Genomic DNA, 72,089 nt, shown 5'->3' with positions numbered 1-72,089 from the left:
TATATAAAGCTGAGATACTGATATTAGCCAAACTCATTGAGGAATCTTGAGAACAAATTAATTGAAGATCTCTAAAATACTTAGCAAATTATAAATAATTTGCTATTTTTATAAAATAAAAGCAAATTATTCCTTATATGCTACGTAGTTTAACTTGACATGTAAAATGAAAAGCCATCATTATTTTCTACAGTTGTTGCCATGATTTATTTTCACTTCATCTTTTTTTTTTTTTTTTTCAACGTTTATTTATTTTTGGGACAGAGAGAGACAGAGCATGAACGGGGGAGGGGCAGAGAGAGAGGGAGACACAGAATCGGAAACAGGCTCCAGGCTCTGAGCCATCAGCCCAGAGCCTGATGCGGGGCTTGAACTCCTGGACCGCGAGATCGTGACCTGGCTGAAGTCGGACGCTTAACCGACTGCGCCACCCAGGCGCCCCCTATTTTCACTTCATCTTAAAACAGTAAGATTATATTAAGAGATAGGTAAAAGTGGGGACAGGTCATTATTACTTTGCATACGAGAGATCTGGTAATCAAAGAACCTTCCTGGAGACAAAGTTTTGTGTAAATATCATAGTATCTTGGTCATTATAAATGGGAGACCAATTTATTGAATTAGATAGCTGGGAAAGCGGGGAAAGTGCTTCACTGAGCAGGCAGTAGATGGGCATCTGGAAGCTAGTGGAATTGTAAGAATATTTAGCCAAATACCATTTCATATAGAAGTAAAGGATGGGACTGTCCCTAATAGCAACAATGCTTATCAGGCCATGGAAGAATATAGAGAAACTTTAGGTAAAAAGGATCTGGTGTGATGTAAACCATAGGTCACGTCAAGGTATTGCTCAACTCCTTATGAATTACATTCAAATAAAGCACCTGGAGATGGCTGCTTATGCAACCAGATATTTAGAAATAAAGACATTTTCACCTAAAACAATCCTGAAAATCATTCCAGTTTCTAAAAGGCCACATATAGTTGGCAGGTATAGAAATAAAAGAATACTTAGGAGGGAGGACCTGACATTTAGTCTATTTACATCAACACATAGTGTCAAACCTGTCACTGGATGTGATGCAATTCATTATTGATACAGTACACTTTCAAAAGTAATCTTGGAAACTAAGGTATGTCCCACAACAAAGAAAAGTGCCTTGTTCCAACATTGTTGACTCTGTTTTCCTGGGCAAGTTACTTAAACTCACTGAGCCTCAGTATCTCCATCAGTAAAATATGGATAGTGGCGGTGCCTACCTCACAGGACATTTAAGGGGATTAAGGACAAAATGCATGAAAAATACTTAGCATAGAGCTTAGATGAAAGTAAGCGTCTAGTAGGTGCTAAAGTCTAATATAGATGCATATACAGGCATGCACATATAATTATAAATACTAGCCAAAGGAGATACAAATCTGACAGATAGACATCAAACTTGACTTGTTACTCATGGCAGAGACTGGCTGAGGATTTATCAAACGTTCCCGTTTCCTCCCCGGTCTCCAGCTAGCCTACCTGCGCCAACCTCTCCTGAAGCAATGTGACGCCAGGTCCCGAGTGCCTGGCCCTGAAATGGGTAGCAGGGATGTGCGTCACTGCTTCCAGGCCTGGCATAGAAATCCTTCCGGGAATTTCCCTACATGCTCTTTACCCCTCTGCCAGCTGCACGATGGAGGTCTCTCGGTAAAGGATGGAAAAACCTGGATCTCTGACTTTGGGGACTGAAAGCAACCACCATCACCGTCTCCACCTCCCTGCCCCTGTTTCTCAGAGTTTTAAGTGCATAAAGAATAAACTTCTATTATATTAAGGCCACTGAAATTCAGGGCTCCATCTAGTGGAGTAACTAGCACTACTTTGACTAATACACCAGTACACTAATAAATATTAAATGCAAACACTATATAAATTATGGAACATTGGCTTGACACTTTTGTTGTGTGCATGAATAGTCCAAGTGTGTCGGTCACAATTTTGCTTGGTTCCAAGTTGTGAAAAGCCTGTGGCCAGCAGCTTTAAACACCTAGGGGTTTATTTTTCTTATAATAGCATAGGTCCGATAAACAAACAAACGACACCATAGGTCCAGAAGTAGAAATTATTGCCTTATTTCTGCAGCCAATGTGTCTGAGAGTCTGTTTCCTCGTGATTGCAACATGACTGCTACAGCTCACACGCTATGTTCAAGACGAGAAGAAAGTAGAAAAGCTCACCACATCTGTCTCCTCCTATCAGAGAAGTCAAAGCTTATCCACATTTCTCAGCAGACATCAGTTCCAACTTCACAGGCTTCTGCCAGCGTGTCATATGTCCCCACAAGCCACACAAAGGGTGGAGAGTTTCTATTTAACCATATACCTGGTTGCCCCAGACATAATTATGGTTCTGTTATCAAAGAAGAGCTGGAGAATAAATATCCATTAAATAAGTGACTATGTCTATAATTTGTAGGGGTAATAATGAACTCCTGTTAAAAGTTTGGGGCCTGGGGTGCCTGGGTGGCTCAGTCGGTGAAGCGTCCGACTTCAGCTCGGGTCGTGATCTCACGGTTCGTGAGTTTGAGCCCCACATCGGGCTCTGTGCTGAACAGCTCAGAGCCTGGAGCCTGCTTCAGATTCTGTGTCTCCCTCTCTTTCTGCTCCTCCCCCGCTCATGCTCTGTCTCTCCTTCAAAAATAAATAAAAACATTAAAAAAAAAAAGTTTGGGGCCTAGATATTTGTCCATACAGGGGATGGAAGACCAAGAAAAAGTCAGGAAGTAGTCTGTTTGTACCAAATGCCAAAAGTTAAGAGAAATAACCATATCTACGAACAGACTGTCTATGATCATGGGTTTATAACTTCTGCTTCCATGTGGAAGACTGCTTGCCACGTGAAAATCCAGCTCTGTTCAAGTGGTTGGTTCTTGTCCATGCATGATACAATAAGAAAGAAAGAAAAACATATATGTGTACAAATACTTTTTAAATGATGTGGGAAAAGAAAGGAGAGAGTACTGATAAAAGTTTTCTGGGTTAGGGGTGCCTGGTTGGTTAAGAGTCTGGCTCTTGATTTTGGCTCAGGTCATGATCTCACAGTTTGTGAGTTCGAACCCTACACTACTCTGTGCTGGTAGTGTGGAGTCTGCTTGGGATTCTCTCTCTCCCACTCTCTCTTCCCCTCCCCTGCTTTCTCTCTCTCTCTCTCTCTCTCTCTCTCTCTCTCTCTCTCTCTCTTTCAAAAAATAAACTAAAGGGGCGCCTGGGTGGCTCAGTCGGTTAAGCGTCCGACTTCGGCTCAGGTCATGATCTCGCAGTTTGTTGAGTTCAAGCCCCGCATCGGGCTTTGTGCTGACAGCTCAGAGCCTGGAGCCTGTTTCAGGTTCTGTGTCTCCCTCTCTCTCTCTGATCCTCCCCCGTTCATGCTCTGTCTCTCTCTGTCTCAAAAATAAATAAGTGTTAAAAAAAAAAAATTAAAAAAAAATAAAAGCATTAAAAAAAATAAACTAAAAACAAAACAAAACAAAACAAGTTTTCTGAGTTAAACCCTCAAAGTCTCCCATATATATACTGGTTTATTCAATCAACTTTTTGCATTTCAATTTAACTTAGTTTTAACTTTTAATTAATCAGATAACAATTTCCTTGTTTAGTTTGAGTGTGTGATGGCAGTATGGAATATATTAGCTTTTTTTTTAAATTTATTGTGTCAGACTTTCTAATTAAGCAACTTTCCTATGTGACTCAGAAGTAAAACTTTCACTCAGTCAAAAACATCTGGAAGCCACATTTATATATTTATGACAGATTTCACTTGCTGTCATGACTCATGGATGATAATAATTATCATGTATTTGAATATTGACATTTCCTTCCTTTTTTGATGTGGGGGTGGCTAAGCTGAGACATTCAGCAACTAATGAAGATTTCGATGTACTGTACATGAATCCACAGTACTTAAATACTCTGTTAATTTTCCTTGCAAATGTTTTCCTTCAACATAAAAAAAATAATTGTGTGTGGATATATTTACTTAATATATTTTCTGTAGTTACATGTTAATACATGAATTATAATTATTTAAATGAATTTCAGAGTAGACGTATTGGGAATTTTAGCCAAAAGCATGCTTTTTTTGTCTGCAGATATTCCAAATGAACATTCATTCATCATTGCCAACTTTTACGACTGGTTAATACATTTTCTCTCTCTCTCTCTCTCTCTCTTTTTTTTTTTTTTAAAGCAAGGGCAGAAATGTGTAACATTGACCTGAAAATCTTGATGGGTATCAAATCTTTATGATATGTAGGCACTGAATTTTATTACTCAGGATAGTTTTTCCTTATTAGATGGTGCTCGGTGGGGGGGGGGGGGATGGGGGGGTGGGGAGTACTAACATTGTATGAATGGCATAGCCAATTCTCATCTACATTAGTTGATTCCTGCACTGCCTATAAAAGCACATAAGGCATAATTCTTTCTTATTTTTGTTAAATAATTATTACAAATAGGCTATAAATTCTCCATCTTAAAAACAAATAAGCCCAGCCTTGACCCCAGTTCCCTTTAGCAATGATACCCATTCCCATTTCTCTAATGCTGATTACAGCAAAGTGTATTGACAGCATGGTTTATACTTATACTTTTATTCCCTTTCTTCCTTCTTCCTCCTAACCAGGTCTTCATCCCATCACTCTCTTAAAATCTTATTTTCAGGTTATGCAGACTTCCATTTTACCAAACAGGTCACTAATCAGTCTCCTGATCACCTGATCTATCAGAAAGATTTGACATTCTACATCATTTCCCTTCTTGAAATACTTTATTCTGTTGATATCAAGGGAACCTACCTCTCTTGGATTTGCTCCTACCACACTGACCCATCTTTCTCAGTCTTATAGGCCATGTTCTCTCGTCCTTCTGACCTTCAAATGTTGGGTCACCCTAGGGTTTAGTCTGGGATCCCCTTTTCTTCTTCATTAAAAAAAAATTTTTTTTAACGTTTATTTATTATTGAGAGACAGAGACAGACCGTGAGCAGGGGAGGGGCAGAGAGAGAGGAAGACACAGAATGTGAAGCAGGCTCCAGGCTCTGAGCTGTCAGCACAGAGCCCGACATGGGGATCGAACTCATGTACTGCGAGATCATGACCTGAGCCGAAGTCGGAGGCTTAACCAACTGAGCCACCCAGGCGCCCCTTCTTCTTCATTTTATACTCATTCTCTAGGTGATATTATATAATCCCATGACTGTTTACCATGCAGTCTGTATGCTAATAATGCCCAAATTTATATTTGTGTAGCTTCTCTCCTTTGATTTGAATATTCAAACTCCATGATGTCTCCTTTTGGAATTAATATTTACAGGGAAAAAAAACAAAATAAAACGAAAAAAAAACTTCTTTGCTTCCCTCCAAACTTGATTTCCTAGTGTCCCCAGTTTGATAAATGGCACCACCATTTGATAAATGACATCAAGCTTGATAAATGGCATTTAACCAGTGGTTCAGCCCATTTATTACTCTTCTGTTTTTCTACCCACCCTCATCTAGCCCATGAGGAAATTGTGCAACTTTTCCCTCCAAACACATCAGGAATTTGATGGTGCAGCACCTCCTTCAACCACTGTCCATGTTTCTCCTGTACAATTGCAATAGCTTCCCAGTTCTGTACTCTTGCTCCCTAGAGTGTATTGTCCACCCCACCATCTAAGAAAATTTTCTATATCATAAGATCTTGTGAGGTCACTGGTCTTGATTCTCCAATTTCATACTATGACACTCAGCATGAAAACAAAGTCTATATCATGCCCCATGAGATCCTACAGGTCCAAATGCTGTTCTGTAGGTACTAACATGGTTTCTTGTTCACTCCTTCTTTTTAAAATATAATTTATTGCCTGGGTGGCGCAGTCGGTTAAGCGTCCGACTTCAGCCAGGTCACGATCTCGCGGTCCGTGAGTTCGAGCCCCGCGTCGGGCTGTGGGCTGATGGCTCGGAGCCTGGACCCTGTTTCCGATTCTGTGTCTCCCTCTCTCTCTGCCCCTCCCCCGTTCATGCTCTGTCTCTCTCTGTCCCAAAAATAAATAAACGTTGAAAAAAAAATTTTAAAAATATAATTTATTGTCAAATTGGTTTCCATACAACACCCAGTGCTCATCCCAACAAGTGTCCTCCTCAATGCCCATCACCCACTTTCCCCCCTCCCCTACCCCCATCAACCCACAGTTTTTTCTTAGTATCCAAGAGTCTCTATGGCTTGTCTCCCTTCCTCTCTGTAACTTTTTTTTCCCCCTTCCCCTCCTCACGGTCTTCTGTTAAGTTTCTCAAGATCCACATAGGAGTGAAAACATATAGTATCTGTCTTTCTCTGACTGACTTATTTCACTTAGCATAATATCCTCCAGTTCCATCCACGTTGCTGCAAATGGCCAGATTTCATTCTTTCTCGTTGCCAGGTAGTATTCCATTGTATATATAAACCACATCTTCTTTATCCATTCATCAGTTGATGGACATTTAGGCTCTTTCCATAATTTGGCTATTGTTGAAAGTGCTGCTATAAACATCGGGGTACATGTGCCCCTATGCATCAGCACTCCTGTATCCCTTGGGTCAATTCCTAGCAGTGCTATTGCTGGGTCATGGGATAGATCTATTTTTAATTTTTTGAGGAACCTCCACACTCCTTTTAGACTTTTTCTTAGAATTATTCTCTTTAGATAGACCTCTGATATATCTTCATAGCAGTTTCTATTACTCTATCTCCTTACCTTGCTTAGAAGTTATTATACTAAGAACTGATGGATATTACATTAAATATGTGCTTGTTTGTTCAGTGTTTCTCATTCCCACTGGAATATAAACTACATGAGGGCAGGAACTTTGCTTTATCTACTCAGATATTCTCTATACCTAGAATCACACTTGGCCCATCCAATTTCCTTACTGGGCTTCCATATTATATAGAATCATTAATATTGCCAAAATCATTCCTCTATCTCACAACACTGCTTCCCCACCCCCACCTTGGTTTTTTATTAAGCTAGTCCACTGAAATTAATATTACACATATTTTCTGTCTTCTTTTAACAAAAGGAGACAGCACTGAAAAATTTGTCACCTAGCTCTCTAACCAGCATAGAGAAAATGAGTTGACCTGGACAAATTTTGTTCTGAAAGAGTCACAACTTTGGTTATGTGTATCTGAGACATGAGACATCCATTCATGGGGAAAGGTAGAACTGTGCTTCCCAAGATGTTTCATCTAACATCAGGAAAACAATGTTATTACTGACAACTCTGAGTGTTTAAAGGTGCCTATCTCAGTTTGGCTTGATAAAATTAATTATATTTTCCAAATATATTTAAAAACATAAATTAATAGAGAACAAATTAAATAGTGAACTTGTATAACATTTCAAAATCAAGTATTTTAAAATTTAAAAGGACGAATTTGAATTTTTCTTACAGACATGACTTTTTCAAGTCAGGGTTTATATATGAGATGCCATATGTAATCCTGATCAGGACATTTAAAGATAATCTCATCAAATTTCCCAAAATCCCTGTAGACAAGACACATTATTAGCATCAATAGATGATACAATTTTTAAAAAATTGTTTATGTTTATTTTTTTTTAATTTTTATTTATTTTTAATTTTTTTTTCAATGTTTATTTATTTTTGGGACAGAGAGAGACAGAGCATGAACGGGGGAGGGGCAGAGAGAGAGGGAGACACAGAATCAGAAACAGGCTCCAGGCTCTGAGCCATCAGCCCAGAGCCCGACGCGGGGCTCGAACTCACGGACCGCGAGATCGTGACCTGGCTGAAGTCGGACGCTTAACCGACTGCGCCACCCAGGCACCCCATGTTTATTTATTTTTGAGAGAGAGACAGAGTGGGAGCGGGGGAGGAGCAGAGAGAGAGGGAGACACAGAATCCAAAGCAGGCTCCACGCTCTGAGCCATCAGCCCAGAGCCCGACGCGGGGCTCGAACTCACGGACCGCGAGATCGTGACCTGGCTGAAGTCGGACGCTTAACCGACTGCGCCACCCAGGCACCCCATGTTTATTTATTTTTGAGAGAGAGACAGAGTGGGAGCGGGGGAGGAGCAGAGAGAGAGGGAGACACAGAATCCAAAGCAGGCTCCACGCTCTGAGCTGTCAGCACAGAGCCCAACATGGGGCTTGAACTCAAACTACAAGATCATGACCTGAGTAGAAGTCAGACACTCAACTGACTGAACCACCCAGGCGTCCTGATGATAAAAGTTTTGAAAACATATTTCCTACCTTACATATTGGTAATTGTAATTTATGCCAATTTGATGGGTATAAGTCAAAATGTTACAACTGCAATTATATTTAAAGAACTAAACATATTTTTCTTTCATTAATGATTATAAAGTCAAAATTTCTTGTGTCGAAGCAAATTAACTTCCAATCATGTTGACTATTTTCATGTTAAATACAGTATATCAAGATAATCATGGAACTCTGGTTTGACAAATGGCACCGCATGGTTAGGATGGTGAGAGCAGTGACCCTGCAGCTAGCCATGGGTGTTACTAAAATCTCACACAAACTATGAAGTCAGCATATGCTTGAAGACAGAACCGTGCCCTCTGGGTGACTCCATCTGACCTCCAGGAGCTCTCCAACTTCCATTGGTTCTACCTGGGCTGCCCGCCATAGTTGTGATTCTTGGGGACCCAAGAAACAAACTCCCCCAGCAGCCCCTGGACCCCTGTGGTCTACCCTACAGTTAGCTACTGAAAGAAATTGCGTACAGTTAAGGATCTTTAAAGTCAACGTAGAGCAGTGGCTTGCACTGTTCCTCACTGTGTAGCAATCTGCAAGTTCAGCGCAGTTTACCTGCAAGGGCTCCTTGTAGCACCCTTCTAGAAACACATATCAAGCAGTCCGTAGCTGGTGGTGATTGCCTTGACCAGGGCCCCGCGCCAAGCCTCTTCTGACCGCCCTGACAAAGAGACACATAATTGTAGCATCCACACCACATCAGCGGGCTTCCGTTCTTTCTTGTGCCTTGACACGCCAGTTTGGAGTTTAGGGGAAAGAAAATATAACTAGGAAGACTTGTGGAGCCGTTTCATTTGGACCTCACAGTGTTAAGGCTAAGAGTCTTGTTTGTTTAGTTGATGTAGTTGGTCATACAGAAATTTATTAAATATGTAAAAATACAAATTTTGTTGCTGAGAAAGAGCTAGGCTCTGTATCCCTAGTTTATCATTATCCTTATCCCTCCTTTTTTCTTTCTCTCTCTTTTTTTTTTTTTTTTTTTTTGGTCTGTTCAATACAGAGATCATGTGACAATTGCACTCATCAGCTTTCTTGTAGAGTTAGAAAGAAAGCTAATGTTTCTTTTATTTGTTTTAAGTTTATTGATTTATTTTGAGAGAGAGAGACAAAGCAGGGGAAGGGCAGAGAGAGAGGGAGAAAGAGAATCCCAGGCAGGCTCTGCACTGTCACCGTGGAGCCCAATGCAGGGCTCGAACTCATGAACCTAGGAGATCATGACCTGAGCCAAAACCAAGAGTCAGATACTTAACTGAGTGAGCCACCCAGATGCCTCCAAATGTTTCTTTTAATCACATCTGTTAAAATGGGAAATCTGAAGACAGAGATGGCTTTAAGTTTTAAGAAAAACAGAAGCAGTCACATTTCTTGGTGGAAGTGAAATTACCCCTATGTGTTCTAAACCAAGTCTGTGTGTATTGAAAAACTAGAAATTCCATTCCTGCCCTCTGTGCAGGGCAATATGGCGATATCCTTCATAGTTAAAATGCATGTATCTTTTCATCCAGCAATTCCAGCCGTCAGCGTTGTTGCTATGATGGTACTTACCCTCATGTAAAATGATGCGGACAAGATTCTTCTCTACCATATATCATCTGAGTGAAAGGTAGGTGAAGGAAATGGCGCAGACTTGACCTGATGAAGACAAAGTGTTAAACAAAGACAGAGAGAATTTTGAGGAATAGCCTGTCAGGTATATTTTATGGTTAAAAAATCTTGAGGTTTTTCAAAGACTCCACCATAACTGAAATTGTCTTCTCCAATGATCTATCCAGCTGTCCAAGGCAGAAGACCCCAACCAGTTCCAGAGAGTTGCCAGCCAATCACCAATTTACCCAAGGACATGAAAACAGGTCACATTTCCACGTAGTTGGTGTTTTCTCCTTCTTCCTTTTTTCTTCTTTTCCTCTTATATAAATCCTGTTGGCTTTTTTAAATGACAAAATAAATTTATTGACTGGCTTCCCTTGTATACAAGTAAAATAGTATGTTAATCTTAATGTAACTGTACGATTTATTATTCGACACTGTAATACCGCTGAAGGATTGGAAATAGTCTTTTAAAAGGGGACTATCCAAGTAACTCAACAAATATCCATACTTTGTAATAGCATATAACTATAAATAAGAACAAAATATTTCTATGTGCAATAACCTGGAAAGTTTTCCAAGATATAAACACCGTGCAGCAAACTACAAGTAGTAAAATATTATTTGAAGCCGCTAAACAGAACAAATAATTCTATGCTTTTAATATACACAATATCTTAGCAGGACAAACAAAAACTGGTAATAACAGTTGCCTTTTGGAAAGGGACCTTGGTGGTGAAGAACAGCAAAGGGAGACTTTTTTTTTTTTTTACTATTTATTTGAGAGAGAGAGAGAGAGAGAGAGAGAAAGAGCGTGAGTGCCAGGTGGGGTGGGGGCGGTGGAGGCAGAGAGAAGGAAGAGAAGGAGACACAGAATCCCAACGCAGGCTCCAGGCTCCAAGCTGTCAGCACAGAGCCCAACGCAGGGCTTGAACTCACAAACCACAAGATCATAACCTGAGCCAAAACCGGATGCTTAACCGACTGAGCCACCAAGGCACCCAGGGAGACATTGTTTTTTAATGTTTATTTTATTTTTGACAGACAGAGAAAGTGCACATGTGAGGTGGGGAGGGGCAGAGAGAGAGAGAGAGAGAGAGATTGAGAATGCAAAGCAGGATCTATGCTGATGCAGCAACCCTGACACAAGACCTCCCAAGTTGTAAAATCATGACCTGAGCCAAAGTCAGACGCTCAACCGACTGAGCCACCTAACCTCCCCAAAGGGAGAAATTTTTGACTGTATACTCTTTTATACCTTGTTCAATGGATTCGGTACCTTAATTCCATTGTGTGGAGGTTTTTCCACACCATCAATAAGCAATTCTGTAACACCACCTGAGTGTTCTACAATTTAACTCAATTCTGACATCATGTACCCATTGAGCATCAGGTTCCACAGGTTAAGAGCTTAGTCCCACATGACTCTCCCCACCTTCCCCCAACCACCATACCATCACTTCAGAAGGCAGTTGCAAACCCGGGTTATTTATCATCTGTGCTTCTGATTGGAGGTTCCCATGACCCCCTCCTTGGGTTTGATTAATTTGCCAGAGTGGCTCACAGAACTCAGAAAAACATTTTGCTTACTAGATTACTGGTGTATTATAAACAGCTGTAATTCAGGAACTGCCTGAAGATTCAGAAAGAGATCCATAGGGTAAGGTATGGGGAAGGAGCGCCGAGTTTCCATGTCCTATCCCAGCCTACTACTCTCTCCAAATCTCCATGCGTTCACCAACCTGGAACCTCTCCAAGCCGCATTCATTTGGGGTTTTATGGACGCTTCATTACCTAAGACATGACTGATTAAATCTTCAGTTGCTGGCAGTTAGTTGATTCAACCTCCAGCCCCTCTCCCCTCCCTGGAGTACACCTGAAAGTTCCAACCCTCTAATCATGAGGTTGGGTCTCCTAGCAACCAGCCCGCATTCTAAAGTACAGTCACCTCATTAGCATAACAAAAGACACCTATGTTGCTCTCTTAAGTAATTCCAAGAGTTTTAGGAGCTCTGTGCCAGAAACGAATACCAAATATTTATTTCTCATTACCACAACACCACACTTGTGAGTTTAGTACTTTGTGAATCTATCAGCTATTCGCTCTGGAATACATTATTAAGTTTGTGTTTGTGTTTTGCTTGACAAACAGTGACCTTCATAAATATTTATTAGTATGCAAAATTGGAAAGTTGTCGAAAAAAGGCGAGGAAAGTGGCAAAGAGCCAAACAACTTCCTGAAGTACAGACACAGAGATACTTTTTTAATTACCCCTTGTCACGATGTACTGAAGTGGCTGCTGCTCAGCCTGGTAGGAGAAGGCAAAAAAGGCTTTCCAAATAGCAAGAGAAGTGGTGATTGGCCTTGTGTCCGGGGTCAACACCGGGCATGGGTTGTCTTGGGATATGGTTGCTTCGTGGTACAGATCACGGCCCATGCTTGAAGTAAATAAGCCCACTTGAACTACAGAAACCTTCTGGAACTTTGAGTGTGCCATGGGGTTCTGTATGGTACGTGCTAATTAAAGAGCATCTAGGGCCAGACACAAACTGGGATCAATCAGCTCTCCATTCCCTAATCTCTTCACTAGGCTCAGAGACTTCTGGCATCAATCCTTACAAATCTATGAGCCACTTCCCATATCCTGCATCCCCAAATTTGTCCAACCACTTTTTATTACCTCCACTGCTACAACACCAGACCAAGTCTCCATTAATCCTTATCTGGGCTAGTAAGGAAACCTCCCAGTGCGTTACCCCTCATAGTAGCCTAAGAGAATTTTTTTTCAATGTTTATTTTTGAGAGAGAGAGAGAGAGAGAGAGAGAATCCAAAGCAAGCTCCAGGCTCTGAGCTGTCAGCACAGAGCCCGACACGGGGCTTGAACCCACAAACTGTGAGATCATGACCTGAGCTGAAGTCAGACACCCAACCAACTGAGCCACCCAGGAGGCCCAAGAACTTTTGTAAGTGTATGTCTGTTCTGTATAGAAGCTGTTTGTGCGACTTGTCATGTATTTCTGCCCAGAGCTGCACATACACTATCATGGCGGGGGAGGGGGGGTTGGGGGGGGGTGCGTGTTGGCTTATACTCCGTATCTGGCCTTGGGATCAGAACTGGCTCTTTGTTCCTGATGCCAAGAAGGATTAATGTGCTTCACCTCCTTGAGCCAGATGAGGCCCGCCCCCTGGAATAAATCAGGGAGGACGCCCAGGCTCCTAAGATTTCAGAAACAGCAAAACCAGCTCATTTGGGACTGCACTTCGGCACACATAATGACTAACCATAAATCACACACGGGTAGTATATATATCGCCCTGGCAGGAATAGCTAGCTGGAAGCCTCACCTGAGGACAGGATGCTCCACCCAGGACCCTCAGTTGGGACTCCAACCAGGCTCTTCACTGTGGGGCTTCCTCATACAGAAGGTTGGAGGTTGTAAGTGCCCCAGTTGATGTTTTAAGCCTTCTTTGTTTTTCTCTATACTTCTCTCCCTTTATGTTGACTATAATTGTTTAATTCTTTATATTCCCTTTCCCTTATAATAGTTTTCCTCCACGAAACTGAGAGTGCGTCTATTGCACTTAGAACAATGTCACATCTCTTCAGCCCCCAACTAACACTCTTCCATTGCACTTGGAAAAAATACAGACTTCTTAAAATGGCCTCAGACTCTCTACCTAATCTAGAACCTTCCTTCCTCTCTGGCCTCATTTCCTTCCTCTCTGCTTCTTGTTCACCACCCACCATGTTGGCATTTACCCTCCTCAAAGCCTCTACACTCAATGCACCTGCTGCTTGGGCTGTTTTTCCAAGTCATCCCAGAGTTGCTTTCTTCTCATTTCAGGTTATGACTCAAATATCTTTTTCTTCAGAGATGCCTCCTCTAACCTTCCTGCTGAAAAGCAACCTTCCACCTCTCGGTCACACTCTATCACATTAAACTATTTTACCTTCTTCATAGAGTTTATCAGAGACTGGAATTATTTCATTTGTATATTTGTTCATGTGATTTTTGTTCGCCTCCTCCTGACCTCACTATAAATTACTTGAAAGCAGGGGCTATTACTGTCAAATCCCTAAGGTTCATAGAGGAGTCTCACACACTGGCAGCTTGTTCACTGCTTGATAAACCAGCAGCTTTGATATGGAGCAATCAACATCTGGTAGCCTTGTGATCATACTCACAAGCTTTAAAGGTGTAGCTCTGAGTTCTAAATCTAGTAATGACACTCAGTGTAGCCACAGAGTAACCATGCACTCCACTCACCAGGACTGAGACCTCTCTGCAGAGTGTGGTTCAGCACCCACACTTGGCGTATCTGAATTTAAGCTTTAGTGAAAAGATTATTCTACCAAGATTCATCCTTCAGCCTGAATGAGCTAGTGAGCCCAGGACTTGCTTGCTATCTTTCCTTCCTCCCTTCCTTCCTTCCTTCCTCCCTCCTTTCCTTTCCTTCCTTCCTTCCTTCCTTCCTTCCTTCCTTCCTTCTTGCTTGCTTCCTTCCCTCTCTCCTCCCTCCCTCCCTTCTTTCCTCCCTCCCTTCCTTCTTTCCTTCCTTCCTTCCTTCCTTCCTTTTCATTGTTGTTACTTAATATTACCATAGGAAGGATAGCAAGAAAGAAAGAAGAGTTCTCTTGATAGGGCTCAGCCTATTTAATTGTAAATATTAGAATATATATTAACTTTTCCAACTTAATGCAGTCACATACACATATATGCACACACAGAGCTTCCATTTTTAAAATTTTTGTTTTGTTTGGGACTGAAAAAATTATGTCGTATCTAAAATAAAATTTTAAACTATTTGCAATAGTCATTATAACACTCATTTTTAATGCCATTTTAATAAAAAAAATAATGTTTATTGTTTATTTTTGAGAGAGAGAGAGAGTCAGAGCATGAGCAGGGGAGGGACAGAAAAGAGAGGGAGACACAGGATCCAAAGCAGGCTTCAGGCTCTGAGCTGTCAGCACAGAGCCCAACATGGGGCTTGAACTCACAAACCATGACATCATGACCTGAGCCGAAGTCAGATGCTCAACTGACTGAGCCATCCAGATGTTCAGCCATTTTAATTATATATAAAATAATTTATATAATTGCATCAAATAATAGGGTCCTAGCTCGTATATGTACTATATACATATATGCATATATATATATATATATATATATATACATTATGAAAACCATATGCAATGTTTTATATTCTGTTTTTATTTGGGGGGACTGGTGAGGGCAGAGACGGATGGAAAGATAATCCTAAGAAAGCTCCATGCCAAGCACAGAGCCCTATGCAGGGCTTGATCTCACTACTGTGAGATCATGACCTAAGCTGAAATCAAGAGTTGGATGTTTAACAGACTGAGCCACCCAGGTGCCCCTTTTATACTCTGTTTTTAACTTGCCCTTTAATCAGCCAAGAAATATTCATCCAGACACCACTGAAAAAGTAGAAATACCAAGATGTGTAAAATATAGTTCCGTCCTCCTAAAGCTCTCATTTAAGTTGGGGAATTACATATACATATATAAGTACAAAGGTGAGACCTTCAATAAGAGTTATTTAAGGCAGGGAAACAGTGTAGAAAAGAAAGTAACTGAGTTACTCTGGGTGTGTGTAGGATCACAGTGGATTTTCCCTAAAGGGAATCCATGAGCACCATAGAGTTCATTAATTTTAAGAGTTAAATGGCTCACATACAAAAATGTGAGTGAACATTAACCAGTCTCAGAAAAGGATTGGTTTCATTCTATTTTTTTTCAAACCAAAAGATTTTCTTGTGCATGCTTATCGCAATTCTACCAATAATAATTTTGTTTTAAAAGCTTAGAAAGAACCCTAAAGCTTATCTCAAAAATGAAGTGGTCAAGAAGAATATCCAAGACAAAATATCTGAAAGGAGTTATTAGAAGGTGTGGTGGAAATGTTGCTTTTCTACTCAGTGTTCAATCTCGGTTTAAGCCTAGCAGCTAGGACAGTCCTCAAAACTGTAATTGAATCAAGGATGAGTCATCTGGGATGAGTAAATCGATCTGATCAGACCAAAAGAAAAGACATATCTGTAATGAGAAGTTTTCTCTATATGTCTCTATATCTATATTCATATAGATGAATGAGTCACTGTTTTGTTTTGCTGTGCAGTGTTTTAAAAATTGTAGTAAAATGAGGGCGCCTGGGTGGTGCAGTCGGTTAAGCGTCCGACTTCAGCCAGGTCACGATCTCGTGGTCCGTGAGTTCGAGCCCCGCATCGGGCTCTGGGCTGATGGCTCAGAGCCTGGAGCCTGTTTCAGATTCCGTGTCTCCCTCTCTCTCTGACCCTCCCCCGTTCATGCTCTGTCTCTCTCTGTCCCAAAAAAAAAAAAAAAAAAAAAAAAAAAAATTGTAGTAAAATGGACACAAGATTTACCATCTTAACCATTTTTAAATGCACAGTTCAGTAGCATTAAGCACACTCGAATTGTCATGAAACCAATTTCCAGAAGTCCTTTCATCTTGCAAAACTGAATTTCCATACCCATTAAGTAACTTCTTCCATGTCTTGTAGTTCTGGCAATATAAAAAGGTTTCTAGTTTTATTTATGAAATTTCCTTTATTTATTGGTAATTTGATGGGATCTAAGTGATCCGTGACATCTTGAGATGTCATATGGACATATGTCATATGTTCATATGTTCATTATATATTGTTGAGCGGTAAATTCTGGTAACCAAATACACAGTTTGATCTCTATCTATTTTAAGGAATAAAAAAGAAGTTTGTATATATGCATGTTACGTGTATGTGTTCTATTTCTATATGTAGAGAGAGAGAAAATATAGAAATACAACACATATAGGTAGCATGGGAGAGACAGAGACAGAGATAGAGAGACACAGAGGAAAACAGAGATAGAGGGAACTATATCTCTGCCTTCTTCATTCTCAGCTTAATTTCAACTACAAGAAAAAATGCACTGGAAATTAAAAGCTGGGAGAGTACACAGTATGTTAACTATGAATGTTTCGGGGAGATGGGAATGTGGTTTATTTTTGCTATTTGCACTTATTATTATTATTATTTTAAGAGAGAGAGAGAGCGTGCACAAGTCAGGGGGCAGAGGGAAAGAGAATCCCAAACAGGCTCCACTCCACGCTGAGGGCAGAGCCCGATATGGGGCTCAATCCTACCACCCTAGGATGATAACCTGAGCTGAAATCAAGAGTTAGATGCTCAACCGACTAAGCCACCCAGGTGATGCTGCACTTTCTAATTATTTGATAATTTTATAATGACATTACCTTTGTAATTTGTGTAGTATTTCAAGTAAAAAAAAGTTTATATCCAAATTTTCTTTTTTTTTTCAAAATTTCAGTCATTTCTAATAAAAGGTATATCAGCATAATAATTTCATCTTTAAAAAAAACTTTTGTGTGGTTAACATAGTGTTATATTAATTTTAGGTGTACAATATAGTGATTCAACCATTCTATACATTACTCAGTGCTCATCATAAGTGTACTCTTAATGCCCCTCACCAATTTCCCCCATCCTTGCCCCTGCCCCCCACCTCCCTTCTGGTAACCATCTGTTTGATCTCTATCGTTAAGAGTCTGTGGTTTTTTGGTTTGTCTTTTTTTTTTTTTTTTTTTTCTTTTCTTTGTTCAATTCGTTCTCTTTCTTAAATTCCACATATGAGTGAAATCATATGCTATTTGTCTGTCTCTGGCTTATTACGCTTAGTATTATACTCTCTAGATCCATCCATGTTGCTGCAAATGACAATGATCATTTCACCTTTAGCCCACAAATAAAACTCACACCACATTTTCCAACGTTATGAAATGAAATTTAGCACAAGCAATAAATAACAGGACCCAATAAAATAAATCTTTAATGATTAACTTTAATTAAGCAGAACATGAAGTATGCTACTAAAAAGCAGACATTAAATACATCTCCTCAAGTAATTCTTAAACATCCTAAATTTAATACCAATAATTTAATTAACATTATACAATTACATGTAACATGTTCCAAAATAATCAAATCCCAAGAAATTTTAAAATAAAAAGAATTCAGGGAAGTCTCTAGTTAAGCATTTACATAGCATTCATTATTCTGTCAGCCAATGTACCTAAGAAGCAGGACAATTGGTAATATCTTTGCTTTGTGTAGAATGGAAGCATATGGGTTTAAATACCTTTTAATGTAGCACTATTGAAATTAGAGCCAAGATTACATCAGGAAAATTTGTTTTCTGTACTAGTTTATTCTCGGGACCTACTTTGGCTAACATGCAATTTCTCCCATTTTGAGAAATTCCTTTTTTCCATTTTACTCTAGCCTGTGACCCAGAGCTTAAGAAACTTCAGTACTCCCCCCCACCCATAAAATAGTGGTGGAGGTGCCCAAAGAGCTTTGATCTGGTGGAGTTATGGAGAAGGCACTGGAAGAATAAGGGACCACTGGAGAGAATCGAAACGAACTAAGTTGGTAATGACCATGGCTACAAAAGTTAGTGTGAAAGTTTTATCAGATCTCAAAATTGTGGAATGGCGGGCTGATTACAACTGGAAAACTGGACACCTGATTTCTAACTTTGGATTCTTATGGTTAGTGATCTGAGCTTGGGCAAGTCAAAGTAGTCATTTAACTTAGAAATAGTGTTTGGGCCAACTTTATTAAATTATTAAAACCCTTCCAGATCCATAGTTTTATCACTCCAAGATATATACAACTGGGAACACTTAACTATTTTCAGCTACCGCTTTGGCAACAGTGAGACATCAGTTTCAATACTATTTAGAACAATAAATGAACTACTAACATTTTCAAAACAGGATGCAATACAAACCACTGGAAAATTGTTATCCCTGAATGGTTCTTATTTTAAGAAAACTGCCACTTCCTACTGATCTAAAATGCCATATAGTTTTTCTCTAGTTATAGAACGCACTACTGTTTTCTTGCTTGTTACGGGGAAAATACATTCTGTATACAATTTTATTTTTGTATTAATCTGCCAATTTCTAGGGAAATTGTTTTCAGTCATATTGCAAAATATTCATTAAATTCTTATTTTCTGTACTTTGAAGTGTTAGCATTCAAGTGATCAATACAGTTTACAAAAGTAGAATTTTAGTCTGAAAATCGATATACTTTTAGTGTCTTTAATTTGAATTTGAATTCCCTATTATAAATTAATGAAAACTTGATGAGCAAATGTATTGATATTTGATACTTTAAAGGATATATGGGGAAATCATACCCCTTAAATAGATAAATGCATTCAAGAGAATATTACCAGGTTGGATTCTCTCCTTTGGATCTCAGAAAGTCAACAGTACTTTACTTTCATCCAGCTCTTAAAACTCAGCTTTATTTTTGCTACGGGAAGAAGAGAGGATTTCATTCAACTAGATAACTGATCAGCAGGTGTTACTGTAAACAGGAAGTAATTTATTATTTATCGTAGTTAAGACAAAATTCCCCACTGAGGGAAATGAATTGCTGGGTCTTCGCAAACACCTCAATTTCCCATTTCATTTTACTTCACAAGCAGTGCTAAGATTTAGATTTCTTTAGATTTCTTTTTAGGAGGTCTCTAATCCAACTCACCTCCATATTCTCTTTTGATGGCCAGACTGGCCAGGAAAGTGGAGATTTCTTCTTGCATGCTAAGAACGTGTAAGTCAAATAACCATTATCAATCCCATCTGTGTTGACCTTCTTCTCACATACATGAAGTGGGGAAATGCAGGGCTTATGGAAGTAAGTAAGTGAAAATGAATATTTATTAAGTCCTTATTATGTGCCATATGCTTTACATTAATTACTAACCTCATTCAGTGCTCCTGCAACTAAGAAGCGATGATAGCAAGCCACTAAATGATAATGAAGAAGAAAATAATTGGGAAGTGTAAATATTTAATGTGAAATTTATGACATATGCATTGATGATCTCATATCCCTGACCTTTTTTCCTTTAACTTTCCTGGAATTTGCAAATACCTTCTTAGCTCTGAATAGCTAATTAGATACCATAAACAACGATTCCTCCTGGTAGGCACTATATATATCTATTTGGTGAAAAACAGAGGAGCTAAATCCCATATTGATAATACACATTGGTGATAATAGTTTCAATTTCATGAAGTATTCTCCTGGTTCCCGGCAGTATAAAAAGGCTTCTAGTTTTATTTATAATTAAAAAACAAAAAACAAAAAACAACTACCGGTAGCACTGATGTGATCCAGTGATCCGTGATGTCTCTTATCTTGAACGCACTGCAGCCAGCCTAATCCTCAGAGTGGGACCTTCTGAGTGACTATCTCAAAAGCCTATGTTCCACTACCTGCTGGGTTTCCTGACATTCTAATACTACATACAAGGCATTTGACTAATTCTTTACATATTATGAAATCTTCTTTCATTTTATAGATCTAATAAAGTTCACCATCTCTAATAACAAACAGATATTTCTAAAAGGAAATACAAGCTCTAAGTAACAATGCACGATTTTAGGATCTGAGAGGTAAAATGTGTTTATAAAGTTGATATAATACAGAGCATAAAAATGAGCCTATTGATTCTGGGGGGAGGAAGACTCACTCAATTCTAATCTCAAATGTCACATGCTAAATGTATGGCAAGTTACTTCTCTGAGTCTCAGTATTTTTAATCTGAAAAATAATACCTGCGTTGAATACTTGTTGCAAAGAATTAACATTTGTAAAGACCCAGAAGAGACCATACAATAGGTGCTTAATAAATAGTAATTATATTCTCACCCATCATTGCATCCCATCATTGGCTAAAGTAGTATCACAACTCTGAGAGCATACATTTGGTCTGTGATAAATTAGCTGACCAGTTCAAGTATGAGTCCAATTAATATAAAGATATGCACAGATCAAATAAATAAATAAAGATTCTTTGGGCATTTTCTACAAGTTACCTTCCTATACAGCTGTCTTCTAAATATAAGCTATAAGACTCTAGAATAGGTTAAGAGGTCAAAAATTGCCTTTATCACCTATATGGCTTAAATCTGGAAACTAATAATAGTGATAATGACCTTGAACTCTTGTGGAATTTCCATCTCAATCGTGTGAGTATTTCACTGCCAAGAAACGGATATCTTTTGATATCACCGAAATAATAAAGTGAGATAGAATTTAGAGGACAAATTTGAGAGGTCTACTCAAATGCCTATGTCTATGATTGTCATGGAAATCTGGGACAGATACACTCATATTAAAACATAAGGCATACCTCTTAAATAGAATGCTTGGAGGATTAGAGTTCTACTGAACTACTGCCTCACCTGACCAAAACCGTAACTTGTACAGTGCAAGTGCAACCGCTCAAGTTAAAGATAAGTTTTGGAAAAAATAATACATGCGTACTGCCAGCACTGATTCCTTTTAAAACCTGAATCTAGGTGGACAATCATTCACAGAATGATTCAATTATTTCTATGATTGTCATACCTAAATGGTTTCCTTTATTCTGGGGAATACACACACTTCAATACCGGGCACGGCTGAAAGTGGTCATGGGTCACCTGATTGTAACAATTGCAAAGACATGATAAAGGGTTCTTTTAACGGTAAGAGCGATCTGATTATTAGCTTCTCATTTGAGGCAGCTTATCTACGGTCCAAAAAAAATGCCTTCAATTATTTCATTGATTAAACTCCAAAGCATCTTATCCACAGTCAATGGAAATGGCTGGCGTTTAATAACATACAACTCTTCTAACTATAACTAACTGAATAAATAGTTTTAAACTCACGGCTAAAATTAGTGAATTGATAAATAACTACATCTCACGTAAGAATGAGAATTATCAAAACACTTTTGAGAACACAGTTCGACTTGGAGGGCTCCAGGGAGGAAGTGCCTCATTTTCAAGAAAGGAATGACGTTTCTTCTGTTTTCGTTCAATTCTTTCCTGCCTTTCTTTCTTTTCCTAAAGAGAAAACAGAAAACTGTAAATTTACATACATATATGAACATTATTTTCAAATCAAGTTGCTCATTGCAGAACAAAATAATCCATTACAGGAGATTTAAATGTCATTTCTGATTTAATTGTTTATAAAGGAATAGTAGCTAGAGAAGATTGCTTATAAAGAATACTACCAACAGGAATTAATACACCACTTAATCACTTATTTTTTAATATTAAAAGTGATAATATTTAAATAAAATTGTGAAAAATGGGGAAAAAAAACCTAAAATTCCATAACTCAAAGAGAATAATTATTAGAGGTCAGTGGATGACTTTCTGAGAACAGATTCTCAGAAATAAATTTACTGGGTGCAAAGGTTGAATCTGCCATAGCAGCAGGGATACTTCAAAATTTTCATAAATAGTCGAAAGCTAAGTTTCATGTTTCTTTACTTATTATTGAGTTTGAGCACATTTTGATTTCTTTAGCACTTTTAAGTGAATTTTTTTCTCAATTATTTGGCTCATTGATATGGATATCAGTGCTTTTAATTTTTAGTAATTTGCGTATTTTTCTTAAACACCTTTTTCAGAATTTATTTATTTATTTATCTTGAGAGACATAGAGCATGAGTCAGGGAAGGGCAGAGAGAGAGGGAGACAGAGAATCAGGCTTCGTGCTGCCAGCACAGAGCCCAATGTGGGGCTTGAACCCGTGAATGATGAAATCATGACCTGAGCCGAAATCAAGAGTTAGACACTTAACCGACTGAGTCATTCAGGCGCCCCCTGCAGAGTTTCATACAGTAAATATTATCTTTGCAGCAAACATTTTATCTATGTTACTTTTAGTCCTTTTTATCAAAATAAATAAATAAATAAATAAATAAATAAATAAATAAATAAAATAAAAAAGAACGATTTCAGCCGTGACAACTGTTTAAAGAGTAATACAGCCAAAACCTGTGAACCCGCTATCTGCCTTCTGAAAGAAAACATGACCAATACTTTTGAAGCTCTCGGTGTTCATTCCCTTATCACAGTCCTTCCTCTCCACCCCACTGAGGTATCCATTGCTCTGAATTCGATGCTTATCATTCCAGTGTATCTCTTAATTTTATTGTAATATTTTATTATAATATGTAATACTTTTATCATATATGTATTAATCCCCCAATAAGTAACTTTTTTTGCATGTTTTTATAATTTACAATACAAGGGAACACACTATATATTTTTTGCAACATCCTCTTTTATTCATCTTAATATTTCTAAGATCTAGCTATATGAGGTATAACTCTAGTTCCTTGATATTCCATAGAATACTAATAGAATTCCATATTAGCATAGCAACTTATCACAACTAATCAATTTTTTTTGTTGTTTTTGTTGAAAGAATGATGTTCCTTTTTTTTTTTTTTTTCCCACGCAATGACCGTGTTATAAACATCCTTGTTTGATTCCTTGTACTTATAAGTCAAGATTTTCTCTCCATGTATATGCTTGGAGTAAAATTGGTTTGTAGGGTTTGACTATGTTCAACTTTACTGGGAAATAATTTATTTTTCAAAGCTGCTGTAGGAATTCACCAAGCAGCACCTACACTGACTTTTTATGTTAATTCATTAATGATTTTAAATTTCATATCTGTTCATGTTCTCCTTTGTTATTTCCACAGCACTTCTAGGTTTAGAAAAGCATCTTATCTTGTGAGACTTGATACTGTTTTATTTTCTTTTGGTTCTTCTATTGTTTGGCATTTTATATTCATTGCTTTAGTTCTTTTGGAGTTTCTATTGTTGTAGGGTAATTTTCTGAAGGGATTTTATGTCCAAATGACACACAAATAACCAAATTATAATTTCCCTGCATGTATTAATTTGCGTTACTTTATTATATAGCATATCCTTACTTGTAACAGGTTCTGAGGGGCCCTGGGGGGTCTAATATTTTACTGGTACTATATTGCTTTAATTTGTGTTTATTCATTCACCTTTTAAGCACTGAGATCCTACTCTGGGTCAAGTAGCATAGTGAGGGCCATGCATAAAGTGATTCTAAAATCCAAACACACCGATTTGGTCCTTGTCCCTCAGGGGATTTTCAAAATAGGCAGTTAATAAACAATCAAATAAACCACAGATCATTTCGAGTTGTGAGAATTTCTATGGAACATCATGAAAAAATCGTTGTGATTGTTAAAGAGCAAAAGGGAGTACTTACTTGCAAAGAAAAGTGGACTCAGGAATGTCACTGTGAGTGAGACAAGATGGGTAAGAGAAGCCACTTGTGATACGCGATGGGGAGAGAGCATTTCAAGCAGAGGGAGCGGTATATGTCAGGGCTCTGACAAGTCAGAGAACCTTGGGATGTGAGGAGAAACGAGAGAGCCAGGGTGACTCAAACTGGGAAGATGGGAAGGGGGTGCCAGGTGAGAATAAAAAGACGGGAGTGAGGTGCGGGGGGGCCCGCAGGCCACAGTAACAACTGGAACATACGTAATAGAAGAGAAGTCAACAAGTGACGCTGGGAAGGGAGGCCGGGAAGTGAGAGAAACCAGGGGAACAGGGCACCCAGGAGAGAAGATGGTTGCAAGAAGGAGGATGCGACTATCTAGAATGTTTGAGAGGTCCGGGGAATGTGGCAGAAAACAACACATTGGATGGCTACATGGTCTGACAAAACTAACTTTCAAAGCGTAGTTTCTGTAACACAATGGCAAAAGAGACAAGCTCGGAGTGTGTGGAGGGTGAAAAGGGTATGGAGAACCAAGAAGTGTAAAATAAACCTGTAGAAGTTTAGCTGTAGAAAAAGCAGTGAAATGTGGGACCACCTCTGGAGGCAAATGAGGAATTAAGGGCTACATATCCTGGAAAGTGGTGGGAATAATCCAGGCGGAACGCTGGCTTCTGGGTGAATGGAATGGTAAGTTTTTATTTTACTGCTTGATGGGAACAGTTCTGACCTTCATCTTATTTGAAAATATTATCTTCCAGAACCTCACATTTTCATGAAAGCAGATGAATTTTCGAACCATTCTGTTTCCCCGTACACATACCCGTCAAAGAGATGACTGAGTATGTGGGAAGTACCGTGAAATCTAGACATTAATCTAGGACTACCTGAAATGTTAACAGCTCTGGCTCCTTTCCCCGTGCAGCTCAGATTGTCTTTCCATTTCTCCAAGTCTCTGCTAACACCTGCAAGTTGGGTGGTTTCCTCACCTTGGTGATTTTCTCAAAGAGCAGCAGTACCCAGGAACCCTTAAACAGCACTGCCTCTGCAGACTGGGCGGCTTGGGAGGGACAGCATTTTTGGTAAATTATTAGGTGTCTACGGTTCTTTTACCCGTACCTGTGTGGAACTGATAGATGTCACAAGGAGAATACGATAACGCAAGGTTTCCATTGACATACAATTATTCACGTAAAACGAAAGGAATAGAGAGGTATGAAATTATTTTAACACCTTGCTCCAGATCATGAAAATGTTTGCATGTCTGCTAGTCCTACTAAAGCAAAGAGGGAATCTCCTTTCAGAATCTTAATTGAGAAAACAAAAAAAAACTATAATTGAGTCGTGGTCAATCATTTTAGTATCTCAGAGGGAGGCAGACCCTCTTGCTAGGTAGCAGAAAAGCAAAGACTCGGCTGTGTCCACAGAAACTGACCAAACCTCTTTTTGTCTGTTCCATTTAACATGGGGAGAGAGAGGGAAACATGAAACAAGTTTGTTCTTACTGGTAGATACTAAAAAGGTCAGAATAGGAAACAAGCAACTATCAACCTTAATATCAATTCAGATGACCTATAATGTTATTTTGAGTAATAATTAATTACTGGTAATATTACTCAAGCAATAATTAATAATTAAAAGAACCTTGTTATAAAGTCCTTCTGACTGTTGTCTGTTGGAGACTGAACTTTTTATTCATTTTCTTACTAAAGGCAACTATTAATTAATCTGGGAACCAGCGTAAAGAAGAGAGTCTTACTGATCTTTGGCTATAACTTTCCCCTAAAAGAATGACTCATCCAATGCTCACTACTCAAATTAGATTTTAAAGCAAAGTTTTGACACGTAACTTTACATTAAAATGAAAGTCCTTAGACTTCTAAATAGGGGTATTTTTCCAAACTATCTGCAAACAAATTTTAATAAGAGATTGGTAAAATGGAGGAGTAGTTCTGTAACATATTGTATATGGATGTTTTTATAAGTAGCATTATATTTGTTGAGGTTATACTGACATCAAAACAAGTCATTTTCATCGTAGATCTTTGATTGATGAGTTTTTGTTCTCTAGAGGACTGATCAGGATGAGAAAGTGACTAAGTACTGTAATAAAACACAATGTACCTAACTGTGGCTTAGTCATTAAGGAGATTCTATTCCACTTTCAAGAATAAGTGAAAATAAAACTGAAAACTTAAACACGTACATTTAGTTGCTATAAGTGATACTATCACACAGTATATGTCTCCTTGATCTATGAAGAGTTTTCATTTTTCTTAGAACCAAGCACTATTTAAGAGTTTAAGGAAGGGGCGCCTGGGTGGCTCAGTCAGTTAAACGTCCAACTTTGGCTCAGGTCGTGGTCTCACAGTTCATAGGTTTGAGCCCTGCATAGGGCTCTGTGCTCACAGCTCAGAGCCTGGAGCCTGCTTCGGATTCTGTGTCTCCTTCTCTCTCTGCCCCACCCCCCCCCCCAAAATAAACATTAAATTTTTTTTTTAAAAAGTTTAAGAAAGCCATCACGAATACTACCTTCCTCATTCAAACCATTAAACCAATTTTGATCACCTTATTCCTTACTGTTTTTCTGCCTGAAATTGGCATAAAACAGCACTAAAGTCAACACATAAACAATAATAAATTCTGTTGCTATATTTATTAGGATTGAATTAAATTTGTAAATTATTGCAGGGAGAACTGACATCTATAACATCATTATAAGACTGTTTCTATCCAAGAGCAGTTTTGATCCATGTTCTCAAGTCTTCATTTGTGTCCTTTAGGAGTATTCTAAAATTTTCTTCATAGTTGTCTTTGTCTTGTACATTTCTTAAGTTTATTCCTAAATGCTTCATGTTTTTATCTTATCTTTACATAGTCTGCCTTGTGTCATGAATGTTTCTCTAGCTACTGTTGATTCTAAAGTTTATGTGAAAAAGTAAATAATAATAGATACTTGAAAGTGGAGCTATGAAGGAAGATTAAACAAAACAGATATGAAAACATATAAAGTCCTGATAATGAAACAGTATATGGAATATGTATAGTGAGATCTGAGATTGACCCATGGACCAGAAAGTCAAGAAACAGATCCTGGGGCACCTGGGTGGCTCAGTCAGTTGGGCGTCCAACGTCAGCTCAGGTCATGATCTCATGGCTTGTGAGTCTGAGCCCCGCGTCAGGCTCTGTGCTGACAGCTCGTAGTCTGGAGCCTGCTTCGGATTCTGTGTCTCCTTCTCTCTCTGTCCCTCCCCCACTTATATTCTGTTTCTCTCTCTCTCTCTCTCTCTCCCCCTCAGAAATAAATAAACATTAAAAAAAAAAAAAAAAAGAAGAGAAGAAACAGATCCTAAATTCTGGGAATGTATCAGGTAACAAAGGCAGTACCTCAAATCATTGGGTAAAAGGCTTTTTTGTAGGAGATGTGTTTGGAAAAAATAAAGTTGGAATCATATATCCCATCACGAGCAAGATAAATTATAAGCTGGTCAAATGTTAAAATGTCAAGATATTAAAATCATAAAGTTACTAGAAGAAAAATGAGAGCACTTTATTTAACTTCAAGTTATGAAGAAAGTCTTTTCAACTATGCCAGAAAATAGAACTCAAAAGACTGATAAATTTGACACCAGAAGATAAAACAAAATTGTTCATTGCATAAAATACTATATGCAAAGTTGAGAGATCAACAAAACCATGGGAAAAAGTGGTTGTAACTCCTACCAGAAATAGGCTTATTTCCCTAGTGTATAAAAAAAGCTTCTGAAAATTAATATGAAAAAGACCAACAGAAAAATGTGCAAAGCCTATGGATTAACAGTTTACAAAAAAAATGACAAGTGACCCTTCCACAAATGAAAAGATACTAAAAGTCAGTCCTAACCAGAGAAATACAACCACAAAATACCCTGAACAGTATTTTTAACTAGCACATTGACATGAATTCAAAAGGTTTATAAGAAATCTTACTGGAGAGAGCCCTACCGGATGCTATGCCCTGTGGAGCAACTTTTACACTTTGTGATTGCTGCCGCAGGTGGAGTGCTAACTACCCACATGAATGTGCCACCTATGGGGGTGCTAACTACCCGCGTGAATGTGCCACCTACCGATGTAAAGTGCTTTTCATATGAACACGTTAGTCAAAAATTGATAAACACGTATATATATGATGATATTTTAAAACAGAAAACAGTATTTTGCTTAACATCAATGAAAAGGAACTATAAACATAAGTAGACTAAAACAGAAGAAAAATATTTAAAAAACAGAAACATGTTACGTCCAGCTAGACATTTTCCTCCTGAACTTCTTACTTGCTTTCTTTCGTTAAAAAGCACCAAAATGAGACTTTCTCCTTGAGGTCATTGGAAAGAGCAAAAGAGAATTTAAAAAGTGGAATAACTTTCTCACCGTTCAATTCAGTATTACTATGTGTCATGACAAGTCCCACCTAAAAGCTGACAAGTCCTTCAGCAGTGCACTTGTCAGCTTTCCGTGATTTTACACCTGAGAGTCATTGCAAAGGAAGACTAGGCACGACTGGTAAGTGACTAACCCTGGGAATGCGGGTAAGGAAGAGTATCATGCCTGAAGGCTTAGCCCGAGTGCTTGAAGGAATAGAAGCGTTAACAGAAATGAGTAAATCAAAGACAATATGATAGACATAGGGAGAGGACAGATTCAACAAGGCAGCTTTGAGTAGAAATGGCCAGCAGGCAGCGGCAAAAGAACTGCAATTAGGCACAGAAAAGTCATGAATAAAGTACATTAATAAGACACAGGTGCATTAACAAACAATACCTACCAGCCATTTTTCATATTCATCAATAGCTTGCTTGTCTTTATCTTTCTTCTCTGCTTTTTTCAGTTCTTCTCTTCTTTTCTCATTTATTCTCTCTTTCTCCTTTTCTTTGAAAAAGGCGTCCTTCTTTTCATTCCTATGTAGGACAGTACAAAACACTGGGTGGTTAAAGGAGAGGCTATAATAAAGATTTCCCAATACATCTTTGTGGTAATGAGATGCCGATACATTAGTAAATTTCAAGCAAACAATGTTTTAAAAGCCTAGAGCGTTATTCATTTGAAATGGAGCAAAACAGTTCTCATTTGGGATTACCATTTCTCTACAGCTGTTAAGTTATCTTTCCTTTTCTCAGCAATAGTTTCCTCCTCTTTCTGCTTCTTCGCTCTTTCATATTCTTTTTCCTTTTTATTTTTCTCTCTAAGATACTCCATCTTTTTCTCTTTCCATCGTTCAAACGCCTGAAAGAGTTCACAACGAGTTTCTTACTGACCGTGGATGTGACCAGGTAAGGAGAAGCCCAGTCAATCAGTACCATAGGTGCTGAGTGAGAGAGGATAAGGAAGGCAGATGTCCGAAGCCCCTGCATACCTGTAGTGCCTCTCCTTTTCTCACAGCATTTTCTTCCTCGGTTTTTTTCTTGTTTTTTTCCTCAAGTCTTTTTTTGGCGGCGATTTTCTTTGCTTCCTTTTCTTTCATAGCCTTCCAGGCCTCAAATGATGCTAATGCTTCTTCTCTCTTAGCAGCTCTTTTCTATTTCAGAAAAATAAGAGACAGTTAGATGTGTGCGGGTAAATAGATGGCCAAGTATCGGGAGATGCCGATATACACGTACAGATTGTATTTCATTCCCTACATAGTCATCGTTTCTAGAAATTGTTTTCAAAGAAGATAATTTATTTAGGATAGGTTAGACAAGTTGATTTACAAAAAAAAAAAAATGTCATCTGATTTTTTCATTGCATTTTAATTTTATTTTTACTCATTGCATTTTAAAACGTCCTTTTCTTAAACCATTTATCTGATATTGATCTGCTATTCATGGGAAAGAACTGTTTTTTGGAAGTGTACTGAACAAGTGTTGTCAAAACAAACTAATAGGCCAAGTACTACTGCAAAATACTAATAATAAAACATTCTATTAAGGGGGCACCAGGGTGGCTCAGTCCGTTAAGCAACCTACTCTTGATTTCGGCTCAGGTCACGATCTCAGGGTCATGAGATACAGCCCCGCCGTTGGGCTCTGTGCTGACAGCCTGCTTGGGATTCTCTCCTTCCCTCTCTCTCTGCCCTTTCCCTCCTCTCTCTCTCTCAAAATAAATAAATAAACTTCAAAAAAACCCGCATTCCATTAAAAGAAAGATATCAGGAAAGTTATAGGCTTATAAAGTAAGTCAGAGTGAGGTAGATGGGCCAAGTCACACAGATTTTTGCTTTGAACCGGAGTTCTGACTGACATCAAAGCATAACATTGTTACTAAACAACAGAGCCCACATGTTGAAACTACGTGCAGACGGGAAAATATGTAGGTGAGTGTATGGTAAGTATGTTACGACTTTACTTACCTCCATCTAGTCCCATATTCTTGGTTTGCTATAAAATATTGCTTACCATTAAACGACAGAAAGCCTTAGAGAAAACATGATTCAGAAGGGAAGGCACAACGCACCTCCCCGAGTTGCGCAGATCACACGAGAAGGTGTCTGGCACTGAGCACAGCAGAGAAACGCTGCAAAAGTGGTGACGGGGATGTGGCACACCCCTGCAGGGCTGCTCCATGCAGTACCCTGCACTTGGGAAATAGGTTCCTCTCTGAATCCATTGAAGTATTGCACAGCACAGTAGAGGGCTTTTAGTTTAGAAGATGTGAAGGAACTAAGCATGTCGGAGACGACCAGGCAGGAGTTAGAGGTAGAGACTCAAGTACTGAAATAAAAGCCTACCTCTGGACAGCGGGAAGGATATGGCTCAAGAGTTCACGTAGGGGTTGGTCTTGAACATACGTATAAAATTCAAGGTGGAGGGGCGCCTGGGTGGCTCAGTCGGTTAAGCGGCCGACTTCGGCTCAGGTCATGATCTCGCGGTCCAGGAGTTCGAGCCCCGTGTCGGGCTCTGTGCTGACAGCTCAGAGCCTGGAGCCTGTTTCAGATTCTGTGTCTCCCTCTCTCTGACCCTCCCCCGTTCATGCTTTGTCTCTCTCTCTCTCAAAAATAAATAAATGTTAAAAAAAAATTTAAAAAAAAATTCAAGGTGGAAAAGAGGAAAACTAGAGGTCAATGTCTGATGACCCTTTACATTCTTGGCTAAGTTGTAAGATTGAAGTCAATTTTTCACAGGGAAAAGTGAAGTAAGACTGAACAGGTGTCCACAAGCAACAATAAGTTCACGATGAGTACGGTCAAATGAGTACGAAAAACAGAAATCTCTGTGTATCTGTTTTCATGTAAAACGGTTATATTCATATCAAACTAAAAATGTATAAAGTACCAGAGAAATAAAATCAGAAATCAATTCTTTTATGCATTTTATTTTGCCATTTAAACAACAGTAGATTTAGCAATGTTAAATATTTAGAGATATTTCACTGACTTAAAAATCCACAGTATTTTCCACTTCTGTATTTCAGAATACCTGTTCGTTTTGGATCCTTAGGTTTTCACTTTCAATCCTTTTAATTCTGTGCATTTCATGTAAATACACATTTTTCTTTTCTAACCACTCCTGTGAGAATAAGAAAGAAACTATATGATATTCAAAGTTTCCCAAATGAATTAGAATTCTTATCCATTTCTGAAATATTTGATTAAAATTTTAAAAAGGCAAAACACAAAATTTAGAAATTCTATATACACTAGTATCATTTTTATTTTTCTAATAATATTGTAATATATAAAGATAAGTATGAATAAAAAATATGTCTGTCATCTTTCTTAGATTTAACAACAGAATTCAAAGATTGAATATAATGGCTACATGAAAGTTCACATTTTTCTCCAAATTTCTCAAGTACAATTTTCTAAAGTGTATTATGTAGTGTAATAAACAAGACAAGAAAAAAAAAAAAAGGACCTTTTTGGAAATGAGGAAAAATCAGGAAGTCTTTTGCTATGCAAGCTTACTTCAAATACAAACTCTTAGGAAAGAAAAAAATTAAAACTTTTTGTTCATAAATTTGTTCATACATTTGTTCATTTGTTCATACATTTTAAGAAGAAAAAGCATAAAAACATATATAGACCTTAACCATATTTTTGCTTTGGCTGGAATTTTATAAATTTTCACGGCATATTCTCTTTCTTTAAAAACAGCTATGGGGGCACCTGGGTGGCTCAGTCGGTTGAGCATCCGACTTAGGCTCAGGTCGTGATCTCACAGTTTGTGGGTTTGAGCCCCACATCAGGCTCTGTGCTGACCGCTTGCTTAGAGCCTGGAAGCTGCTTCGGATTCTGTGTCTCCTTCTCTCTCTGCCCCTCCCCCACTCATGCTTTGTCTCACTCTGTTTCTCAAAAATAAATGAATGTAAAAAAAAAAAAAAGAAAAGAAACTTACAAAATAAAAAAAAATAAACAGCTATGATTGGTTAAGCAAAGCTTAGAAAGAAATAATTTAGTAAAAAAAAAAACTTTGGGTTGCTCAGGTATTATAAAGGAACATTTTTCCCAATATTAAGTATTAAACCACCATTTCTGACAGGGTCATTTTATTTCTTGATAAACGGGTAACCTTATTAGGTGACTCTTCATTTTTAAAAAATGTTTTCCTTTTTACCTGATAAACAGCTGCCCTTATGTTATCTGCTCGTTCAGGTTCTAGGTTCTGTTTCTGTGGGGGCTTTTGGTCCAAGACTTTCAAAGTCCCTAAATAGTGAGAAGAGGTAGATGCTGATGGTGGTCTCCTTATAGAACTAGATTTCTTTAAAAAGTCAGAGGTCATTAATCTGAAAAGATCCAAAGAAATCAACACAGTTACTACAATTGCACTTGGTAGGAGAAAAATACATTAGAATTTACAGCTACTATATTTGAAATTACATTATAAATTAATAAGTTATAAGTACTTTGAAAATGTAAAAAAAGACAACGATGATAGTCTTTTCTTACTAAGAGCTTCAAAGTGCTCGCTCTTTCTAGAAAATTGTAATTAGAACATTTTTAAGAAACATGGATTACATCTCAAGTTACATGGAGAAAATAATATAAATAAAGTAGATTTTAAGTCTCTTGTATCATTTTGTTACAAAAAAACAATTCTAAATAGTTAGAATAGCATTTTCTACTTCAGGGGTTGGCAGGAAAATATGGCCCACTACCCAGTTTTGTACAGTTTACTTATTTTGTAAGTTTACTGAACCGCAGCTACGATCATTCATTTACATGTTGCCTAAGGCTGTTTCCCTGCTATAACAGCAGAACTGAGTAGTTACAAGAAAGAGAGTATGGCCCATAAATCCTAATCCATGTACTAACTGGCATTTTACAGTTAAGGTTTGCTGACCCTTGCTTTATTTGATTAATGGTAATTTAAAAGACAGAAGCTTTTGATTAGCATTTATGAGTTAGACATTCATTATCATCAGCGTGAATGAAGCAATATAGAATCTTGTCATTTTAATAAACCACCTTAGTCCACAGAACCTCAAGGTTTTAAGTATAATTGTCATGTGTTAGACAAAGACACTTAATAGAGAAGTCTAATGCTGGACTTTAGCTTTATTACCATACAGCAAAGAAACTCTAACCCAGGAATAATGTAGAGTATAGAGAATCCCTAATAAATTCCTCATCATAAAAGAACATGATCAACTGAGGAGTCTTATCATGAAATAACTACTTCATTCATTTCATGAGATGGGAATTTAAAGAAAATCAAGTAACACCAAATGAAATTCACTTCACAGAAGTTAAGCTAAAATTAGCTCTGTTGGAAATAAACTCATAAATTTGGGATAATAATAACTTTATTACCTGCCAGATGCACTGGATGCTCTATTATTTGTTGATTTTTTATTCCTCATATTTCTGTCTTCAATTGTTTTCTATTAAATAGAAAATACCATAGATGGATTACTCCCCATAACTATCACAGTTAGATTTAGGGGCCAAGCTGCAAGGAAATCAATGTTTTTGAAGCATCTACTATGTGTCAAGTACAGCAGTCCCTGGGAACTAATAAGGATACTACACTTTAGGGAGGGCTGATGGACATGAAACACAAAAACAAATGTGAGTCAAGACGGGGTTAAGCTAGGGCCCTGTGACAGTGACTAGAGTGAGGGATTATGTTAACGACAGTGATCAGGAAAGGCCTCCCTGAGGTCTTGACATCAGTGCTAAGATAAATGACGAGAAGAAAGGGGCCACATGAAGGAAGGTCTACGTAAAGAAAGAAGTAGTAAGGGCTAAGAACCCGAGAAGGGAAAGAACTTGATAATGTTGAGAAACAGAAAAAGGTGAATGATGCTGAAGCACAGTGAATGACAGGGAGAGTGGAGGAACAGATGGTCAGAGAAGAATGTGTGAGGTCCTTAGGAAGTGGTAAAATGTTTGCATTTTATTTTATTTTTTTTTAAGTTGATTTATTTATTTTGAGGGAGGGAGGGAGGGAGGGAGAGAGAGAGAGAGAGATAGAGAGAGAATCCAAAGCAGGTTCCGCTTCCGCGCTGTTAGCACAGAGCCAGACCTGGGGCTCAAACTTATGAACGGTGAGATCATGACCTGAGCAGAAATCAAGAATCAGACGCTTAACCAACTGAGCCACCCAGGTGCCCCTCTGCATTTTATTCTTATGATGACAATACAACAAAGAGACCTTAGCAGGGGAATGATGTGATTCAGACTTAAGGAAGGTCCTTTAAGGGGAGTAAGTATAAAGCCAAGGATTCAGTCAAAAGAAATGTCATGGTCTTACTTATTATATATAAATTGCCTGTTGTAATTTAGAACTGCCTCTGTTTGACATTTCTAGGATCCCATCTATAAATTCCAAATACCCTTCTTCTTTTTAAGGAGTAACTTCTCTCCTTTACACAGAAGGCTGCTAGCATTCAAGTGAGAACACAGATAGAAACCTACATGGCTTACTTGGCATGAGTGATTTTTCCCAAGGAAAGTGGTTACGAACAATATACCTGGAACATGGTTTAATGAACCTTCTCTGTAAATTTTAATACAAAGCATTAGTATTCTGTATTATAAAAGTCCTATTCAACCACAAGTCTTCAACTAGCACTGTTACCTTCCCCAATAGTAAATACACATAGTCACCAGCTGACTATAGCTATAAGGAATAAAGACTAGCTTCAAGAGAAATAAAGACTAAAAATGCTATACCATAAACTTTAAAAGTCTACTACTCTGGCATAGTTTCAAGTAATCCTACACACCATAAATCTGGTTCTCAAGGTTATAATAATAATAATGTTTCTAATAATGATACTGTCCATCCATTTAAACAAGAAAGATGTTGGTAAACATTTCTTAAAGATTTCCTTTAAAATGTATAAAATGTTTAAAAATGATATCCAAAATGTTTAAAAATTCACTAATTCAAAACCTTAGAAATTGTTCCAGACAGATGCATTTTTATAACATGAAGACCTATAGAAACCTACCCACTTATGGGTTTATGTTTCTAGATATTTAAAAGTATATTATGATCAAATACCTTTGATAATTTTTAATGAAATATTGGCTTCGATTACATTCACTGCAAATCTTCCCTGAAGTAAAACAGTATTGAATTAAATAAGAACCACTTGATAATATACCAGTATCAAAAGATGAGTTTTCTACAGATAATTCAAGAGTACATAATACGGCAGGTAAAATATTTAACAGATCTATTTTGAGTTTTGCTGTAGTATAAAAGGTATAATTTTATATAAATACCTTTGAAGACGCAGTTGCATCAGTGGATATTACGATACTCTGAGATTTCAATAGCGGTGGATCAGCTGTCAACTCATTCATGATCAGTTCAGCTTTCTCCTTTTCTTCTTCAAGGTCATCAGCAACCACTTGACTTTCCTTGGATTTCTCATGTGGAGTAGCAACAAAGTCTATCAAAAATGAATTCTCTTCATTTTCATTTGATTTCAAGGAATTGTGGTTTTCAGTAAGTTCTTCATTCTGATCTATTTTGAGACAGAGTCACAAAACTAAAACTCTCTTCTGAACTAATAAGGTAGATAACAGATTCATTTGCTTTCTACTAAATGAGGATTGCCTAGGATGTCTTTGTCATGCAAAATAAAATGTGAAGAGAGCTATTGTATTCAACTTGAATAAACTTTTCTCCAAAGTGATGTACAAAAGAGAAAGTGGCTACTTAATGTACTAAAGCATTTGACTTACCTAATACTTAGGGGAAAAAAAATCATATTAGTAAGTAGAATGGAATAACTACCCTAAACCAAAAGCACACCAAAAGCTCCTGTTGATGATAAACCAAGTAAGTGAGAGGGCAGTATCTATTCTATTTGAAAGCCTGTGTTTCTTAGCTGGAACAAGAAGCTGTGCGGGCAGGAGGTACACATCTCTATGCTACCATAGGTACGAGTGGTACGGGAGCAAAATTGCAGAGCTGCAGGAGAACCAAGAATTCATGAAATTTTAGAAGAGTCCACCACACGGAGAATAAAGCCTTTTTCTAGACAGGTTTTTTTTTTTAATTTTATTTTAATGTTTATTATTTATTTTTGAGAGACAGAGTGTGAGCAGGGGAGGGGCAGAGAGAGTAGGAGACACAGAATCCGAAGCAGGCTCCAGGTTCTGTCTGAGCTGTCAGCACAGAGCCCAATGCAGGGCTTGAACTCATGAACCACGAGATCATGACCTGAGCTGAAGTCGGAAGCTTCACTGACTGAGCCACCCAGGTGCCCCCATCTAGACAGTTTTATTTCTGCCAAGATGCAGAAAAGTTGTCTATGATACCAACAGGGCACTAAAAGCTGGCCTATTACTCATCTCCATGCTCTAAGGGACAGCCTCAAGCAGTGGCATGACAAGATTCTGTTTCATTATTACAGAACTTCTCCTATTATTCCGCCTGCCCCACTTTGGAATGTTCAACAGAAAGAAGTCCGTGATCACCAATTTTCAGTTCTACTAGGATCCACCTATTGGCCAACTTTGTATTTTTATTGTCAAAGTCTTAATTCTGCTGCTTTCATTATTACAGCCATTTTTTGGAACTGGTTTTGAACTAAGCTGGATTTAAAATAATTTTGCAATTATAGTTATACATTTTCATCTGGAGAGCACTCACAACTCCAAGTATCATTAATGAATTCTTTAGAACTGCTAATTAATGTATTCAGTAAAAAGAACAAGGACTTTGGAGCCAAAGATTCAAATTATGGTTTTATCACTGACTTTTGGGTATGTTTCCCAATATCTTTGCACTTCAGTTTTTCTCATCTGCAAAATGACAAAAATTATACTACATGGCAAGCACTTAATAAATGCACACATCCTGGTCCTAGAAATAGCTATGCCTTTTAGATCCCATCAAGCTATATGTCACAGGACTAAGGAAAGAAATGCATTAGTAAGTCACACCTCACACTTACTTACGTGCTTACCGTGGCACTGTTCTAAGGGCTTTACAGGTATTATTAGCTCATTTAATTCTCACAGCCATGAGAGATGAGGTAGCTTGCTCTTAGATCCCCCTTTTCAAGATCAGTATACAGGGCCAGAGAGATTAGGTAACTTTGCTCTCGTAACCTTGTCTAGTTCTGCATCTAAAATCACATGGTTAGTAAACAGCACACGGGGGGTTAAAACTAAGGCAAATACAGACATGTATCATTCTGAAAAGTATGTCTTTTGCAAACAAGATTCTTAGCAATATGGAGTTCAAACATAAAATATGATGTAACAATTTGATATAACTACCTTGTATGGATGCTTTTTCCCCAGATCCTGGTGATAAGGAATCTCCAAGACTTTCTTTAAGAGATGACGATGATAGACTTGTTAACCATGGATCCTGTTCAAAAAAAAAAAAAAAAAAAAGAAAAAGAAAAAGAGTATTTACTATGTAAGTTTACTTCTTAAGATTTGTGTGGGACAATAGCATTATTAAGACTATTTCATAACTCTGAAATCGGCCTTATGAGGAGTTTGCAGATGAAACACCAAAAGCATTAAGCCTGTGGAGGCTAATATGCTTTACTTTCAAACATTGATGTCTTGATCATTAACAGGGGTCACTAAAGAGTTTTTCTAGCTCTTTCATGGGCATCTCGATATTTGTTTTTAGCAATTTTCAAAACTCTTGCTCTCAAATCAGATCTCATAAATATTTGAGACAAAGATTTGATATCTTTTTCTCTAATTCTTATTTCTAAGAAGGTATGAAGAGAGTAGAACAAAAACCCTTGGTGTCAAATGTCCAAATAAAAGCCATTTAAGTAGACAACTACTACCAAATATTTAGATAGAAAAAGTACATAGACTCCATGCACTTGAGTTTTCCTCACAATTCTGAAAATTATATCTGAAGTGAAATAATTAATATTTGTATGTCTGCACCAAACATCTCTTTACAGAATAATAATCTAGCCTAAAGTTGATGGTATCATAATGTAAGAGTTTGACTTTACTGCATAAGTAACAAATTCTATTTTTCTTTCCCACAATATTTTATGGGAACAAAGACAATTATTTACCAAAAGCAAGAAGTAGAAACTATCTGAGAAAATGGCAGAAGGGCTGACACACAGCAATCTACTTTGAGAGACAGAGCTCTGCCAGAGGAGACTGGCAAGTTAGTAGATTTTTGCCTGAGTTCATTCACCCATCCTTGCAGCCCAAGTGGTAGAAGGTTGCAGTCTCACCAGGCTGGCTTAAAGGGTCAGGGCATGGAGTTTGGGACTATAAAGTCAGCCAGTAAATTTGAGGAAGAGCTGCAGTGGCACGAACCCCAACATTTGTTTACAAAATTCGTCCCAAACCCTTGGTTCATCTATGCATGGCACAGGGAAGACATTGGAAGATCCTGTAAAATCAGAGCAATTAGAAACCAAAAGAACTAAGTAGAGATTTCTGTTGATATCCATGGCAAGGGAGACAGACTTGGCAATTTGACGTTTATTTATTTTTGAGACAGAGAGAGACAGAGCATGAACGGGGGAGGGCAGAGAGAGGGAGACACAGAATCTGAAACAGGCTCCAGGCTCTGAGCTGTCAGCACAGAGCCCGATGCGGGGCTCGAACTCACGGACCACGAGATCATGACCTGAGCCAAAGTCGGCCGCTTAACCGACTGAGCCACCCAGGCACCCCCAGACTTGGCAATTTGAGTCCAGCCACAATATCTGTACACTAAAACACATGTTCGGAGGAACATAACAGACTCTAGAATCTCTATAACATATTGTTCATAATATACCGCATTCAATCAAAAAGTTTCTAGATAGGTGAAGAAATGGAAAATGGTGACTCATATTTATGAAAACAAAAACAAAAATAATAAAAACAGCCCTTGGGGGGCACCTGGGTATCTCATTCGGTTAAGCATCCGACTTCAGCTCAGGTCATCATCTCATGGTTCATGAGTTAGAGCCACGCATGGGGTTCAGTGCTGACAGCTCAGAGCCTGGAACCTGCTTCAGATTCTGTGTCTCCCTCTCTCTGCCCCTCCCCTGCTCACACTCTGTCTCTCTCTGTCTTTCAAAAAAAAAAAAAAACAAAAACAAAAAACAAAAAAAAAAAACACTAAAAACAAACAAACAAACAAAACAGTCCTTAGGAGCCAAGCTAGAGATGACCCAGATGTTGCAACTAACAAATGAGGACTTTAAATAGGTATTAAAAATAGTTTCAAGCACTTAGAGGAAATACATGCATGGAAGTTGACTAGATGGGGATCTTATTATTAAATATACGAAAAATAAAAAAAATGCCAATGGACACTATAGAGTTGGAAACTATAATACTAAAATAAAACATCTGCTGGGTAGACAACAGCAGATCAGGGATGGCAAAAATGGGCAGTGTACTCAACGACAGACCAATACATTGTTCAATCTGAATAACAAAGGGAAGAAAGACTGAAGAAACATGAACAGAATTTTAGAGACTGAATGAGACATATCAAAGATTTCAATACTAAAGAGAAGAAAAGAAAACTAGGGCAGGAAAAAAAATACATAAAAACTTTCCATTTTCAAAGAAAGTATCAGTTTATAGACCCTGAAAGCTCAGTGAAACCCAAACAGAATAAATATTAAAAAACAAAACACACATCAGGCATCTCGGTGGCTCAGTCAGTTAAGTGTCCGACTCTTGGTTTCAGCTCAAGTCATGATCTCACAGTTTCGTGGGATTGAGCCCCGCATCGGGCTCTGTGCTGGCAGTGCAGAGCCTGCTTGGAATTCTCTCTCTCCCTTTCTCTCTCTGCCCCTCCCTCACTTGTGCGCTCTCTCTCTCTCTCTCTCTAAGTAAATAAATGGATAAAAATTAAAAAAAAAAAACACACATCTAGTTACCTTGCAGTCAAACTATTGTAATAAAAAACCTTTTTAAAAAAAATCTTGAAAACATTTTGCCAGAAAAAAAGAAAACATACATGGGAAGACAACAAAATGAATTATTGCTGATTTCACACCGGAAATAATACCGGCCAGGAACAATGGAAACTAATAAAGAGCTGGGGGAATGGGGTTGATGAGAAAGAAACTGTCATCAGCCTAGAAGTATATATACTCAGCTAAGCTGACCCACAGTTCCGGGTTTGAGCCCCACTTTGGGCTCTGTGCTGACACTAAACCTGGAGCCTGCTTTGGATTCTGTGGCTCCCTCTTTCTCTGCCCTCCCCTGCTCATGCTCTCTCTCTCTCAAAAATAAATAAACATTAAAATTGTTTTTAAATGGAGATGAAATAAATATTTTTTAGATAAGTAGGATCGAGAGAACCCATCGCTAGCAAACCTGCATTACAAGAAACATAAAAATAAGTTCTTAAAATTGAAGGGAAATAATACCAGAAAGTAATCTGGATCTATAGGAAGGAATAAAGATCCTTAGAAATGGTAGACATATTTAAGAAAACTGTAAATATTTATTCTTTTTTTTCTTTTAATTCCTTAAAAGTCAAAGACAAAAAAGTTTTTTTAAAGGAAAATTGTAACACTGTATTGTGGGAATTATATGATATGTAAATGCAGTGTTTATGACAACAATAACAGGATGGATGAGGGAATACATGGAACTACACTATGACAAGATTTCTATATTAAATATGAAATAGTACAGTATTGACACTAGGTAGATTGTGAGAATTTATATCTGCATCTTGTAATCCACAGAGCAACTACTAAAAATATAACACAAATAGGTACAGTTAAAAAGGCAATAGAGGAATCAAAATTGGAAACTAAAACCTATGTGATTAACTCTCAAGGAAAAAAAAGAAAAAAAAAGTCAGGGAAAATGTTACAGAGGAACAACAATGACAGCACTAACTTAAAAAACAAAACAAAACAGATAAATAGAAAACACACAGCAACAAATTGGTCCTAAATTAAAAGTAAATGGACTAAGCACTCCCAAATGGACAATAATTAAAAAGAAGACTGTCAGGTTTGATTAAAAAAAAAAAAAAAAAAAAGTGACAGTTTTTTATAACCTAACAGTTATTATAAAAGAATTATTATAAAAATTATATAAAAAAGAAAAAGTCACAAATAGTTTGCAGAGAATGATACAAGAAGATAAACCATGCAAACACCAATAGTAACAAAGCTGAAATATTAGACAAATCAAACTGCAAGATAAGGAGAATTACCAGAGGAAGAAACATTTCATAATGTAAATAGAGTCAAGACATAATATTGATAAATGTGTATGTGCCTAATAGAGTCATAAAATACTGATAGATCTAAAGGGAAGAACAGACAAATTCACAAACATAACTGGAGATTTTAACACTGTTGGTACTTGGTAAACCAGCCAAACAAAAAAATCAGTGAGGATGGAGAAGATCTCAGTGATACCACCAGCCACCTTGGCCAAACAGAAATTATAGAACAGTATATCCAACAGCTGCAAAACTTACATCTTCTGTAAATGCAAATGGAATTTTCACAAGATACACTTAGGCTGATTGATAAAAAAAAAAATCTAAAAAAAATTGTAAAATGTGAAATCATGTAAGATTTAGTCTCTGATCATAACAAAACTAAATTACAAATCAATACAAAATTACGTATAGAGAAAATCCAGATATTTGAAAGTAAAATCACTCACCACAAATTAACCAATCAGCCAAAAATGAAATCACAAAGGAAATTAGAAAATATATTTAAAAGAAATGATAATGAAAATAAAAGGCATTAAAAATTGGGTGCTGCTAAAGCAGTGCAGAGAGGGAAATTTATAGCATTCAAAGGTTTTAATAGAAAGGATGAAAGGCTTAAAATCAATGAATTCATTTTCCAACTTACGGGTATGCAAATTAAACCAAAACAAAGTAAAAGAAAAAAAAAGGAAGAAAAAAAATGAAGAGTGAAAATCAGTGAAATTGGAAACGAACAACAGAGAAAACTGACAAAGCCAAAGTTGGTTCTTAGAAAAGTTAATAAAACTGGATGATGCTTATCAAGATATTACAAGAAAGACAGAAAACATAATCTATATATTAGAAATAAAAGATGGAATGTTATGATAATCTCACTGTCATCAAAAGAATAAAGGAATTATCACAACCTCATGTTTATAGATTCAACATCTCAGATGAAATGGACAAATTTCTTAATAGACCTAAATTACCAAATTGATGAAATAGAAAACCTGAATACCAAAATATCTATCAAAAAATACACTTTAGGGGCGCCTGGGTGACTCAGTCGGTTAAGCGTCCGACTTCGGCTCAGGTCATGATCTCACGGTCCATGAGTTCAAGCCCCGCATCAGGCTCTGTGCTGACAGCTCAGAGCCTGGAGCCCGTTTCAGATTCTGTGTCTCCTTCTCTCTCTGCCCCTCCCCTGTTCATGCTCTCTCTCTGTCTCAAAAATAAATAAACGTTAAAAAAAATTAAAAAAAAATACACTTTACTATCAAATACCTCTCCACAAAGAAAATCCCAGACAATTTCACTAGTGAATTCTCTTAATTAAAGAAAAAAAATGGTACCAAACTTTTAGAAAATAAAAGAGGAAGAGATACTCCCCAACTCATAGGATACCCAAGCCTGATAATAACGTTACAAGGAAAAAAATATAGACAAATAGCCTCTATAAGTATGGATGTGGAAATCTTAACAAAATATTAACAAATCAAATCCCACAATGAAATATTCTACTGTGATCAACCAGATCTTATCCCAGGAATGCTAAGTTTGACATATATACATACATACGTATCATCTCCACCTTTCTCTCTCTCTCTCTCATACACACACACACACACACACACACACATATACACACGAAAGGTAGGAGGTGAGGATGGTAAGAAAGTAAATGTCACCTTTCAAAATCTAGCTGAGACATTTGCAGGAAGGTAAGGTTGGGGGGGAAGAGGTGTGGTATCAAGCGAGAGTGTATACACAATTAAAGAGACTTGAGCATAGTAGAATGCGGATAGACACAGACCCCTCCAGTCTTTGACTTCCAGTGAAGAGCCAAAGGTTATAGACATAGAAGAGAGAAGAGCTGAACAAAAAATAGATGAGAAATCCCTGAGGAGGTGGGCTTAAAGAAGATTCAGAGCATAGTCCGCAAGATCTTTATAATGAGAAATAGGGAACATTCGGATTATTAAAAATAGAAGTATCCAACGTACCCAGAAATAACATAAGAGTTTTATGTTATGGGCTATGTTATAATCAGTAAGGTGAATGTAGTCTTCTCAAGATCACCCAGCAATGTGGAAATACTTTATGACCCAATGCTAAGAGACAAAGAAAAAGTAGGATACAAATTACGTTATGACAAGTATGCTGAAACAGGTATAGGAAAGTAGCCTAGAGGGGAATAAGAATGATGAATGTAGTTGTTATTAAATGGTGCGATTATGGGTTGATATTTCATTTGATTAAATCTTGTCATAATATGATGTTAGTTTAAAAACTTTAGGAATACCTTCTTCTTCTTTTTTTTTTTTTTAATCAAGGGATGCAGAAATGCTAGCAGGGAGCATCTAAAGTTAGGTGTCAGTGCCACTTTGAAGAGTGTTCCCTCAAAATTTCATCCAGAACCTCAGAATGTGATCTTACTTGAAAACAAGGTGTTTGCAAAAGGAATTAGTGAAGATGAGAACATAGTGAGTGGATTAGGTGGGCCCTAAATCCAATGACTGGTGTCCTTTTAAGAGAAAAGAGAGGGAAACACTGAGACACAGGGAAGAAGAGAAGGCCACATGATGATGACGGCAGGGATGGAAGTGAGGCAGCTCTAAGCCACGGAGCGCCAAAGACTGCTGGCAACCGACAGACGCTGGAAGAAACAAGGAAGAATTCTTCCCTGGAGCCTCCAGAGGGAAAATGGCCCTGCCCATAACTTGATTTTGGACTTCTGACCTCCAGAATGGAGACAGTAAATTTCTGTTGTTTTAAGTCATCCAGTTCATGGCAATTTGTTACAGTAGCTACGGTATACTGACACAAAACCCACGTGGGCAATTAGTTTTACTAAATATAAAAAAATACCAGTTCGATTACACCCTCTTTTCTTCTCCTGATTTCAGAACAAATTAGGAAATAGCACCTTGAGCTCAGATAGATTTATATCAAATTGTCGGCTTTACTGGTAAAGCTAAACTACAAAGCCAAATTTGAATCAGTAGCTTATTGTGCTCACACTTCCCCTCTGAATTGGAAGGATCCATCTGTTTAGTCCTAACATGAAGGAGGTGCTCCAGCTCCCTTTGTGCCGCCTCGAAGGGACTGGATCCTTACACGCACACCACCACAGAGGAGTGAGGAGAAAAAGAAAGAAGCTCAACCAGGTACCATTTAGTTCTTTTCCCTGATCTGCTAAAGCAGATTATGGAGAGCAAACATTCTTCCCATACTTAACTCCTTCTGAACTGTTATGTGTAAGTTCACTAACATAGTGAAAGGTGAAGAGAGGGGCCCAAGTGTTCTCCCCTAATAACAATACCTAGTGTACTCTCTGATGAAATCCTGAAGGATCACATTTACTGTATCCTCCCCAAATATGGGACATTGCCACGATCATTCAATATACACTTGCTGAGGGGTGCCTGGGTGGCTCAGTCGGTTAAGTGCCTGACTCTTGATCTCGGCTCAGGTAGTATTCTCACAGTTCGTGAGATCAAGCTTTGCATTGGGGGCATTGTCAGTGCACAGCCTGCTTCTGATTCTCTCTCTCTCTCCCTCTCTGCCTCTCCACCACATTCTCTCTCTCTCAAAATAAACAAATAAACATTTAAAACATACACACACACACACACACACACACACACACATATTTGTTGAGTGAATAAAACCAAATGAATAAAATAAAATGACACTGGCTATACTCTTCTTAGCCATAAGTTATATAATTCAAAGATATGTGACTAAAACTATAAATTAAAAAAAAAAATAATGTTTATTTATTTTTGCAAGAGAGAGACAGAGTGCAAGCAGGGGAGAAACAGAGACAGAGGGAGACAGAATCTGAAGCAGGCTCCAGGCTCTGAGCTGTCAGCATAAGCCCGACATGGGGCTCGAGCCCACAAACCATGAGAGCATGACCTGAGTTGAAGTCGGACACTTAACCGACTGAGCCACCCCAGGCACCCCTAAAACTATAAATTCTGAACAATTAAAGACAGACATTATTGCATAGACTCAAAAGGGCAACTTCTTTTTTTCACATTTACTTTCCCTGGAATTGGATGGTGCATCTTATAATTACTGGTGGATTACAGATTCATTGTCAGAGTTTTCTTCTTTCTTCGCAGTACATAAAATAATGTTATGTACATCTGTGTTATATCTTACAGTTGGAGCTTTAGATTCAATGGAATACTGTATATTAAAAACATCTTTAAATTATTTCCTTGTCAAAATAAATCAAAATAAGTAATTTCTCTATCAAGTGCTGAAAAGAACATGTAACACACACACACACACACACACACACACACACACACACACACACAAATTCTCTTCTTCATAATCAGATGCAAAGACCTGAGTTCAAGAACAAATTCAGCAGTTGCACAGTAGCACTAACCTCAGGATCTAGGTTTTCCGAGAATGCTTTTTTCTCAGCTTCTAGTTGTCCGTCATTTAGCACTGGGAGGGGGGAAGGCGCAGAATGTGGCTCTAATTCTTCACGGAGAGCAGTTGTTTTATCTTCTCCTGGCCCATCTTTCTCCTCCTTGTGGCTGTGTGTTTTCAACATGCTCCGTGGCCGAGGTGAAGGCCTGAAGTGGTTGTCTGCTTCAAGGCTGCTGTTGTTTTCTGCCAAAAAATAAAGTGTTTTAAGGTGAGCATACCAAAAAAATGACCATGACTTCAATTACACCCTAAGGTGCCGCCATACTTCCCTCCTGTGTCCATGCACCTTGGCTCTCTTCCCTGGACAGTCCAGAAGCCCACAACCCTTCTCTACACAGAGCTCCAAGAAGCACAAATGAGCCATAGTTCAAGGTCAATTTTTTTTTTTTTTTTCAAAGTAGCTGCCATCCTGGAAGTAACTAGTTTAGTTTTGTGAGAAGTTGACTCTTCAAGTTTATGAACTCTCATAGTCAAAAAAATAACAACTAAAAAACAAAACACCAACGGTGCCCCAGTTTCTGCCTCTATAACATGAGGGGGTTCATCCATAAACCTTGATTGAATGTCTGCTGTACAGGCCCTGAACACATTACTCACATTGCTGGACTTCATAATCAAGACAGTGACAATGACCCTGTCCAAGGATTTACACATTTGGAGGGGAGATGATTCTAAACAAAAGAAATTGTAAGAGCAAGGTAAGTTGCGTCACAAGCATGAAGATGATGTGGGTACCGGGGACAGGAGTGCTACTCTCATTGGAGAGAGGAACGAAGAACTACATTTGTGAACTGTGTTCTTTTGAGTCCATAAAACTTCTCCACAGTTGTTAAAGCGTCTGAGTTACTATTTCCCTTACTTCCAAGTTTAAAACGACAATGTAATGCTGGTATACTTCCAGCCCTCAAAGGTAAGAAAGCGTTTTACGTAAACTTCTTGCTTAAATGTTACCTGTTACACATATTCGTTTCTCCATTGTTCTACCAGTGCTTTCTTCTGACAAACTTCAAAACTGAAGTAATCAACACCTTCCTCCTCGTTAGCTATAAATGGGCTTATGAATGCTGCTAGAAGATTCCGTCACCATACCAAGCTGGCACCACTATAAATGTTTTATTGCCAATTTTAGCTATGTTCTCAACTCGGGCCAAATGTTCAAGCCATCCTGGATTCCTTCTCATGTTCCCCTTATGTCCGAAGCATCAGGACCCCCTGTTGAGTCTTCTTGCTAAATCTCTCTTTTACCCCACTTTCCACATCCCCGCCATCAGCAACTCATTTGCTCTCTCCTAGATTACCGCCTCAGAGATATTTACAAAATGCAAATCAGATCACATCACTCTTCCCCACAAAATTCCCCAATGGCTCCCCAGCATCCAATCCTACCGAATAAAAGCTTAATTGCCTCTGAACGGTATAAAAGGTCTCATGGTCTTCTGCCTGGCTACCAGCGCTGCCTTGTCTCCTGGTACACCCACTTTGTAGCCTGTGTTCCTGAAATACTCGGCTCACTGCTCTCTTGGGGCTGCGCCACAGACCCTCCTGCTACCATACCTTTACCCAAGCTGATCCCTCTGCCTAGAATGTCCGCCTGCTGCTTCTTCTCCTGACAAATGCTTGCATGCCATTCGAGCCTCAGTGTAAGCGGAATATTGTATAATGCCTGAAAGAAGGGGCTGAGTCAGTTTTTTTTTACTGTGATAAGAACACTTAACAAGGGATCTTACCCTCTTAGCGAATTTTAAGTGCCTAATACAGTATTGTCAACTAAAGGATCCGTGTCATACAGCAGCCCTCTAGAACGTTTCATCTTGCCTGAGGGAAACTTTACACCTGTTGAACAGCAAATGCCCTTTTCCTCTCCCCAAAGGCCGTGGCCACTACCATTCTACCTGCTCTCTGGATGAGTTTGTCTATTTAAGATATTTCATGTTTGAACCTTGGCTCTGACACTCATTGGCACCATACTCTTACACAATCATATAACCTCCACATACCTCAGTTTTCCCGTCGGTAACATGAGTTAAGAATTCCTAAGGCACCTGTGGGACCTGAGTAAGAAAATACATATAAAGTGTATGGTACTCAATGAACATTGATAACTCTGGTAAACTATTCCCTTCCTTTTTCTTTCTTTGTTTGTTTTTTGGTTTTGGTTTTGGTGTGTCCATCACTCCTGTTTTCTTTGGGGTAGTCTCTCCTCTTCTCCATCCTTGTGATTCTAGTGGATTAACAAATACCTCCTCTGTACCTCAGTAAGGAGGGGGGGTCCGCAATGCACCCCACCCTCCCAGCATATCACAGAAACTTCATCTCCCCTGTCCACAGCAGGTGGTCAGGAGGTCAGTACTCTTCTATTTAGAGTTGGAGAATATACCTTTAAGATCACATGCATCTGTGAGGATACGATTTGGAGACTGCTAGTGGCATTCTTTCCTGCCAAGTGAAGGGATGGCTGAGACAAAGAGACCAAATGATTAAAAAACAAACAAACAGACAGACAAACAAACAAACAAACAGACAGACAAAAAACAACTGGACCAAGGGATGGAGTAACTGGGCCAGTGACAGGGGTGGGAGGAGAGAGTGAGAAGGTCTCGGAGTCAGGGAGGGAAGACAGAAGTGGAGAGAATCCAGATGACATAAAAGGACTCTCTCTAGACTTAATCACACCTAAAGAGAGGTCTTCTGACATCCATGCTCAATTAAGTGATAAATTCCTCTTTCCACTGAAGTCTGAGCTGAGTCATTTGCAACCAAGACTTCTGACTGTGGGTACTATTATTTGTCAGTTATTACTATTATTGCCATTTCCAGGAAGACTTCCCTGATGCCCTCAAGTAAACTTAGGTACCTACTTTCCTTAGGTACCTTTTATATACTTTGCCATTCAATTGTAAAGTCTTTGCTATGGCTTAAATGTTTGTGTCTCCACCCTCCCCTCAAATTCTTGGGTTGAAATCCTAACCACAGAGTTGATGGCATTAGGAGGTGGGGCCTTTGGGAGGTGATCAGACCATGAGAGTGGAACTTTCATGAATGGGATTAGTGCCCTTATAAAAGAGGCTCCAGAGAGCTCCCTCACCCCTTCTACCACACAGAGATACGATAAGAAGTCTGAGACCCAGAAGAGGGCTCTGTCTCATCTGACCATGCTGGTACTGTGATCTCAGACTGCTAGCTTCCAGAACTGTGAGAAATAGGCTTCTGTTGTTTAAAAGCCATCCAGTCTATGGTGCTTTGATACAGTGGCCCAAACGGACTATGACAGTCTTGGAGGATTGGTATTAGGTCTTTATAATGTCATATTCTCAGTTATCATCACAGCACTTGTAACATTATGGAAATAAAACTATATTCACAATAAATCTGTGTGGAGAAATAAATTGATCTGCTTATGAGCAAATGCTAAATAATAAAATAAATAATAAGAGCACTTAGAAAAGTGCTGAATTCCCACCAGATTGTTCTAAACACTTCAAATATATAAACCCATTTAATTGTCTCAAACCTCTAGCGCAGGTTCAACTATTCTGCCCAATTCACAGACAAATAAATGAGGAACAAAGAGGTTGTACACCCATGATCATAAACTCTAGTTTGTGGGATTAAAGCAAGAGCACCCTGACTCTGAAGTTCATGCCTGTAGTCATTTTCATGTTAAAATAAAAATAACATACCCTGTAAAAATTACTTTCTACAATCACTGCCCATGTGACATTTGCTTGAAGAAATGAGAGTCTACTTTTTCCAAAAGCCAAGCAAGAGCAAATGAAACTTTCAGATTCTAATATTTTTATAAAGCATTAATTGCTACTTAGCAATGTCTCACCACATTAAAAATATTAAGCTCTAGGGGTGCTTGGGTGGCTCCGTCGGTTAAGTGTCCGACTTCAGCTCAGGTCATGATCTCGTGGTCCATGAGTTCAAGCCCCGAATCGGGCTCTGTGCTGACAGCTCAGAGCCTAGAGCCTCCTCTGGATTCTGTGTCTCCCTCTCTCTCTCTGTCCCTCCCCCACTCACACTCTGTCTCTTTCTGTTTCTCAAAAATGACATGTTAAAAAAATTTTTTTTAAATATTAAGTTCCAAATTTGTAAGAAAAAGAGTCTAAAAATTTAGAGAGGGATAAAGCTTAACCCGTGAACCACATTCTTTCTTTCAGGAGTGAATCATGCATTTATTCATTTATATGTTAAAATACTTACTGAATTGTATATGCCAGGCACTGACCACTAGCCTCAATTTTTTTCTTCAATCTGAAGAGGCTAGGAATAATGACTTTAATATACTTTATACCACAATTCCACTTCTAGAAATATGGTCAATTCGGAAAGAAAAAAATACTTCTATACATTTTCAAAATGCTTTCTTTTATAATTAAATGTAAATGATTACCTGTTTTTGGTAACTAGTTTTACATTACATATAGCGAATTGCAAATGGCTAATGACTTTAAAAATAAGGTATTGCACGTTTGTGTATAGTGTTTAGAATCCTGGGGCCATCTTGTGGTTTAAGAAAAGTATTTCTTTATTCATTTTAGCTTGTCACAGGTTTTTTAAAAAAGGTATTAAATAGGTGGATTATTGATGATTATCTACCATAAAGTTCTAATTATATGCTTCTATCTACATCAGACCAAATTTTAGCTTCTGTGTGTTTATACTTTCTTATGTACCTAATGAAAAGCTTTGCAGAATCAAGACAAGTAGGATAAATATAATCCATAAAAATAGACTTCCAAATTCACTAGGACTAGGAAACACTGTCTACTCTATCCTTCTTAAAGATCTCTCATGCATATTTCTTTCTGAATGGCTCCAACAAGTTCTCTCATAAAGAAATTACTTTAAAATTTCCATATTTCTGTGTTTTTCCAATGATACAAATGAACAAACTGTAGACTGTGTTTTGGAAAATGGTGAACTACTGGATATTTGCCAAGTTCCCTTATGTTCCCTTTCTCTTCATTTTTGATGCTATTCAGTACACCGGGAAGGTACATTTCAGCACTTTAATTCTGTTTCATTAGGCCTTGTGCTTATATTTTTGTAGACTTATATAGTTTCTCAGACACACTTCCATAGAGTCTCAAAATGATTCTGTAGAACAAGAAGAACAGGTTTCATCCTCCTCCTCATAAAGACAATAAGGCTTACCCTATTTGCCAAGGTCACCTGTAATTAACACACGGTGGCTTTTTTCCTGCTCTGTTCATATCTTCTTATTTGAAGGGTAATGGGATATGTCTGAAATAAAGTTCTGCCTGATGTTACCAGTGATACCTAACAGGTGAAGTATGAAATATTTACCAGTACTGTATTTAATGATATAAAGGAAATAGACTTTTATGAAGGTAAGTATCAACAAATCTTTTTTCTATAAAATAGGAAAAAAGGGCTAAATAACAGACACCAAACCCTTAATCTTCTATGCCCATATTTTTGTGTGGTGGCTCAGGGGGCCTCAGAGAGTCTGGTTCTTGCTTCACATCATCTTCACTTCACTGTGCCTAGAGCTCAGTAGAATTGTGGAGAAACTACCATATTCCCAATCGCACCAGGAACTTCCCTTCAGGAAACTGAGTTTCAGTGGATTTTCCCAGGGAACAGAGAAACTAAATAGAGATTCTCTTTTCTGAAGGAAAGTTGGAGGCTTAAACAACAACACCAACAACAAAACTCTCTCCCTTCAAATACTCAAATGTCAGAAAATCTTCTGGCAAATGATGGCATGGAAATGATTGTTTGAAGGATTAGTTCTAATGCCGCTGTAATACTAATTTCTGGAGTGTAAAATGGATTAGAAAGGACTGCATTGCAGTCCACCCCTGAAAACAAAACTGAAGCCCAAAGGCCTCGCAAGGCTCGAGAAGCTTTGGGAGCCACAGTTGTGAATGACAAGGTACTCTGTCTGACCTTCTAAAAGGCACCAGCATAGATGCAAGACTGACATACAACTGGATGCCAGAACTATGTGTTTTATAAATCCATTACTTTGATTTATAAGTCTAAAATTACAGGAGAGCCTGGGTGGCTCAGCCAGTTATGCAGCTGACTTCGGCTCAGGTCATGATCCCACCGTTCGTGAGTTCCAGGCCTGCGTTGGGCTCCGCGCTGACAGCTCAGAGCCTGGAGCCTGTTTTGGATTCTGTGTCTCCCGCTCTCTCTGTCCCTCCCCCGCTCATACTCTGTCTCTCTGTCTCTCAAGACTGAATGAAAGTTAAAAAAAAATTGAAATTACAAAGGTCAGTCTATTTCTTAAATATTTACCAGCTACCATATAAAGATATTTTGTGATTATCTGAAAATAAGTTTATAAGAACTGCGATTACACCAACCTAACAAATTACCTGAAGATGTGCTTTTGACTGGGAGAATCCTGGGTTTAGGTTTCATTTTAATTTTGTCTTTTTCAATTTCCTGGTCTTCACTTTGAGATTCAGATAAGGGAGCTCCAACCACGTCTCCACAACCATCAGGTGCCATGTCCTCATCATTTTTGGCAGAGAAAGCTGGCTCATCTTTTGTCATGTCAATGTTTGATTTCTTGGTTTTCAAAAAAGATAGTTTTGGGGAATTCTTTTCTTCATCATCTGATAAATGGAAATCATTCATTTTTTTCTTATCTGAATTTTCATCTACTGAGGTATCAGAAAAATCACCTAAGGAAACTGAAAAATGGGAGAGAAAAAATGTTTTCCACAGTCTTTTTTAAAGTTGTGAAGTTTACATTAATCAAAAAGACAACCTTAAAAACTGATCTTTAAGGTTGTAAAATGAACTTACAACTAGAATGGATGCAAGTTTGTTTTACCAACAGGTCTGCAGTTCTAAGACACAGCTAACTTAGGGAGTTTTCGTCAGTATTTATGAAATAAAAATTTCAATTTCATTAATTTATTCAAAACATACTTACTGAGTATGAAGAGTGTGCCAAGCCCTACACTTGCTCTGAGAATCATCCAAAGGTCCCGCAAAATAACAATGACATGGGATATTTAAGCTGGGTTTTGGACTGTAAAGCTTTTATCTGCAAATGACTTCATTATATAAAATCGAGAACATCGATAAGTGGAAGAATTTTACTGGCTATTTGCTAATTATATTTTTTTCCATAAAAATTTCAGAACTACAATTTCATGCATGCCAGAGTATTAGCTTTTACTATGAGAAGGTTGATAAAGAATGCTAACTTAACTATATAGCAATGATTTAACTATTGTTCTGATTACTTTTAAAGACAATATCAAGAGCTATTCACTGAATATTAAAGTATAATACACTGACTTGCGAGGTTGGAATTATGTGTCTTTACACTTGAAACCTAAAATGCTAATATTTTTACATAATCAAAGAACCAAATTAAAATACCAGTGCCGATATGCTAGGCTTTTAAAACGGAGCCCCTATTATAGCCAAAAAATCTGACTTATAAAAAGCATTACAAAAGTGATTCTGATGTGCACCAAAGTTTAGTTCCACAGGCCCTAGTTTTCAATTCGCTGGAGGGTCTCATAGGGTCGACACTTGTGTCCAACATGGTTTACAACTGACAGACATCCTTTCACTGCAAACCTATCAATTAATTTACATTTTCAGTATACACGCTCAGAAATAAACAAAGACAATCATACAACTTCTTAAAAGTTATGAATGGCTTTTTACTCATTAAAAAGTTGGAAATTTAAAACCAGTGTATTTGTAGGTATTATTTTAACGCAAGTGATTGTTTTTGTAGGGATGGGCTAAATGCAACTAAAGAAGCAAAAAAAGGACAAGTGGTTTACTTTTCCATATTCACACATACCAATCTCATCGCTGTCAAAGTCATCAGAGTATTCAGAACTTCTTTGCCTGGCTGAGCGGGCTGTAATTGCTTTTATTAGCTCATCCTGAAACGAGACAATTAAGATTAATTTCCACCCAAACAGAGAGGTCTCATATTTAGAATTAGTTCTTTAAACAAATAATGCTTGATTAACTGCTTTCAAACCCAGGTTTCACTCATATAACACATAATCCTTATGCCATGCACCCAAACCCTCAGACTCCATTGTAACACCACCGACAAGATCCCTCTCCTCATGGAGCTTAGAGTTAAATTGGAGGAAACAAGCAATATCAAATAAATGAATTACAGGCTGTAATCAGGGTGGGAGAATAATAAACAAGGCAGGACTCAATTTATACAGGATTTATTACACACTGGCGTTTTGGAAGAAACTGGTCCTTTTTGTGATCTTTTGTTTTAGCATATTGTGGTAATACATGTAATCCATACGGCAAACTTAGAAACTGAGTTCAAAACTGCAGTGACTAGACAGAGAAAACTGAAATGGTATTATGTCACAACAGAAAAAAAAAAAAAAACTTACATGCAAATTTAAAGCTGCTATATAACTTAACTTTTAAAAGCTGATTTAAAATTTCAAAAGCTAGTATACTAGTCTGAAAGCCACACAGAAGAGTTGGTAACACTGGAGCCCACATATGATCTCCAAAGGAAATGCAAAATCTCCAAAGGAAGGTAGGATTTACTCCTGCATTTTACAGGGTCATTCCTAGAATCATTTTGAGTCCATCGTTACAAATACAGAGTTAACCTTGTCAAGTCACTCAAAATAAAAATGTTTTGAAATACTTTACCTGGAAAGTAGTCCTTTTCGTGACTTTTGGACTCTTTGTATAAGCCAAAGTTGTGCTAAAAACTTCATCAGACATAGTGTTTCTTTCTTTTTTTCTTTTTTAAATCTTTATAAAATGGCTAACAGGCAAGGGAAATAATTCAAATTCTGATAGTGCCTGAAATGTACAAAAAGAAATCAGACTTTTTTGCACGTTTGAGAATTTCTATTACTACCCTTTAGTGCAAAGAGAAAAAAAGAGCCAACAAAAAACAATTGAGAAAAGCATCTCATATGAACATTAAGCTAATAATCACTTAAATATGTAGAGTTCTTCCAAAGAAATATAAAATTCTCACCAGTTTGTTATCAAAGAAAAGTCAAATTGAAGTTATCCTAAAATTGTTTTGCAATTATTTTAAGGATGATCAAATAAATGACTGCAACAGGTTAACATGATAAAATGGTGCCAATTAAAATACAGTATCTTATTCACCTCCCTTCCAGCCCCAAAGTATAACATTGTCCAAGAAAGAGCCATACCTTATTTAGAAAACTACCAAGGAGACTGGCAGCATAAAAGATACACCCAAGAGCGCTACCAAAAAAGCAAAACAAAACAAAAAACAAAAACAAAAAAACCTTGCGTACAGTTCTAGTGAAAGACAAAGATCATAATGCTAGACTGCAATAGCTATATTTTTTTTCCAGTCGCTCTTCCTTCCCATAAAAGTGCTAATAGGGCGAGCTAAAAACAAAACGAAGCTTCCGTGATAGGCAGCATTAAAATCACTGCACAAGTGGGCCGGTGAACCTTTCTCGTGCTAGGAGTGGAGGTTCGGGCCTCCGTCACCCCGCCATCCACTGCAGCGCGCGGCCGGGGACCGCTCTTGCCAGGCCAGGTGGCACCCGGGTCCCCGCCGGCTCCGCACTGCACCGCGCCGACAGACAGCCCAGGTCCCAGCACTCGACCGGCCCGTGCACACCGAACGCTGTCCCAGTCCCCTTCCTCCGAGACCCCGGGACCCGTGTTCTGTACCCACCCAGCCGATCCTGCGGTGAGCTCCCCGCTACCCTAGGGACTGAGCGCCTGGCCTTGGGCAAGAGCCTCTCGCCACGGCCTGGGCCTGCCGGCTCTAGGAGACTGTCACAGGTCTGAGCAAAGAGGAGGGACTAAAAGCGGAGATGGGAGGAGGTTGCTAGGAAACAGCGTCTCTGGGAGGAAGTGACTTCCTCACCGCCAGGTCTCTCGGGTACCCGACACCGCTCTTCCGCCTGACGCGTCGCTGGGGCAACCGCCCAGACGGAGGAAATGACGTCACCCCTTTGGATCCTGGGGAAAGGGTGCATTAAAGCCTACCGTGCTACTGCAGTTGCCTAGGACACAGGACCCCCCCAGGCTCCCACCCGGGACCAAGCCTTGCGCTTGCTAGAGGACTGAGAGCCCTTACCTCCACCTGTTTAAGTCAAAGCAGAATCACCGTTTTGTCAGAGTTAGGATTTGAAGTTTTGCGAATCGGAGTAGTACACTGACAGATGGGACAGAATAGCTACAGAGAGACATTTGCAGACTGAGACCAACTGCCCCCATTGAATCCTGGCACTCCTTCTCTATACCCGTGAGATGTCATGCAAATTTTGCCGCCCCCCCCCCACCCCGTTTACTCTTCTGAAAAAACAAAAACAAAAACAAAAACAAAACACTTTAGAGGGTTGCTGTGAGTATTGAATGAAATAATGTAGGTGGAACACCTGCAAGAGGCCTGAGATGGCCTTCAGTCAATATTAGATACACTTTTTATGCAACAGTCACAAAGTCCCTTGTCCACACAGCTGAAAACCCATTCCAAGTGTTTCTTTCATGGGAAGTCCCCCCCCCCCCCCTCCTTTGTATACGAAGTGGATGGATAATCTGGTTAAAATCAAGCCAGGCAATGAACAAAATAGTCTCATAGACTGGGGGACCACATTCTGCTGAGGTAACCAATATAGACATCACTTAGTACAGCGAATCCTTAAACAAATGAAAGACAGAAGCAATTCTTTAAAGACTTCGAAATAACATGATTTCTACTATTTTTTATCTTTAAAAAAATTTTAGTGTTTATTTATTTTTGAGAGAGACAGAATGTGAGTGGGGGGAGGGACAGAGAGTGAGGGAGACACAGAATCTGAAGCAGCGGCAAAGAGCCTGACTTGGGGCTCCAACTCTTCCATTGAGATCATGACCTGAGCCAAAGTCAGCCACTTAAGTGACTGAGCGACCTAGGCGCCCCTCTACTATTTTTAACTTAAAAAAGACTTAGCCCTTGCTAAATTGTCCAAATGAATTCCCTGACTAGAAATTAAACTTGTTCCTGGTATTTTCCCCATATCTCTAAGGTTTATTAATTTTTAACTTATACAACAATTATTTACAAATAAATCACATTGAGATTTTATTTATTTATTTATTTATGTATTTATGTATTTATGTATTTATGTATTTATGTATTTATGTATTTATGTATTTATTTATTTATTTATTTATTTATTTATTGTAGATAGACTGGGGGAGAAGAGCAGACGGAGAAAGAGAGAAAATCCCAAGCAGGCTCTACACTCAGTACAGAGCATGACAGGGGTGGGCAGGGGTTGATCCCATGACCTTGGGACCATGACCTGAGCCGAAATCAAGAGTCAGGTGCTGAACCGACAGAACCACCCAGGTGCCCCCAGATATGTATTTAATAAATCAATGTATTGAAAGCTAAATGTACATCACAAGAACTAGGAAATTTAGTTTAAAAACTATACTTTTAACAATATTTATTTACAATGCAACTTTAAAAATATTGTGCTCTGTTCATAGTCTACTTGTGTGGAAAAGTCAGTTTGATCAATATTTCTTTAAGTTTGATGTTTTCAAACATTTTTGTGTCTTTGCATAAGAGAAATATTATCCATTCTTACCAGTTACTGTTAACTTTCTATTTCATAGAAGTTATGGATAAACAAATATGATTCCATCATGGTACCCATGCCCACAGTAAGAAGACAGCGTCCACACTGTCCTACTATGCGAAGTCCTAATTTTTCACGTTATATATTTATATTCATTCAAAAAAACTCTGCTCATTTTTATGCATTGAACTAATATATAGTTTTCACTTAGATGTAATTTAAGAAAACAAAATTCATGTGGCACCTGGGTGGCTCAGTTGGTTAAGTATCTGACTCTTGATTTCTGCTCAGATCATGATCTCACCGTTTGTGGGATCAGAGCCCTGCATCAGGCTCTGTGCACAGAGTCTGCCTGGGATTCTCTCTCTCCCTCTCTCTCTGTCCCTTCCCCTCCCCTCAAAAATAAATAAATAAACTTAAAAAAAGAAAAAGAAAAGAAAATTCATGAAAAATATTAGTGAAAATAACCTTTAAGAAAAGATCATTGGGGCTACTGGGTGGCTCAGTCAGTTATGCATTTGGCTTTGGCTTGGGTCATGATCTTGCAGTTCGTGAGCTCGAGCCCTGCATCGGGCTCTGTGCTGACAGCTCAGAGCCTGGAACGTGTTTCAGAATCTGTGAGTCCCTCTTTCTCTGCCCCTCACCCGCTAACACTGTCTCCTCTGTCTCTCAAAAAATAAATAAATGTTTAAAAAAATTAAAAAAAAAGAAAAGATCCTGTCCTTTCCACAGTACTCACTAGATTTTTAGTTTCAACTTAGTACAAAATAATTAATAAACAATATTAAGCTATCCTTTACAAAGCTACAGCAAACAAAGACAGTTAACCTGAACTTATTGTACACAAGACATAAAGCACAGTATTTTTCTATTACCTTAAGCTGCAGAATATTATGTACTTTATCAATATTTTCAGGTAGCTTCAGTATAATATGTTAATAACAACATATGATACCTGAATTAATACTATTATTTTTATCTAACACAGTTTGCAATAAATACACAATTGTTTAATGAACTCATGAATAAACACATAGCATTTTAAACTGAAAAATAATTTTTGAAGCATTCCAAAACAAGATCACATATATTCAATTAAAAAAAAAATAAATACAACACTGCAACACACAAAACTTCCGTAGCTCATGTAACATTTTTTTTTTCATTTTCCAAAATACATTTGATCTCAGACATATTTGCTTTGCAAATATTTTTTGAGTTTATGCCCTTTTCATTGCTCAGCCTTGCCTTCACTCATCCATTCATGTATTCAGTAGGCACACCCATGTCAATAACATTCTTGGTCAGATTTTGGAAGTTCAAATGTAAACCAGACTAGAGCTCTGCCTAGGGATCTTACAGACCAGGGATAGCTGGAAGGTTGGGCAAACAGTGGTGATTTTACATCATGCTAATTTCTCTGTAGAAGTACAAAGAGAGATGCTGTCCGGAAAGAGCAAAGAATTCTTCCCGGAGACACAAAGTTTTCAAAGAGAAATTAAGCGTGAGTTGATTAATGAGTTTAGGAGAAAAGGAAGGATCAGAAGTATATTTTAAGCAGAAGAAATGCTCATTGAATGTGGAGTCTATCTCATTGTAGATTCCAGCATTTGAACAAAGTGATAGTGTGCCCCCTTTTGGGTGACAAAGAGAATGAGATCTATTTTCAATCAAGAAGCATCTGAGGAGTGACTCTTTTTTCAAAAGTTCCCTGCCCTCTCCTCAGCAGGCAAATTATTTATTGTCTTGGGACTGGCAGCACAAGTTAGAAAGAGACAAAGGATCTTGTACTCACAGCTGGCCCTGGGTGAATAAATGAAGCACCTGTCTGGCATTCTGAGAAGCGTGCTACAAAAAGCAAATCCCCTTCCATGTCAATTGATAAAAGACTATATTTACATTAAACACTGAGTGCGCAGGGCAGAAAGGAATGAGAGGAAGCACCCAGATACAAGTGCATTTCTCAAAATGCAGCTTGTGGGGTGAGAACTTAACAGAAGGGAAGTATTTGAATCTTGACGAAAGACAGCCATGACCAGCCAAGACTTTTACGCTGATTAAAAGTGATTTTAAGTGATTAATATTGATTAAAAGTGCTTATCAGCTTCTGATGAGTGAGGGAAGCTGGCCATTTTTAGTCAAATATACCAGCATTATACATGCCTACGATGTTACTTATACATCTTACTTACTTATACATCTTATGATGTTCCTGAAGTTTTAAGAAATCTTCAGTTTTGGTAATGTTTCAAAGACAGAACTCAATTATTCCTACTTCCGAAGTTGAGCTAGTATGTTCTTTCTTTCCTGATCGGTTAGCCCACAAGGCGTAAGGTAGTTTTACATGTCACCTTCCAACTGTAGCTCCCTTTTCATCTACGTTTTCGGAACTGCTCAAAACCTTCCTGCTTTGTGCACCTTCTCTCTAAGACAAATCTGGTTTAGGGGTAGAAAAGACAAAAAAAAATTTTGCCAAAAATTTTGTGAGTTTTTGTAGAATTAAGACGTGGCATTGAGGAAAGCCCAGGCATTGCTCAGTCAGAGTCGCCTTATAAAAGATCACCCCTTTCAGGATTTTCAAAGAAAGAGAGGCCAGAATCCAGCTGGGGATAATGTAAGACAAATTCTTCACACTATACAGAAAAGCTAATTTTGCTTTAGCGTTGCACTCCTGCAAGAATGTAATTTGTCTTTGTTTTTCTCCTTTGGGAAGTCTTTTCCAGAAGGGAAGAGAAATCCCATGGCATGCATTAGTAACCTACTTCCAAAAGATGGCAGCAAAGGATTTAGCACCAGGGAATACAACAGGAACATAACGTTAATATTTTGGAGCTATTTTATTATGCTTAGAGTGATTAAAAATTACATTGAAAAATAAACCACTTTTAAAATAATTTTCATGAGGCTTATTGAATGATCAGCTTTTTCCTAATATTAGAATGTTAGAAATTTAGTAGTTTAATGTGACAAGAAAATATAATTTTAATAAATATTTTTAAAAGACTTTGCATAACTGCTCATACCCCAAACTATTCCTGACTCCCCCAAACTCAGCCATGTTCATTGTTAATAGTTAGCCTTCTTTTCCATACTGTTTTTTCTATTCACATGAAAATGTCCAGGTTACATGTAGTCTTCTAGAACCTGATTTTTTCAGTTGAAAATCCTTTCATGTTAATTACAATTTGAATTGTGCATTACTTTATAGTTATACAATTATGTATATTCTAAAATTATTATTGATAGTCCTTTAGACTGTTCCCAATTTTTATGAGCAACTTTGAATAAACATTGGGTCTTATTTATTTATTTATTTATTTATTTATGTTAGAGAGAGCGAGAGCACGAGCGGGAGAGAGGGGCAGAGAGAGACAGAAAGAGTCTTAAGCAGACCCCACACTCAGCACAGAGCCTGACACAGGGCTCCATCCCCCTACCTTAGGAGCATGAACTGAGCTGAAATCGAGAGTTGGCCGCTCAGCCAACTCAGTCACCTAGGCGCCCCCTTAGTTATTTACTTTGGGTAAACTCCTAGGGGTGGAATCACTGGTTCAAAGTATATGTACCTTAACTGGCTTTGTAGTTATTGCCAAAATGCCTTCCAGAAAAGTTTTTACAGCATATGTATAAAAACATAAAGGCATAAGAACAGTTTTCACCTAGATTTATTCATTCATTTATTCACCTTATTGCTCCTTTATAAGATGTGATTTGGCTTGCTAAATTTTGCTTCTCATTTTATTCGGTGCAACTTTATTGTATATATTTTTTTTAATAAATTTCAGATATTGGCACAAACTTAAAAAAACTACATATCCAGGAAAAACATGAACATAAAATATTTTCTTCAGTGTTTAAAAAGAAACATTAAGGGTTAAAGAAAGGAGAAATTGTTTTAAAATGTAAAAGGAAAAATATTCTCATGTGAGTCAAAGTAAAACATTTCAAATTTCCTTAATTCTATAACTATTATTCCTAGCATTAGGAAGGCATTATTTAATATAGTGCCCTTAAGGAAATCCATTAGGTCACAGGCACTAAAAATAACATAAGTTAAAGCTCTTCATGTTTAAAACAGGCAATGATGAATGCTAAGGTATTACTAAATAGTTTATGTAACTTCAAAGTCACTATATTTGCCCAATCAAGGATTCAGTTTTAGGCATTTTATATACATATGCTGTAGCCAAACTTAGAATAAACTTTCATAAAAACTTTCTACTATGCAAGTTTCTTAACCTTAAAATGAACTTTTGTGACTCCTGAGTAAATATATAAGGTGATGCTTTTATTCCTTGGGCTGGATCCAGATGTCAACTTTTTGTTTTAAACAGCATGTCCATGCAACCCATAATCAACTGATTTTTTTTTCTATTATGGAGAAAGAATAAAGAATGTACTCTATAAAAATCTGGTGCAGGCTTCTTTTTTATAAAATGTTTATTTATTTAATAACAGAGAGAGCAAGCAAGCAAGGGAGGCACAGAGAGAGGGAGAGAGAGAATCCCAAGCAGGCTCCACACTGTCAGCATGGAGCCTGATGCCAGGCTCGATCTCATGAACCATGAGATCATGACCTGAGTGGAAACCAAGAGTCCGATGCTTAACCAAAGGAGCCACCCAGGCACCCCTGGAGCATTTTCTTATTTTAAGTGTGCCTAAAGTCCGGGTGCCCCCAGACTTCTTTTTTTCTGCATTATATATTACAATGTTGCTTTTTTTTCTATAATTAAGGCCCACAAAATTTTCCCTTTAGAAAAGCCAGTACTATACTTGTTAATAAGACAAATTTTCTGTATTAGCTTGTCAGTGAATCTGTTTTTTTTTTCTTCCTGTTTTTATTGTGTTTGTTTTATTTTACACTTTTTAAAAATTTGTATTCATTTTTGAGAGACAGAGAGAGACAGAGCATGAGTTGGGGAGGGGCAGAGAGAGAGGGAGACACAGAATCCAAAGCAGGCTCCAGGCTCTGAACTGTTAGCACAGAGCCTGATGCAGGGCTCAAACTCCTAAACTGTGAGCTCATGACCTGAAGCTTAACTGACTGAGCCATCCAGGCACCCCATTGTTTTGCATTTTCAAGTGTTGTGTGCTTGGGGTTGGTAAAATTTTGTGATGTCTGAAAAGTTACAGATAGTACAGAGTTTGGATTCTTTTTTTCCCGTTCTTTTTATTTTTCTTTTCTTTTCTTTCTTTCTTTCTTTCTTTCTTTCTTTCTTTCTTTCTTTCTTTCTTTCTTTCTGTTTCTTTCTTTCTTTCTTTCTTTCTTTCTTTCTTTCTTTCTTTCTTTCTTTCTTTCTTTCTTTCTGTTTCTTTCTTTCTTTCTTTCTTTCTTTCTTTCTTTCTTTCTTTCTTTCTTGTTTGAGTGCTTATGTTGCAAAATCTAAATCTTTTGCAAATTTGGACTCACCTTTTTAAAAAGGAAATCTTGCTGTTTTAGATGGAGTGAGACAATGAAGTAATCAGACATGATTTTGCATATGGTTATATGAACATCAGTTTTAAAGTTTATATTTGAGTATGTTTTAGATTCTTTTAGACAAAGCAATTCAAGAACATTATGTCTCACTTAGAGAGCTCTCGTCTCTAAATGAAGCTGTGCTATCCTGCAAGAATGGAACTTGAATCCTAGAATGCCATAGAAATAATAAAATAATTTTGCTATATGAATGCCTTTGACAATATTAAGGGAAAACAGCTGCTGGAATACTCCCAGTGACATAGGTGAAATACATCAACATATGATGCATGTTTTCCATTGTTGGGCAGCTTTGTCACAATTTTATTCTTCATACTTAATCAAAATGTGCTTCCCCACTTTCTTTACATTGATTCTAGTCCTATTCTGCAGAGTTTCAGAGAATAAATACAATCCTTCATTCATATGATAAAACTTCCACGTTGGAAAGATTTAGCATACTCCCCCCCACCCCCTTCTCCATTTCCCTTTACTGCTATTTCCCGTAGTTGCAAAAACCCATTACCATCCTGGTTGCTTTTTTCTGGGCAATATAATTCAATTTTGTCCATTAAGACTTGTGTCCAGGTGCCCCTGGGTGGCTTAGTCGGTTAAGTGTCCGACTTTGGCTCGGGTCATAATCTCATGGTTCATGAGTTCAAGTGCCACGTTGGGCTTTTTGCCAACAGCTCAGAGCCTGGAGCATGCTTCAGAGTCTGTCTCTCTCTCTCTGTCTGCCACTCCCCTGCTAGTGTGCTCTCTCTCTCTCTCAAAAATAATTAAAAAAAATAATTCTTTTTTAAAAAAGAGTTGTGTCTAAAGATAAACAGAATAACATAGATGTGGCTTAACCTATGCAAAGAAATGATTCCTTTTTAAGGTCTGAACATTGCATAACAGTCTGAGCTTACGTTAACATCTTTCTAGGGTTCCACATTGGTACATGTTATAGACTTGTATTCAACCAGATGCTGTGGTTTTCTAGATACCATATGATTCAAAAGATTCTTTGAACCTAAATGTGGGATTTGATATTTTAATGTGTTAAATAACATTGTCTGGTTTGGGGCATATTTTTTCAATCGTTCAATCTATAGAAAATTTCTTGAGTTCTTATTTTGTCACCCAGCATACAAGTTTTCACTTCTGTATTATCTTTCAATTTAATAAGGATAGGTACATGTCACGTGTCCATACAAGTCATTATTAAAAATATCATTGGAACATTTAATTTATCCATATTCATGGATGTCTTTTTAATCAGGGCTAATGCAAGTTGATTTTGCTGTTTCCCATTTGGCAGTGGTTTAGAGAAACGGAATCTACTTCTGAGCCACAATCTTCTTTCTCATTCCCAAGGCAGCCATAGCAACATCAGGGCTCTCTTACATTTGGTTCTCTTGTCCTTCAGTAGCATTATAGTATTTATGTGATAGTCTGTTAATAGGTTCAGTAGTCAAGCAATGTGATTGAAACCTAAAACATTATATAGAAAATCATAAATGTCCAATAAATGTTTAACTGAATGAAGCCCCAGTAGAAATTAATGCCCCATGTATTTACTATAATATGTAGTTTATTATTTCTTTGTGTTGTGATTTTTTGAGAATTGCTTTTCCTTTCTAAAAACTCCTCAACACTATCTAGTAAGAAGTTGCTATGGCTGATGTCAAAGAGGTTACTGCCTGTGTTGTCCTCCAGGATTTTGATGGTTTTCTGTCTCACATTTAGACTTTTCATACATTCCGAATTTGTGGTTCACTTTCATTCTTTTGAATGTTGCTGTCCAGTTTTCCCAACACTATTTGTTGGCAGTCGCCTTTTTTCCATTGGATGTTCTTTTTTGCTTTGTCTCCTGAGACAAGGGAAACAAAAGCAAAAATAAACTATCGGGACTTTCTCAAGATACAAAGCTTCTGCACAGTGAAGGAAACAATCAACAAAACTAAAAGGCAACTTTCAGAATGGGAGAAGATGTTTGTCAGTGACATAGCTGATAAAGGGTTAGTATCCAAAATCTATAAAGAACTTATCAAAGTCAACACTAAAAAAACAAATAATCCAGTTCAAAAGGGGGCAGAAGACATGAATAGATATTTTTCCAAAGAAGACATACAGATGGCAAACAGACGTATGAAAAAGATGCTCAACATCATTAATCTTCAAGGAAATACAAATCAAAACCAAAGTGAGATATCACCTCATACTTGTCAGAATGGCTAAAATTAACAACACAGGAAACAATTGTTGGCAAGGATGCCGAGAAAGGGAGACCCTCTTGCACTGTTGGTGGGAATGCAAACTGGTGAAGCCACTGTGGAAAACAGTATGGAGGTTCCTCAAAAAGTTAAAAATAGAACTACCCTCAGATCCAGCAATTACCACCCAAAGGATACAAAAGTACTGGTTTGAAGGGGCACATGCACCCCAATATTTATAGCAGTCTTACAAACAGTAGCCAAAATATGGAAAGAGTCCAAATGTCCATCAACTGATGAATGGATAAAGAAGATGTGGTATATACATATATACAATTGAATATTACTCAGCCATCAAAAAAGAAATGAAATCTTGCTATTTGCAATGACATGGATTGAGGTAGGGAGTATTATCTAAGCAAAATAAGTCAGTCAGAGAAAGACAAACACATGTGATTTCACTTATATGTGGAATTTAAGAAACAAAACAGATAATGTGGAGGAAACAAAACGAGGGACAGAAAGGCAAACCATAAAATGGACTCTCAACTATAGAGAACAAACTGAGGGTTGCTGGAGGAGAGGTAGGCTGGGACATGGGTTAAATGGCTGATGGGAACTAAGGAGGGCATTTGTTGGGATGAACACTGGATATTGTATGGAAGTGTTGAATCACTATACTGTATACCTGAAACAAATATTATGCTTATGTTAACTAACTGGAATATAAATAAAAGCTTGAAGGAAAAAACCTCCTCAACACTATTATATTTAATATATTTAATAAATAATAATAGTTATATAATTATACATTTTATATAAATATATAAGTAATTAATAATCAATACTTAATTAATTTAATTATGCATAATTAAATTATATGAACTTAAGATGGTTTTGGGGGGCAGAATTATACTATAAAAATTACTATTATCAGACACTTCAAGTATTGAAATATTAAAAGAGATATTACGGGGCACCTGAGTGGCTCAGGTGATTAAGCATTTGACTTTTCATTTTAGCTCAGGTCATGACCTCATGGGTCCTGAGTTCTAGCCCCATGTTGGGATCTGCACTGACAGCCCAGAGCTGCTTGGGATTCTCTCTCTCTCCCCCTCTCTCTGCACCTCTCTCTCTCAAAATAAATAAATAAACATTAAAAAAACCCAAAAGAGATATTAATAATTTTCTTTTTATTTTAGCAAATAAAGAATTCAAGCATAAAGTCAAAGTGAAAAGAGAAATAGTCTTAATTAGGAGACTTTGATAGACCAGGCTGACTAAATTTAAAAAATGGAAGAATTTCTTCTTTTATTTTTTTTTTTTTGAGTATTACATATGAAGTACCCAAAATCCTAGGATAAGCTACATTTCTATTACAGGAAACATTAATAGACATACTTCCATTTATTTTATTTTATTTTTAATTTCAGACATTGAATTATTGATGAGAATATTTCTGCTTGATTTTATGGTTAGACTTTTGTTGCATACACACGTAAAAACATTCAGGCTTTCATAGTTTTGGAATAGGATTCAAATGATTGTTGAATAAGGTCTTTTGTCACTTTGGGCATTGTTTTTATGTTTTGGAGGTAGATTTTGCCTCTTCCTTCCTTCTTTTTTCTTTTTCTTTCTTTCTTAACTTCTTTCTTTCTTTCTTTCTTTCTTTCTTTCTTTCTTTATTTCTTTCTTTCTTTCTTTCTTTCTATGTTTATTTATTTTGAGAGAGACAGAGCATGAGAGGGGGAGGGGCAGAGAGAGAGGAAGACACAGAATCCCAAGCAGGCTCCAGGCTCTGAGCTGTCAGCACATTGCCCAACTCGGGGTTCAAACTCAGGACCGATGAGATCATGACTTGAGCCCTGTCAGACGCTCAACCCACTGAGCCACCCAAGCGACATTTTGCCCTATTTCTATCACACCACTCTCACCTTAGTTATTTCTATGAAATTTCAATCCTACTTCCTGTATCCATGTCAGTATAAAGGTAAATCTTGAAAAAGGGGGACTGTAGTGGTGCTTTAATGATGATGATTATGATGATGATGATGATGTTACCATTTTCAGTGTGCATAGAGTCAAGGGGCGTGCAAGGACTCCAGGGCGGTTGCCACCACAGCTCTCCGGAAGTTCGCAGAGAACTGGTGGAACCCGCAGGGCGGTGAGAGCCCGCGCAGGGAACAATACACAGGAACGGATACTTACCTCCCCGGTTCAACAAAAGAGTTGCAAATCAGATACCGTATTTGTGTCCGTTTCTAAAATGGAGGTGCTAGGAATATATGTGGAGTGAAAGAACATGAAAACCAGGGAACGCTGCACAGGACGGGACAAAGGAGTGGGTGGTGTGCCGGGGGCAGGAACTGCTTCAAGCTATATCCCTGAGTGTGTGCGAGGAGGGGCCGCATTTTCCAAACTGTGAGTGTGACCCACTTAATGAGTCATCGCATTAATTTGACTGTGATCAAGATTACAAAGAAATTCCTGACATAAACTAGACTAGAATGGTACAAAAATACACAGACATTACAAACTCAAAAAGTATGTGCTATTTCAGAAAGTCTGTGTTCCCATATACATAATGAGTAATTATATATGGGAAATACATCACACATATGTGTAATATATTACATAAGATATAAATATATTTATATTGTAAACACACATATGTTGAGATTATAGAATAAAATATCTTTTTTAGAGTAGGTAGTGGCAAAAATTTCTGACAGCCACTGAAGTGTTGAATATAGACTTCTATTTTAAGAAAGAGAACGGGAGGAGAAAGATAAGAATCTCCTAGTTCTTGTGCAACCTGAAAACCAGTTTCCCAAACCATAATACTTAATTTATCCACCATTACTGGAAGACAGCTCCAATTTGTATGACAGCTTTACAATTGGAAATGGACTAAGCACTCTAAATAATCTTGCAGGGGTCGATACAATGAATAGCAACAAAAATGTGAACAAAAGTTGGGGAAATACAGAATGCCATGAATGTACACCTGCCTCCAAGCCTGCCTTCTCACTCTATTCAGGCAAACCTATGTTTTATTATTACACACACACTGTGTTTTGAAACCACCTTTTAAATAGAAATGTCCTTTCTTCTGATCCTCCCACGTACCGTCATTCAAAACTCTTTCCCACATTTACATCCTCCACAAAAACTTTCATAATTAAGCAAATGCAATGTGATCATTTCTCCCTGTGTATTCACCTTTATTCCTCACTGGCCAGATGTTAAAATAGAGAGATTCCATCATTTAATCTCTGTTATATGTGGGCAGTTATAGAATAAAGTAAAAATGATTCTTGTATGTAATTTACAGACATGCAAAGTTAGGGATATTGTGTGCTGTGTGTGTGTAGATATGATATGGATCTTATATAATTATAAGAGTTTTTTTTAGTTAAATATTACATCAGGTAAGGGTTGCATGAATTTCCATTTTTGTATTTTTTAGTGGAGAGGGATGAAATTTGCTTAACAGTCTTTTGAAAGGACAGTGCGATAAACATAACAGCTTATCTACTTTTGGATTCTGGTAATGATAGTAATGTTGCTAATTTTGTCCTGAAGAATATATTGTTTCGTGAATCAGCTGCCATAATATGCTCCTCAAATACTGCAAACTTAGACAGCTTTGTAATATATTAAAAGTGCATGCAAAAATTATATTCAAAAACAGTAAAGAGGACTGTTTCAACAATTGCGTACGTGTGTGTTAGAATAAATCTGTGAACTCACCTCTGCTTATTTCTTATACGTGGCTTTTTCTTATTGACTTATGGTGGAATATTACTCTTTCAGTAGGCCAAGAGGTTTTACAAGACTTAATTGAACATTTATGATTCAGGGATGGGGTTAATTGCTGATGTTTCCTTTAAGTTTAGAATATTCTTGTTATTGGATATGTATAAATGGCAGGTAAATAGAGGAAAATAAATCTTTGAAAAACGGAATCAAAATATATTTTAGACAGGAAAAGATCGGAAACAAGGTAATAGGCAAGGTTGAAAATCAATTCAGTGGGGCAAGAATGTTGATTAATTAACAAGAATAATGCTGTACAGAACCACACTTGCACCTGTGACTGTGCTCCTCAACTCTTGTCTATCAATGGGCAGTCAATTTATCAATGGGTATATCAATTTATCAATCTTATAAATATTCTCCATGCCTGTTAACACTAGATATAAACCTATCACGTTTTAGTCATTCATATGAGTACCTCTTAGATTTATGTGCCATTTTTGTGTCGTTATTCATTAATTTCCTCCATTTGCTTATTAAATTTGAATCTATATTCTTTGTTTTCTCTTTTTATGATTTTTTAGTTAAACATTTGTTTCATGCTTTTACTTTCCTTTACATCTTCAATTTCAGTGGAAATGTTGAAAGTAGATGTTGCAAGTGGGCACTACATTCATGTGTCTTGCATAGTGGCATTTTGCTTGTTTTAATGTGTCAATTAAGTTTGGGCTTCGGAATCATAACTCTGTGTTAAAATCTTGCCTCTTCCACTTAATAACTTTGTGACTTTGGGTAAATTACTCAACGTTTCTAAGTCTCCGTGTCCTCTGCAAACAGAGAAAAAAATGGAAATACCTATCTCTGACTGCTGTTGAGAAGATTAATAAAGATAAACATGTAATACTTTTATCCTAATGTTAGCACATGGTAAAAAGTCAATAACGGAGCTGTGAATATATGTTTGTATGTGATAAACCTTCCATGTTTTATATTACATATTCCATCACATATTAAGTATTATATAATACATGCTATATGTTCCATATAAACTCCTCCTGTCCCTATTTTATAGACACAACCCAACTGCCCCTTAATAATCAAGATCAATTACTCTCATGTCGGCGTGGTGGCAAAAGAAGCCACAAATGGCCAGGCCACAGTCTCAACTTCTAAATGAGACCATTGTTTTATCTCCTGATGGAAGCATTCATCTTTTGGGAAACAACACCTTCACAACGAAAAGAACCTACCATTTCAGGGATGAGAAACACAGAGTCTTCAGGTAATTCATTAGGAATAATAGTAAGACAAGGCTTTTCTACTTCCTCTCTTGGTTCTTGAAACTGGGTACCTATGGGAGAGCCAGTCATAGTATCTATATCAGTTTAATGCATGTACTGCATCATGTGGGAGAGTATCCTATTCTGACCAGTACAATAACTGAGGCTTCAATAATCCTTTCAACTATAAAATGAGGCCAGTCGCTTTTGAGTAAGGGGGGGGGGGGAACATGATACAATCAGTGGTCCCATGGGATCAGCCTAGCACATCACATCTGTCTTCTGTAAAAAGTGTTCTTCAGTCAAATGTAGTGCTCTGATGGATACTATGATGGTAAATATGGCATTCCATAAACCTCTGGGTGGTGTCTCTGACAGGGCAAGCTAAACAGAGAAAACAAAGCCATATACAGAGTAACTATGTATATTTTAGTGATCACAGATCTCAACCTCCTCCATGATAGGTACAGTCTAATAGAATCAAACTGTATAAAAATGGCTGGTTGGTCCTCTCTGCCTATGGTGCCCTAGCAGGGGCTTGAGTTGGTGTCACCTGTTGGAAGGTTAGGCATTCAACATTAACAGTAGTCAAATCAGCTTGGGTGAGGATAAATTTAATTCGATGAGCTCATGTATAACCTCCATCATTGTGTGGATGCCACTTTGAGTGAGCACTGGGATAGCTGAAGAAAGCTGACTAACATTCACAGAACATCAGCTATTCTTGTCCACCTGGTTATTAACATAGTCCTCCTGGCTTTATATGTAGCATTCTGTTAGAACAACAATATACTAAAAATTGGGTCCCATTCCAATGGTCTATCCACAAACCTTCTTGTCATCAATTCTCTATTTTTTTTATTTCCAGGAAATCATCAGGCATTTCATTAGCTCCTTGTAGAGGAATTGCCGTCCCCTCTTTATTGCACCAAAAGTGAATAAGCGGATTGACTGCCCAAGTTCTGCCCACTGGAGGATTTTTTCCTCTCACTCTCCTTCAGGAGCTGTAATACTGCAGGTCTACTGCTGACCAACATCGGTATAACCAGCATATTGCCTGGTTATTTTCTCTCAGTAACTGGTCATAGGGAATTCCCCAAGTGGTTTTCGTTTAGGTTGAGGACGAGGTTAAATGCAGTTGGAGTAGATGCCACAAAAATATGAAGCTTATGTAAATTTACTTCTGCCTTCAGGGCTTGCGTGAGCCCCAATCTTGCATGAACTGCTTCCGCTTGATAATTGAGTGTTGTTATGTAGCTTCGACTTCATAACTTGGCAGTTTTGACAACAATTCACGTTTTCTAAGATGGTAAGTTTTGGTCAGCAGCCAAGTCAGGGGCTCTTTCTCAAAGAGATTAATTATTTGCAGAAGTAAGCATGGTTATGGGGTCTTTGCCATGGGTTCTTTATCAAGACTTGCCAGAAGCTCCATATAACCTATCTATTTGCCTCAGATTGGAGCAGCAAACTCACTTGTTTTACACGTTGCTTCCAAAAATACAGAGACCCACCAAACAATACCTTTTTTTTTTTTTTTTTTTTTTTTTGGTGGTAAGGGTTACAGGATCCAGCAACATATCTTTATGTTTGAAGGTAACATCTCAATATGTCTAGCATATATGGAGATAGAGTGGTATTCCTGGAGACCTACCACTTATCCTCTTGTATGCACAAGTCTTACCAAGATATCTAGGATATTTGCCCCTTC

General features: G+C 37.8%; 1 protein-coding gene across 3 annotated transcripts; it reads right to left on the bottom strand.

The window, feature by feature from the left end:
* Positions 1-17,764: 17,764 nt before the first annotated feature.
* MAP9 (microtubule associated protein 9) lies at positions 17,765-56,005 on the bottom strand. Of its 3 annotated transcripts, none has more exons than XM_045464840.1 (14): positions 55,787-56,005; positions 54,766-54,921; positions 53,927-54,011; positions 52,470-52,790; positions 46,070-46,299; positions 37,776-37,869; positions 35,766-36,010; positions 33,843-33,913; positions 32,647-32,815; positions 31,510-31,599; positions 29,469-29,630; positions 29,193-29,338; positions 28,881-29,013; positions 17,765-21,856 (listed from the first exon to the last, which is right to left on the bottom strand). In XM_045464840.1, exons 2-14 carry the CDS (start codon positions 54,838-54,840, stop codon positions 21,734-21,736), a joined length of 1,944 nt encoding a protein of 647 aa, XP_045320796.1. In that variant the 5' UTR covers positions 54,841-54,921; positions 55,787-56,005; the 3' UTR covers positions 17,765-21,733. The 3 variants fall into 3 exon arrangements, with proteins under 3 accessions (XP_045320796.1, XP_045320803.1, XP_045320808.1); XM_045464847.1 differs by having other exon boundaries at positions 35,766-35,935; XM_045464852.1 differs by having other exon boundaries at positions 52,470-52,712; positions 55,787-55,918.
* Between the last annotated feature and the right edge of the window lie 16,084 nt (positions 56,006-72,089).

The sequence above is a fragment of the Leopardus geoffroyi genome, chromosome B1 (assembly GCF_018350155.1).
Source record: "Leopardus geoffroyi isolate Oge1 chromosome B1, O.geoffroyi_Oge1_pat1.0, whole genome shotgun sequence".
Lineage (NCBI taxonomy): Eukaryota > Metazoa > Chordata > Mammalia > Carnivora > Felidae > Leopardus > Leopardus geoffroyi.
This window is presented reverse-complemented; position numbering and strand designations above follow the sequence as displayed.

Bases quoted from the DNA above. Each gene is read 5' to 3' on its own strand.
- MAP9 (XM_045464840.1), bottom strand. From the start codon at position 54,840: ATGTCTGATGAAGTTTTTAGCACAACTTTGGCTTATACAAAGAGTCCA. The intron at 33,914-35,765 runs GTATTTATATAA...TCTATTTAATAG, and splicing joins ATGCAACTGCGTCTTCAAAG to AAAACAATTGAAGACAGAAA. The intron at 29,014-29,192 runs GTAATCCCAAAT...TGTCCTACATAG, and splicing joins TTAACAGCTGTAGAGAAATG to GAATGAAAAGAAGGACGCCT.